This window comes from Amblyomma mixtum, chromosome 4 (genome assembly GCF_055824585.1).
Source record: "Amblyomma mixtum isolate Tamu chromosome 4, ASM5582458v1, whole genome shotgun sequence".
NCBI classification, from domain to species: Eukaryota; Metazoa; Arthropoda; class Arachnida; order Ixodida; family Ixodidae; genus Amblyomma; species Amblyomma mixtum.
Window position 1 is genome coordinate 28,838,372 of NC_143015.1, and position 72,089 is coordinate 28,910,460.

At 48.6% G+C, this 72,089-nt stretch overlaps 2 protein-coding genes and 2 pseudogenes across 2 annotated transcripts in view; 3 read left to right on the forward strand and 1 right to left on the reverse strand.

Moving 5' to 3' along the window:
- LOC149346033 (prolyl 4-hydroxylase subunit alpha-2-like) overlaps positions 1 to 3,634 on the forward strand; it is a 15,105-nt gene extending 11,471 nt beyond the window's left edge. Inside the window, exon 2 of the mRNA XM_089585334.1 lies at positions 3,140 to 3,634. Within this exon, the coding sequence (XP_089441460.1) occupies positions 3,140 to 3,634 (495 nt within the window). The remainder of the gene's footprint in view (positions 1 to 3,139) is intronic.
- Positions 3,635 to 19,324: 15,690 nt separating this feature from the next.
- LOC149346034 (prolyl 4-hydroxylase subunit alpha-2-like) lies at positions 19,325 to 26,505 on the forward strand. The gene is made up of 2 exons (XM_089585335.1): positions 19,325 to 20,320; positions 26,011 to 26,505. The coding sequence occupies exons 1-2, from the start codon at positions 19,325 to 19,327 to the stop codon at positions 26,503 to 26,505; spliced, it is 1,491 nt and encodes a 496-aa protein (XP_089441461.1).
- Positions 26,506 to 48,148: 21,643 nt separating this feature from the next.
- On the forward strand, positions 48,149 to 52,131 carry LOC149346035 (uncharacterized; annotated as a pseudogene).
- Positions 52,132 to 52,799: 668 nt separating this feature from the next.
- Positions 52,800 to 54,957, reverse strand: LOC149346036 (uncharacterized; annotated as a pseudogene).
- Positions 54,958 to 72,089: the final 17,132 nt, after the last annotated feature.

The following is a 72,089-nucleotide window of genomic DNA, read 5'->3' on the forward strand; positions in this document are numbered from 1 at the left end:
GCAAGTGGTAAAACGAATATTAAAGAAGACCGCTGAAACCAATCAAGATTTCTGGCTCGGTTTGCTGGCATACAGGACAACTCCGCTGGAAGGAGACGAGTCACCAGCAGAGATCCTTCAGGGCAGAAAGCTCCGAACAACGCTGCCAAGCATTCAAGATGGTCCTGGTCTACATGTTGTCAAGCATCGTCAGACAACGAACAAACGGCAAGCACTACCACCTCTGCACCAAGGGGACATCGTGCGTGTGAAGAAGTTATTCTGGGACAGAAAGGCAAGGGTCGTGCAGCGCTGTGCAGAACCCAGGTCCTACAATGTTGTCACAGAGGACGGAAGACTCCTGCGTCGCAACCGAAAGCATTTGCTGCCTACGAAAGAAAACTTTCAGCGTGAACTTGATGACGACAGCGAGGACACCTTAAACAGCGCATCGCAGCAGCGGCAGCAGCAGAAGCAGCCGCACTACCACCACCACCACCAACAGCAACCGCCGCAGCAACCAGTAACGTCTGATGGTGATGCAGTGTCAAGCGCCCCGGTGTTAAGACGATCGCAGAGACAGTGGGCGCATTTGTTTTTCCAGTCCCGGACTACTTGCTGACAGGTCCCGGCTTCCGCTCTGACAGAAAATAGCGCCATGGTCACATGACCTACTTGCCATAGGCTGCTTTCGAACTCGGCGCCAGAGCCGAGCTCCCCCTCGGTTACCGTACAAGGACGCTGTCATCTGCTAGCAGACGACGCAAGCCACGGCCACCACGCCGCCGAAGCAACGCCGTGCGCTCGATCATGATACTGAGTCGGTTTAAAGACTGTACTGTCAGCTTAGCGTAGGTGCATTACAGAACTCAGCTTCGGAGGTATGCTCGCCGCTACTGCCTGCGGCGAAGTTCGCACAAAGTAGCCCAACTCGTTGCGGATCGGCAGATAGACGAAAGCCTTCGCAAAAATGTTGACAACAAGCTCTATAGCTGCTCCAGTATACGAGTGGTTCACCTGCGATGCTTTCAGGTAAGCGTACAGACAGCATGTTGCAAAACAAGCGAACGAGAACCTCTTGACGACACGAGCAAACAATACGCGCTCGCAGCTTCGAACGCGCGTCCGTGTGCGGTGGATTTCAAGAAAATAAACGAAGATGTAAGAACAAAAAGTATTGCGATGGCTCAGAGAGCAGCTACGGAGCTCATGTGAAGGTTTAACGCATGATATCGACCTCCAGGAACACGAAAAATACTAAAAATCCACACGGAGTTTAACTCAATATGGCTGCCAGCGCTGCGCGCAGCTATCGTCTGCTGCCTTCTCAGCAGCCCCAAGCAGCCCGCAGACTGCCATAGGCTAAAAACGAACGCGTTGCTATGGCGATGCAGGTAGGTAGGCGGAGCTTTCTGGCTGCCCGAGAAAAACAAATAACGGACTCGAGTCCGCAAGTAGTCCCGGACAGTCCGGGACTGAAAAACAAATGCGCCCAGTGGGTACCCCCGCGTCGTTTGGCATACGGCGGGAACTTTCAACAAGTGTCTTGAGCTATTCCTTGTGCAGTGAGCTGATCCTGTGCTTACGAACTTCCCTTCGTTCGTTGTTCTTTGTTATGAAAGAAGAAAGATGTATCGTATGTGCGACGGGCAGCGTGCGCAAGGCCGGCTGAAACGGGCAACTGATAAGCGTTATGAACCGAAGCGCTGCGCTTGCCCCCTCGCCCTACTCGGGATATAAATACGCGCTGCTCAATAAAGCTGGGTCTTTTTGCACCCTGGCATTCGACGTGTCATGACTTCGATACATAGGGGAAACGAAGAACTTCGCGGAAAGCATGAGCCAACACAAAGCGGACGTCCGTGACATGAATCCTCAACGCAGCGCCGTGGCCGAACACTGCGAAGGCTGCGACCACCCAATTGACTTCGACAGCACCACTGTATTGGAAACGGAAGGTAACCTACGTAGGAGGCTTCTACTCCAGTCGTGGCACATTCAGCAAACACGAGAGAATGTTAATCGTTCCCTAGGGACGCTCCCCTCATCCTACGTCCATGGGCTGCGGCCATTGACCCGGAGGTCCTCCACGCAGGCGCTTAAAAAGCCAAGCTGCGCTCGCCCGTAGTCACACCGTGAAGAAGGGGCCGAGCCGGTCCCGAAACGTCGTGTGTTTCCTGTATTTTACTTGGTTGGCGTCACTTACCTTCGCCCTTGGCCCTGTTAGAGTGACATCGCAGGCGGTGGCAGATGATCGGGATTTAAGCACGGCGTCATGAAAATCGGTCCATTTCATTCGTTGGAGGCCCTCCTTTGTAGCGTATCTGCCACTTCTTTCTGGGTTGTATCCGGCTATGAGTAACCTGCATTTCTACAGGCAGAAGCAGCACATTGTTTCATGGATGAAAAGCGAAGTTTATTCGAGCCCTCACAAACCATCACTATCTCCCAGCTTTATTTAGACTGTCAGACCAAACAGCGTTGGTTATAAGGCAACACGCCGTGTCGCCAGCATAAATGGGACTAAAGCGAAGTTCCCGGCGCAGAGATATAGCACGATTATTATATCACGCACTCAGAAATTCGGACAGACACTTCGTACAACCCTACCTCAGCCTGGACAGCTGGTTTTCAGCTTCTTAACCAATAGTGCAAAAGAAAGGCTTGTTTAAGCGCTGGCGTTCTCTGTACAGCAGCTCGAGAGGCTTCCAGTCGGATTTTACCTACAGTCTGCTAAAGATCGGAGCGAAACAACTGTTGTGAAGACTATTCGTCAAACTTGCAGGATGCAACTTAGTAGAGCAGAACGTTGGGCCAGTTGGCGTAACGACATATTCAAAAAAACTTTGCGCAGAATGACACTAGACGGAGGGAGAACACGTACACACACACGAGCGCTCGTTTGTGTGTACGTGTTTCTCCCCCCGTCTTGTGTCATTCTGCCCAAAGTTTTCTTTTATATTGCAGGATGGATTTTGACATTGACTCTTTTGCACGTTTCGAGGAAGCAGCTGCAATATCTGAAGGAGGTTCCTCGTGTTACGTGTAGTACCATGGTTACCTTGGTGCCGACGAGGAAACAAGAAGTGTCTGCGGGTGTTGCTGTCGATTGAGCACAGGCATTACAGCTAACCTGGAGAAATTCTTCCTCCCTAACCAGGTGTCGTGGCTTTGGGACCACAAACACCCCCTGCTCCAGCGCCTCAGTCGACGCATAGCCACGGCGACGCGTCTGTCCCTGGAGTCGGCTGAGGCATACCAGGTGGCCAACTACGGCCTCGGGGGACACTACACGCCGCACCTGGACGCGAACCAATTTGACGAAGACGCTGACAGGATAGACATCGCCGACGGCAACCGGCTGGGAACCATGCTCATGTACCTCGCGGATGTGGCTGCAGGTGGCGCCACCGCCTTTACCAAACTAGGTATAGCAATTAAGCCGCACGTAGGTGACGCCCTGTTCTGGTACGACATGGAACCGTACGAGGGAAGCGAAACCCCCAAGCAGTTTTCTTTCTGGCACCAGAAGAGGAAGGCGGACGATCTCACGGAGCACGTGGGATGCCCCGTACTATGGGGCTGCAAGTGGATCGCCACAAAGTGGATTCACGAAAGGACCAACGTGGTCGTACGCTACAAAACACCCGGCTGAGGATTGGTCGGTAGTAAAGGACACAACTGCTTGTAAGGTCTCAAACATATGTACAAAAGCCAAACCATTGCACGAAAAAACTTGAGACGCAGTTTGCTGAATGCAAGGGAACGTAGTTTACAGTATTTCGATCAGTTGCGGTCTTCACTAGACACACAGGACGATGTTTCAATGAGAAGTGTTTGTGGGGAGGGGAGGGGGGCACAGATTATACGTGAGAAACAAATTAGGAAGGGAACGTGCGGATAACGTCAAAAAGTTCAAGAAAAATTGGCATCCACAAGTACAGAACACCAAATTCATCAACATACGGAGATGAAAAACACGCTCCAATTCAGTGAGGCATATTCTACTTGAAAAGCTGGGCAGAAGTGCATTAGTGCGCCATACATTGTGCGACATGACGCTGAATTTGATTTTCTTGACGGTTTGCATGGTCAGGTCACGTTTATTTCCCGAATATAATTTTCACGCATTACAAGCTTTTTTCTGGTCACAAAAGTCGTTAGCCTGGATACACACACACCATTACACACCGCGCACACCGGACACGTGCGTTTCCCTTCAACTCCCGCGCCCTTCCTAGCGCACACCATGCCCCCTTGCGGCGGTCCGCGCCAAACTATGCTCCCAGTGTCCCATGACCTGTGCCGGTCCGTAACAGCATTTTGTGATGAATATCGTGGTTCTCCTTTGATTTGCATGTTTTACGGTAGTATTTGTGTTTCTTGAAGTCTTGTTACCCTAATTAATGATTTGGGGATTTACATTCTGCCATTTTTTAATTATATGTGTGATCATTTCGTGGTGTTCTCTGTTGGTTTTTTTTATTTCCGTGCCCATTGTCAGATCCGTTGGTTTCTTTGACATCGTTCAGTTATTTCATTTTAGCATTTTTTAACCGGAAGCTTTTTTACGTTCTATGTCTGACAGACTGGTAAACCAATGCCTTTCTTGCAAGCCTACTGTTTTATTTTCGTGGATTTAGCTTTGATCTGTGTTTTGCAACATTTTTTATTTTATCACGTTAATATTTATCATCATCCGAAGACTTGTTTCTTACATAGCACTGGCAATGCAGAATTCTTTTTTTTTGCTTTTCATTCTTTTTGTGGATTCGCATGCCCGACATTTAAACCCCTTCCTTTTTCTACGTGTTGTAGGTGTTCATTTTTTCAGGGTCGCAGCGCAAAAGAGGAGAATGGAATAAAGAAAGGACGAGTGGTGGACGAGCTCGCACTTTATCCGCCGTCTCAGTAACTGATTTTGGGTCGCGCGGACCATATACATAGTCTATATACTCCGTGGTTGCTTTTCCCGAAATAAAATTCAAAGTTAGTGCCCGTCTCGTCTACTTCTGTGTCTTCGACAGTGTCTTCACAGCGCTTCCTTGACGCTAGCTAGGGTCAGGTGCGCAGTTGGCGATGCAGATCTCAGCGTCTTCGACGTCGCCTGGGTTCAGACCGAAAGCTCTGCTCCTCGAAGCAAACTTCCAAGGTCAAAATTGGCGCACGTTTCACCTTCAGCCGGCGGAGAGGAGGTGTGTCTTGTGACGTCACGCCACGTGACCCGCCTCGGAGAGGCGGCGAAGTGCCACCTAGACGGATACGTGGAATCACGGCGCGCGGACAAGGAGCGAGCCTCTTCGAGATCCGACCAGCGTCGCTACGAGTTGTGGCCGGACGCTATCATCGGCACCACCGGGAGGCTCACGGGAAGGTCCGTCGTGCCTTGCTGCATGATTCTGGTTCTGGGCAGCGAAGCGATCGAAGCAAACGCACGCTCTCATCGCCTCCATCGGCAAGCGCCCGGGGATGGCTTTGCCATAAAAATACGGCGTGAGCGGCAAGATCCGGCCGGAATTATTGGCGCGTGCCAACGTTCACCGCGGAAGTCGCGCTCCTTCTCCAGCCGGAAAATCAGAAGCCCTTCTTGCATAGCAGTCTGCTTCAGACGAATGCCTCGTTGATGTGTCGTAGCTCGCTGGCCCGCTCTGTGTATTATTTGTGTCATAAATACTGAGGTGTTGACACTGTGCCCGCACCTGCGTCCATATTATGTTTGGCTGTGGCGGGGCGGGCCTTGCAGTTCGGCTGCAAGCCCACAGATGGCGCCGGTGTCAGCGGGCCCAGTTGACCAGTGCTGGCGCCTTGAGGTCCCGCTGCTCCAGCTCGATTCTCGCTATGGTGGCGTGAATTGAATTCAAAACTGTAAGGAAGTTCCTTGCTTGAAATTAAAATCAGTAGTGTGCCAGTCTGAAATCTGTTTGTATGAAATTATCTTGTGTTAAGCAGTTAATGATATGGACTCGGTCGATCAGCACTAGAAGCCCATTCACTTTACGCTTCCTCGCTCAGTTCCTGTTTCATTCGATCTACTCATAGATCTAAGCATAATAAATGTAAGTGGAGGTAATGGTGCCATTTTCCGCTCGCAATGGTAGAAAATTGCCGCACCGGAAATTTTTTTGCTTCACTCTTATCGGCCGCCGCGGTGGCTAAGTGGTTATGGTGCTCGGCTGCTGACCGGAAAGACGCGGGTTCGACCCCGGCCGCGGCGGTCGAATTTCTATGGAGGCGAAATTCTAGGGGCTCGTGTACTGTGCGATGTCAGTTCACGTTAGAACGGGCATAATTTTCATTAAGCTCCTTTCTACAGGAGGCTAAATGGCTGTTGAAGGACTCACGTGTGAGAGGGGTCAGCGTTCAGCTAAGTACAAATTCGAAACTCACAGTGAGGTGCAAAAATATGATAAAATCACCATCTCAGATGTTTGGACTTTTCTGTACTCCAAAAATTTAAAAACAATGAAAAATTTCGGAACTTTATTGGACACCATATGCCCAGTGCAAACAAAAAATGCAGTAACTGGGTGAATGTTCGAGATATAATCAGTGTCACTGCGCGATAACAGCAGTTTTAGATGTAACCTAAACAGCAAATGTAGCAAAAAATGTGGCATATTGGAACGTATTAATGACAATTCCAGTGTATACTGAGGAGATGAAGCGCCTCTTCGGGCGTGCCGACACGAACATGAAGGAAGAAGAAAAGGTGAAGTTGCTTATGCGCGGAGTTAAAGAGCAACTCTTTGCCGGCCTCGTACGCAACCCACCGAAAACCGTCGCGAAATTCGTAGAAGAGGCATCTACGATGGAAAAAACTCTTGATGCCCGAGCCCGCCAGTATGACCGCCAGCAGCGCGTTTTCTCAGCAAGCTGCCTGGACGCCGCTAAACACAATGACCTGCGGGAGGTTATACATGGAGTTGTGCGAGAAGAGCTCCGACTATTGCTGCCAACAGGAACGCAGGCGCAGCTTACACCGCTCACTGACGTAATCCGGGACGAGGTTCAACAGGCCTTGGGTGTGACGCCGACCACCACGCAGCCTACGGAGCCCCCAGCCATGACTTACGCCGCAGCAGTGCGCCGTCCTGCACCTCGAAGACGGGACCCAAGCCCCTATCGCCCTCAGCCTGTTGCGCTGGACCGCCGCCCTCTCGCCCCAACCCGCCCGTCCTACGAGCATCGCACACAGCCGAGGAAATGCGACGAGTGGAGAACTCCCGACCAGCGCCGCCCACTATGCTTCCACTGTGGCGAAGCCGGTCACGGCCTCCGGCACTGCCCATACAGAAGACTGGACATCCGTGGGTTCTTTTACGACGCTCCACGACCCCGACCCGGCCAGCGACCAGCCGAAATCGAGGAGTTTTTGCGTCGGGAAGAATACTCATCGCCGAGCCGCTTATCGCGTTCTCCGTCGCCGTCGTCACCGCGCTATGTATCTCCTAGCCGAGGCTACGCAGTCCGTGGATGCTCCCCAGCCCCCGAAGGTTAAACTAAATAAAGCAGCCTCTGGAGGTGACGTTGCTTCTGAGCGCAAGAACAAAGATCCTCCATCGACGAAAACGCAAGACCATGCCTCAACTACGGCGACTACACCGACGACGACGACGCGGCCAGACTTGAACCTTATACCACCGCCCAGAGAAGTAACGTCGGAATGCGCCCACCGCAGTCTCACTGCCCGACAAAGCCGAGACCGTACACCGAAGACAACGTGCAATACGAAAACGCGAACAAGTGACCTTGAAGTTATTGTCGACGATCACGCGGTTACTGCCTTGGTGGACACCGAAGCTGACTACTCTGTCATGAGCGGGCCGCTCGCTGTCCGACTCAGGAAGGTAACAACTACTTGGGATGGCCCGCTGATCTGCACCGCAGGTGGTAACCTTATTACGTCGTCAGGACGCTGCACCGCGAGAGTTACTGTAAACCGGAGAACCTATGCGACAACCTATCTGATCCTACAGCAGTGCTTGCGAGACGTGATTTTGGGAATGGACTTCCTGAATGAACATCGAGCGATCATCGACCTTCGATCTAAGTTGGTCAAGCATTCCACGGACAAAGCCATACCTGTTGCGACGAGCGCGACTCATCACGTTGCCTTAAACGCCCTCGACGAAGCATTGAGCGTGCCGCCCCGATCAAGTGTCCTCGCCTGCATGGAGACATCGAAAATGCCGAAGGCGTCATCGAGGGGAACACCCAGTTACTCCTGGATCGACGATTGGGCGTCGCAAGGGGAGTTGCCGAAATCCGACATGGCCAAGCCCAGGTGTTGCGAACCAACTTCACCGAAGAATACCGGCATCTAAACAAAGGTACGACGATCGCTTTCCTCGACGAGCTGGGAGACATCAGAGACATATTCGCCCTACCCGAACAACCCGTAGAACAATCTGACCAAGGCCATCAACCAACGTTTGATATCAACCGAGCTTTACCACGGCGCAGACAAGACCAAATACGCAGTCTTCTTCAAAAGTACAGCGATTCCTTCTGATCAGCATCGAATGTGCAACGAACCCGGCTTGCTAAGCACCGCATTGTCACAGACGAACAGGCCCGACAACTGCGACAGAGCCCCTACCGCGTATCGCCGCTAGAACGCCAAGCTATCCGCAAGCAAGTTGAGGAAATGCTTCGTGACGACGTCATCCAGCCATCGAGGAGCCCCTGGACAGCACCAGTCGTCCTAGTGAAAAAGAAAGACGGCACCCTTCGCTTTTGCGTCGATTACCGCCGCCTGAACAGCATTACGAAGAAGGATGTCTACCCCCTCCCCCACATCGACGATACATTGGACCGGCTGTGCAACGCTAAGTACTTCTCATCGATGGACCTGAAGAGCGGCTACTGGCATATTGAAGTCGACGAAAGAGATCGCGAGAAGACTGCGTTCATCACACCAGACGGACTCTTCGAGTTCAGGGTGATGCCATTCGGCCTCTGCTCTGCCCCAGCGACGTTCCAGCGAGTAATGGACACAGTGCTCGCAGGCTTGAAGGGGCAAATTTGTCTAGTCTACTTAGATGACGTTGTTGTCTTCTCCTCAAGCTTTGAAGACCATCTCAGAAGGCTTCAGACAGTGCTGGAAACAATCAAGTCTTCAGGCCTAACACTGAAACCAGAGAAGTGCCACTTCGTCTACGAGGAGCTGCTGTTCCTTGGTGACGTCGTAAGCAAGGATGGAGTTCGCCCAGACCCTCAGAATACGGCTGCGATCGCAGAGTTTCCACAGCCTAATGACAAGAAAACTATACGCAGATTCCTTGGATTGTGCGCTTATTACCGGCGATTCGTGAAGAACTTTTCGCGCATCGCTGAACCTTTGACCCAACTCACCAAGGCTGACGTGCCATTTAAATGGGAAACGCCCCAAGCGGAAGCTTTCAAAGACCTGAAGCGGCGCTTACAGTCCCCTCCTGTGCTCGGGAACTTTGATGAAAACGCCGAAACCGAAATCCATACCGACGCAAGCAGTGTGGGCTTAGGAGCGGTCCTCGTTCAGAAAAATGGAAGACAGGAGAAAGTTATCGCGTACGCTAGCCGTTCACTGTCGAAAGCCGAGGCCAACTATTCGACCACCGAGAAAGAATATCTCGCCATTATTTAGGTAACGTCGAAATTTCGCCCCTACCTGTACGAACGACCATTAATGGTTGTGAACGATCACTATGCCCTGTGCTGGATAGCCAATTTGAAAGATCCCTCCGGCCGCCTTGCTCGTTGGAGGCGGTGCCTTCAAGAATTCGACATAACTGTGGTCTACAAATCTGGCCGCAAGCATTCCGACGCAGACTGCTTGTCGCGAGCCCCCGTCGACGCAGCACCGGAAGAGGAAGACAGCGACGCTTTCTTAGGACCGGTAAGCACCAGCAGTTTCGCGCAGCAGCAGCGCTCGGATCCTGAGTTGCACAGCCTAATTGATTATTTGAAAGGCAAGACCGCATCGCCTCCCCGGGGGTTCAAGCGCCAACTGTCGTCCTTCGTCTTTCACAATAATGTCCTTCTGAAGAAGAACTTCGCGCCCAACAGGACAGTACATCTTCTTGTCGTGCCCAAAAATCTCAGGCAATAAATTATGCAGGCGTATCATGATGAGCCGACTGCAGGGCATCTCGAGATTGCTCGCACGTTGCACCGTATCCAGGAGAAGTACTATTGGCCGCGGCTAGCTACCGACGTTTCCCATTACGTGAAAACGTGCCGTGAGTGTCAGAGACGCAAAACGCCTCCGACTAGACCAGCCGGACTCCTGAACCCCATACCACCGCCAACTAAGCCCTTTCAGCAAATGGGGATGGACCTCCTCGGCTCCTTTCCGACTTCATCATCAGGTAACAAGTGGATCATAGTGGCCACCGACTACATGACCCGCTACGCCGAAGCAAAAGCGTTGCCTAGTGGTACCGCAACAGAAGTTGCAAAATTTTTTGTCGAACAAATTCTCCTGCGACTCGGCGCCCCCGAAGTGCTCATCACAGACAGAGGAACGGCATTTACAGCGGAGCTGACGGAAGCCATTTTAAGCTACAGCCAGACAAGCCATCGGAGGAGAACTGCCTATCATCCACAAACCAACGGACTCACAGAGCGTCTGAAAAAGACCATCGCATACATGCTCTCCGTGTACATCGACACCGAACACAAGACGTGGGACTCCATTATGCCCTACGTGCTCTTCGCCTATAATACTGCCGTCGAGGAGACAACCAGGTTTACCCCATTCCAGCTGGTATACGGCAGGAAGCCCACGACAATACTCGATGCAATGCTCCCGCACGTTTCCGACGAAGACAACATCGACGTCGCCGCCTACCTTCATCGCGCCGAGGAAGCCCGAAGACTTGCGCGGCTTTGCATTCAGGACCAGCAGCACACCGACGCCCGACGCTACAATCTGCGCCGACGAGACACGCATTACAAGCCAGGTGATCGTGTTTGGATATGGACGCCAGTTCGCCGCCGTGGATTGAGTGAAAAGTTGCTGCGACGCTACTTTGGCCCGTACAGGGTTCTCTGTCGCATCGGCGACCTCGACTATGAAGTCATCCCCGAAAGCACGACAGCCTCTCAGCGACGCCGAACACGCCCGGCGCTAAATGACTCGAAGTTTGTATTCTCTGTGTTTATTTTCATTTTAAAGCATCGAGAGGATGCTTGTTGGGAGGGGGGTAATGCCACGTATCATTGTAGCGTCCGTTCGTTCGCACAAGGCCGCAGAAAAGGTGTGTTGTCATTATTGTTCGTGACGGGAGAAGCGACCGGTCTAATCTCGATTGTTCACAGCCATGAACAGCTGCATCTACGTGTTTCTAGATTACTCTAGATGATCTCGACCTGTTATCTCGAAGTTTCTTTGCCGACTTTAAATTGAACGATGCCGCGAGCAGCGGGCATTCGTAGTTCGACGACTGACGAGCACGTTTGTTGCTTACGCCGCCGCCGAGTGATTCAGTTCTTTTGCGGGCGCAAGTCAGCCCAAATAAAAAGCTTCGTTTCGAAGTCTTGTTGGTGTTTTGGTGACCGCTGGACTGCCGTCACTACAACGTGACAATATTAATGACAATTCGGGATAAAAGGAATTCTCTAGGTGGCTTTCTAGGTCTCTCTGGCCGCGTGAGATACTTGGGACAGTTCAGCAATAAGGTAGGAACTGTATCTCTGGAAAGCACGGGCCTCTTTTCCGTGTCAAGTAGAACTCTTCCATCGAGCTCCACGTAATATGCCCCGGATATCGCGTCCTCTGCAAAATTCTCGGCGCAGACATGGTCAGTGGGCATTAATGTACGGTCTGCCCTAGGAATCGCACGGCGCCACTTCTCCGAACGAACATTGTCGGAAGGAGCTTTGAATAAAGGCACACGCTACGCACATGTCCGGTAACCCGAATTGCAATTTGACACGAAGCACTTTCTTTCCATTGCGCAGCATTCACCAGCTGTAGGCTACTCTGCCGACGATAGCCAAACACAAGGTCTTGTTGAAAAAGAAAGAACGCGTTTAAAACAGCACAGAAGCGCAGCCGCACACTCAGAAATGAGGCAAAAACACATGCGCAGTGCCGCGCCAGGCCGGACCAAGCATCCAAGCGTGGGCCCGCCTTTCGCAGCGCCCTCTATGTTAGCTACCGGTTGCCATAGCAATACCCCGTCGTTCCTCGAACATGTTGTGGCCTCGAGCAGGCGGCGCGCTCGCGCGCGGCGGGAGGGCGGTGTCAACACCTCAAGATATTATTCTTACACCGTGCTTTGAAAACAGAGAAGTGCCACTTTGCCTATCGAGAGACGTTGTTTTTAGGCCACATCGTTAGCAAGGAGGGAGTACGGCCAGACCCGCAGTAAACAGCTGCTATCGCAATGTTTCGGCCAGCGGCCGATAAGAAAGCTATGCGCAGATTCCACGGACTGCGGGCGTATTACCGACGATTTATCAAGACCTTTTCGCACAGCGCCGAGCCACTGACCAACCTGACAAAGGCAGACGTGCCCTTTAAATTGGAAGCGACGCAAGTGGAAGCCTTCAAGGAACATCAGCGTCGTTTACAGTTCCCACCGATCCTCGTGCACTTCGATGAAAACATCGAGACTGAAATTCATACCGACGCAAGTAGTGTGGGCCTAGGCGCTGTCCTCGTTCAGAAAACTGACGGAATTGAGGTCATCGCATACGCTAGCCGTTCCCTGGTCAGAGCCGAGGCTAACTATTCGACAACCGACGAGGAGTGCCTTGCCGTCATCTGGGCTAGGTCTAAATCCCGCCCCAACCTGTACGGACTACCATTCAAGGTGGTCAGCTATTACCACGCGCTCTGCTGGTTTGCCAGTTTGGAGGACCCCTCCGGCTGCCTAGCTCGATGGATCCTGCACCTCCAGGAGTTTGACGTCACCGTCGTTTACAAGTTCAGACGCAAGCACTCTGACGCCGGCTGCCTGTCACGAGCCCCTGTGGATGCACCGCCCCCGGACGACGATGAGGACGCCCTCCTGGGACCCATCAGGTCCAGCTCTCTTGCACAACAGCAACGCTCGGACCCCGACATAAAATACCTCACCGAGTACTTGGAAGGCAAGGTTTCTTCACCCCCCACCTCGTTCAAGAGGGGATTGTCTTCGTTCTGTTTACAGAATGATGTCCTCGAGAAGAACTTTGCAGCGAACAAAACAGCCTACCTCCTTGTGCCAGCAAGCATGGAGAAGTTCTTCAGGCTTCACACGACGAGCCGACAGCTGGACATCTCGGGCTTCTCGCACCCACCGCTGCATACAAGAGAGAGAAGTATTACTGGCTCCGACTCTCTCCCGATGTTGCACATTATGTGAAAACCTGCCGAGATTGTCAGCGACGAAATGCCCTTCCAACCCGACGAGCAGGATTTATGAATGTTATTGAACCCCCCTCAACTCCCTTTCAGAAGATCGGCATGGACTTTCCTGGCCCTTTCCCGAAGTCAACATCTGGAAAGAAGTGGATCATTATAGCGACCGTTTAACTGACCCACTACGCCGTGGCAAAAGTCCTACCGAACGGAACAGCAGCAGAAGTCGCCAAATTTTTCGTGGGGTGCATTCTTCTGCGACGCGGCGCCTCCGATGTGCTCAGCACTGACAGACAAACAGCATTCAGAGCGGAACTGACGCAAGCCGTCCCGCGTTACAGCCTAACCTTGCATCGAAGGACAAGTGCGTACCATCCGCAGGGCAACGGACTAATCGAGCGCCTGAACAAAATCATCGCCGGTATGCTCGCTATGTATCATCATCATCATCATCATCAGCCTGACTACACCCACTGCAAGGCAAAGGCCTCTCCCATGTCTCTCCATTAACCCTGTCCTTTGCCAGTTGCGGCCACTGTATCCTCGCAAACTTCTTTATCTCATCCGCCCACCTAACTTTCTGCCGTCTCCTGCAACGTTTGCCTTCTCTTGGAATTCACTCCGTCACCCTTAAGGACCAGCGGTTATCTTGCCTTCGCATTACATGCCCTGCCCAAGCCGATTTCTTCCTCTTGACTTCAACTAGGATATTATTAACCCGCGTTTGTTTCCTCACCCACTGCGCCCTCTTCCGATCTCTTCCGAGCTCGCTGCGTTGTCCTTAACTTAAGCTGAACCCTCTTTGTTAGCCTCCACGTTTCTGCCGCATAGGTGAGTACCGGTAAGATACAGCTGTTGTATGCTTTTCTCTTGAGGCATATTGGCAAACTGCCATTCATGATCTCAGAAAACCTGCCATATGTGCTCCACCCCATTCTTATTCTTCTAGTCATTTCTCTCTCATGATCCGGATCTGCGGTCACTACCTGCCCTAAGCAGACATATTCTCTTACTACCTCCAGCACCTTGCTACCAACTGCAAACTTCTGTTCCCTTGCTAGGTTGTTGAACATTACTTTGGTTTTCTGCATGTTAATTTTTAGCCCCACCGTTCTGCTCTGCCTGTCTAACTCGTTGATCATGCTTTGTAGTTCATTCTCGCTATGTATGTCGATGCCGAACACAAGACCTGGGACGTTATCTTGCCTTACATCGTCTTCGCCTACAACGTCTTCGCACCGGCAGACAGAAAGACCCCCACACTTGCATCCTGATACTCTTCCAGTATTTCCTGCGTGGAAGATGCTGGGTTGCCACCACGAACAATACCTTTGGAGCTTGCGAACTGTTCCGGGATGAAGGCTTTCACCAGCAGTGAGTCAAAAATGTTGCACTGGAGCAGGCCTGTGAAGCAAGCAATGCCACAAGACTTGCACACAATGTCCCTACGGCCGAACGGTCGCACTTCAGAGGTCTGTAAATAGTGGTTAGTTAGACACCATAGCTCCAGCTGAAGACTTTCAGAGCTTTTCATCTTGATCATGCGCTCACCGATCGGTACGAGAGCCACAGGGATGACGCCCATTCCATTTTTCCCAAAGGAGTCCAGCGGCAAGCTTTGGCTGAGCAAGTTGGAAAACCAGGCTGCCGACCCTCCGCCCGGGGAGGTCAGGGATATACCTGAGCCAAACGTGCCCTCAAATGCGCATTAAACATGCCTGCAGATTCAACCTTAAACCTGGCCAGATACCCCCCCCCCCCCCCCCCTGTGGAACGGCCTCATCAGTGATGAGCACGCACGCACCACCAAGACACAACAGTTGAGCAGTACCAGCACCAGAAACGTTGTTGTTCATAGCCTTTGAAAACGTGGCACATACCCACACTGGGGGATCGGCCATTAATCGGGAGGCAAAGGTTGCTATTCACCTGTACATACTAAAGGCAAAATAAAAGCACACGGGAGAGCAACTCCGGGGGACTCTACTAAAAGGAGGGGAGGCAGTGAAAAGAGATAAGAATTTATTTATTTATCTAGAATTTATTTATTTAGAATTTGGATTGAGGAGAGGAACAGAGGGAAAAAATGAAGAAGTGATTAATTCAAAATGTAATAAAGCATACAAAAGAAAATATTGCAACCTTTAGCAAGACAGTCGATGACATTCCAGCAAGAAATTTTGAACAGCAGCACAAACAGACCTGTGGCTGAACCCAAGCGCGGTGGCGCCAAATGATAGCAAGAGTGGGCTGCTCAAACTAAGGCCAGGATGCTGTAAGGGCACCTCCAGAAATATTCTTCTCAAAGAGGTGAAACGGCGGCAATGGAGCCAAAAATGATCGATAGATTCAGGCTCACGGCAAAATGCACAGAGGGGAGATAGCGCCAGACCAGACCTGTGTAGAGAGAAATTTAGAGGAGAGGACCCGCCGCGATGGCCTAGTGATTATGGTGCTCGGCAGCTGACCCGAAAGACGCAGGTTCGATCCCGGCCGCGGCGGTCGAATTTCTATGGAGGCGAAATTCAAGAGGCCCGTGTACTGTGCGAAGTCAGTGCACGCTAAACAACCCCAGGTGGTCGAAATTTCCGGAGCCCTCCACTACGGCGTCTCTCATAGCCTGAGTCGCTTTGGGACGTTAAACCCACATAAACCAAACCAGAAATTTAGAGGAGGGATACGGCAGCGCAACCTCGTCAGAGATACTTCTAGCTGTCGAGATCGACAAACTTTCCTGCTGCAGGAATATCGCAGATGTTTATATTCCTCCGATGTTAAAAGTGCTGTGTCTTGCGGCCTTAATACTGCTCGTCGTCGAAAGCTAGATGCTGTGATATACGCTGTAGCCGGGATTATGGGCAACACAAGGCCGCCTAGGGAAGCCTTTGCGAGGTTATCCGCGATCTCGTTTACTGTCACGCTGCTGTCACCGGTTACCAGTGCACGTTAAAGAACCCCAGGTGGTCGAAATTTCCGGAGCCCTCCACTACGGCGTCTCTCATAGCCTTAGTCGCTTTGGGACATTAAACCCCATAAACCAAACCAAACCATATTAAATGAACAAGGCTCAAATGCGAAGGAAAAAGTGATGAAAGGTGCTTAAAGTGGGATAGTCAACATGGTATGCAAGGGCCGAACACAAAGATAAAGAATCAGTAATGACTGCTACAGCAGTAATAGAAGGCCCTAGCTTGCGCAGAGCAAGTACTACTGCCAGCAACTCTGCTTGAAAAATAGGGATGATATCCGGAAGGCGCAGCGAAAAGGACCAGTCTAAACTCTGTAAGAAAATTCCCACACCTGCCTTTTCGTTGCATTGAGTCGTGTCGGTTGCTATAGCAATTTTTGTAGGTAGGGACCCCAAATGATCTTCTAATAGTCCATTTAGAATACGGGGTGGTAAAAGTTTCGCATATTAGGGATAATGTTGTCGAAAACAGTGTGGCCAGAGGACACACTGCTTAGTGCTGGAAGGATGTTATAAATTTGCATGTTTAAAGGCTCAATCTTTGCACGAACACAACCTGGGGGGTATGAAAACGACGCCAGTGGACACCAAAAAGGAGGTCGGCTGGCAACAGAAAATGCTTTCCGAACGGTGAAAATGGGATTCACAGATTTTGATGTAAGTCTGCACAGTTAGAAAGTGAAATCGGGATAAGAGAGGGGGAATGCGGGCTTCAAGGCACAGCACAATGGTAGCCACAAATTTGGGGACGCCACGACATATCCGAAGCACCTCCCTTTCCAAAAGGATGAGAGGACGAAGTTTGTATGTAGCCCAGGCAGAAAACCACATAGAGCCAAATTCCCCTTTTCAGGCTGTTTGTTCAATCGCTTTCTTCTTGTCGTTGTTGTTGTTGTTGTCCTCTAAATAATGGCGCGTACCTACTGCGAGGGATTAGCCCGCAGTGGGTACGCCTCTCGCCTCTCCCCAGTCACGAATCAGTCTTTCTTCTTGCCCTTCTTGTTCTTGTTCGTCTTCTTATTCTTCTTCTTCTTCTTCTTCTTCTTCTTCTTCTTGTTCTTCTTCGTCTTCTAAGTTGGAACCTCTCTTCCGGCGGGTTGTTCGATCACACTCTTCTCTCTGATGTTGTGGTTGTTGTTAACCTCGTAAAATGGCGCATACCCACACAGGGGGATCGGCCAGGAGGCGAGGTGCATAGACAAGCGTTGTAATGAATTTTCCCCATAGAAGAAAAAGAAAGTGTTGCTGGGGAAGAGAAAAGTAGACACAAAGCAAAAATACCAAAAAGAAACAGGAAATCCATAACGCACGCAGGAGATGGACTCTGTGAGATGTGTAGTTGAGGGATTAAAATAACAATAATAATATTTATAGTAATAATAGTAAAAAGGTGATAATGGTAATCTAAAATAATGTTGTCAAGGTATCCGATTGGATTCCAGTAAAAAGTTTTGAATGACGGTAAAAACAGACCTGTTGCTGTATCCAAGAATGGTGGCTCCGAGAACACAGCGAGGACTTCGTTTTTTTCTTCGTCTGCCTCCCGCTCGTTGAATCGCTCATTGTCGTCGCCGTCGCCGTCTACCCGCTGCAATACATTCGCTGAACTAGCTTCAGTACACTAGAATCCATAAGGCCAAGATAAGCAGCTTTTTGAAGACTTCCAACACGACAGGCGCTAAACAAGGCGATAACGTTTTGTAGAATTCACTACTCAAGCCATCTGGGCCAGGAGAGCGGAAATAGTCAATTGGACTGCATCCAAGCAGAGAGGACCCTCGACTGTATCTCATCTTACAGCTTACGTATTCAGCTTCCAGAACTCCCATCAAGGCTGCAGATTACGGTGGCTGTACCCAACCATGCACATTAGATAACAGTCCAGATAAACGCAGATACTGTCTAGCCGAGCGGTTGAAGAAGATTGGAAATGCGTGAAACGAACACTGTCACACTTTTGTCGCCCAATGGCAACAAGGTTGTGTTCACAGAGAAAATTAGTTAAAATAGCAGAACTAGTGTCATTACACGCATGCAGCACTGATCGGTCCTCATCACTGCAAACTGAAGTCGCAAACAGTACGATTTTACGTGCAGAACGTTATCCAATGGCATAAAGAAAACCGCTCTTTCTCGTTGACTAACAGGCGCCGCATACACACAAATAACCTTCCACTGTTCACCTGAAATAGCAAGGTCGCATCATAAGAGGCGCCCCTCACCATCTGTACTATATAAGAGGTCGGAAATATACAATCTGTTGTTGAAAAAAAGCAAACACCTCCAGAGAGACCTTTTGAGTGGCTGACAAGAATAATGTACAGCAAAAACGGATTCAAAGCGAATTCTGTTTCCTCGTAAGAAGACCCGCTGACCTTCAGCACCCAAACAGTGAAGGATAATGGCCTTCCGTCGGTCCGCGGCCAGTGTGGAAGCGCCCGGCGGCACAATGTAGTTGTGGAACGCCAACTCCCGTTGCGCCCATGGAAAGGCTGTATGACCAGGTGTCGGCAGAAATGGTGGCAACGGCTAGAGACACGCGAAACTCATCGCGGAGGTAGGCCCTTTAAACAGCATCCCCGTCGCCAAATTATGTTGTATCGGCATGCAGAACACAGCACAATGACACCAAGAACCTGGCGTCCGCATCTGCTTCTTAACTGTGAACTAAGATGGGGAACGAAGATATTCTGATCCCAAGTACAACCACAGTGGTGCTTTGAGCATCCCCCTCTTATTCGAGACGTGGGGAGGGGGGGGGGGGGGTCGGATGATTCCAAGAATCACCGGGTATGCATCTGTTGGACCGGTGCTCGGTTTCCCTCAGGTGGAATTAATGACAACATAGGTCTTTTATCCCGTCCGCGCAGTGGCGCTATTTGCGCAAGCTGACTTTGCGCCATTAAAACCAAGTCCGTATAATATTTTGAGGCAAAATAGAAAGATCCAATTTCGTTTTCATCCCTGTCCACGCCACAAGAATTAGCGAAACACAAAGCCACGCTCGACGGAAGAAGAGAAGAAGGACGAGTCCAGTACATGGAACGATGCCATCTCTTTTGCGGAATCAGATATTTGTTACAGTGGTACTTCGCCTGGCATCCGGTAACTCAGACTTGTTCACGTCGACGCTAGACATGCAAGAAGCCATCAGCACCGAAGACAACGCCTTTGAAGACTGCCAGCTCTTTGTTCTGCTTCAAGAGCATCGCCTCGACAAAGCCATGGGGCTCCATGAAAGGCTTCGGGTTGTCATTCCGCGGAGGGCAGCACAGAGTATTTTGGGGACATTCCTTTCTGTAAGCCAGCTTGGAGACTTCTACGCTTACTCGCCATTGTGGAAAGGGCGTCCCAGCTTAAGCGGCTTTCGCGCGGCTCTCAAGTCGCCGCCTTCGCTCAAGTGGTGGCCCACAGACAGCGACATCAATGGAGCCGCCGTCGGAATCTGCAAATTGCAGCAACTCTACGACATTCCGGTGAGAAGGATGGCAGCCATGAAGTCTCGCCTGCTGCCGACCGCTTCGCCCGAAGACTACAAGGAAGTGGCCAGAGGTTGCTCCACGGTGGGACCGTTCGGCAACACGTCAGCTTGGTCCCGTGCTGCGTTACAGATCGCTTCTGTTCTCGACAGTGGCAGATCCCGCAAACTGCGGTTGGGTCTTCGCTGGCTGCAGGACAACGACGAGCGGTGGCCGCTGCTGCGAAGGTCGAGAAGGTCCAAGCGGCCGCTTCGCTACCCTGCACCACCGGAGTCTGACGTCAGTGAATACAAGTCAGTGTGCGTTCAGGAGGGAGATTTGCGGCCATCTAGCAGCGAACTGTTCTGCACAATGTCGACGAACTTTGGAGACCCTCGTCTGATCCTGCGACCACACAGGATTGAAGTGCTGTCGTTAAAACCACGGATAGTAGTCTTCCCCGGCTTTCTCACCTCATCGGAAGTGAATTACATCCGATCGGCAGCGCGGAAGGGATTCGAACGGGCCAGAATCTACGCACCTGCCAACGTTGAGGGTGTTCCTAGTTGGCAACGAATTGGCAAGGTGAGAGCTAGATCATCTTTTCGAGAGGGATTGAGCGTCGGAGCGACCTCCAATGTCGTAATCCGTTCATCTTGAACCCTGGAACAATGTGCACAGAAAGGCACTACTGTAGACTATAGTTAAATTAAGGAGTAATCGATAATTACCGGTGGCGTAGAATTAAGACAATCGCCTTTTCCGCACAGGAACCGTGGTTCGAATCACGGTGCGACCTCAGTTCTGTGCCAGAGAAGAAATGCAGTGTCTATGAAATTTAATAACCAGGCCTGCGCAGTAGCTTGATCTTGGCGACCATTACTGACAGCACACCGTCTCACCACAACAGGATTTGGCGACCCTGGTGTGGTACTTGGCCGCCACCTGCTACATGAATGCACAAGTTTACCTCCACTCCTCATTCCCAGCGGCTCATGAGCAGTGTGGCGGTCAGACCTGTGACGCAACGATTAATGCTAGGAATCTCTGCATTCGCAAGGACAGCCTTTGGGAGCTCAACTTATATCTCATCCAGTGAGACTAGATTTGCTGCCTTGTTTCACGTACAAGATGGTATTATATGCGATGTTGATAGCGAATAGATGAAACCTCTGCAGTGTTAAAAGGCGGGTACGTATTCCGTTATTACGGTGTAGCGGTGAGGCCAGACCTAATGAATTACTTCAGGTCGACAAAAAGGTATGTAATTCGTATGTTGTAAAAGTCTACACACTTACCTCAAGTTATGATGACGAGAGAGTCGAAATGCTCTTTTGAAGGCTTGGCATCTGCTGTAAGTAAAGTAAACGAGTAATGCACTCTACTGATGGGCGACTTCAGTGCCATGGTAGGTAAAAAGGAAGCAGGCGACCAGGCAGTGGGCGGCTATATTTTCTAGGCACAGCAAGGGCACATTGCTGGTAAGTCTTCAGCTTTGTTTCAGAAATTTTAATGGTACAGTAGTGATGGTTTGGATTGGCTCATGGAGGGTAACGTCCCAAAGAAACCCAGGCTATGAGGGACGCCGTAGTGGATGCCTCGAGAAATTTCGACCAACTGGGGTTCTTCAGCGTGCACTGACACCGCGCTCTACACGGGCCTATAAAATCTCGCCTCCATCAAAATGCGACCTCCGCGGCCGGGTTCGAAGCCGCGTCTCTTGGGTCAGCAGCCGAGCAACATAACCAGTGAGGCACCGCGCCGCTGATGCATGAACAAAACTTGCAAGTCACTGATCTTGTTCTCCTCGAAGGTGAATGCAATTCTGGCAGCGGTCCTTCAACTTCTTTAGGCCTTCCGGAAATCACTTTCGATGTGCATCAAACAACTCGTTTCCAGCAGCTATCACATTTTCCCATAAATTAGGTACCTTTATGGAATACGTTATTCAGTATAGTAAGTTGCTGGGCCGGTTGGTGTTCTCTATTTAAGTTCATAGTAAACAGCGCAAAAGGCACAGGGCCAAAGAAAGAAAGGGAGAAGGAGGACGGGTAGGAAGACGAACAAAGCGCTGTGTTTGACTTCCTTCCCGTCCTTATTCTCCCTTCCTTTCTTTGGCCATGTGCCTTTTGCGCTTTTTACTGTGAACTTAATTAAAGAATGTGTTATTGTTTGTTTTGTTTGTTTCTTTGATCATTTTATTTTGACAGAACTGGTTACAATACAAGACCGAATAACACACATTGGCATAAAGCACTGCCAAGGTAGACGAGGTGCAAGCAGAAATTTCTAGGCGTGATCTTTCACGAAAACCTTAACTGGACACCACACATCGATAGCATCTGCACCAATATATCGAAAACCTTAGGTATCCTAAACAAATTCAGGTACATATTACCCACGTGGTTCAAGCGACAGTTGTACTATGCAATGATCTACTCACAACTACACTGCTGCGTATTGGTATGGGGCACGACTTCAAAGGGCAATCTTGAACGGCTTCATATCATGCAGAAGAAAGCGATTCGATTTATTGAAAACTTATCAGCACGTGAACATACTCAAGGTTTTTCTATGAAAACAAGACTCTTACATTTACTAACGTATTTAGCCAAGTACTAGCACTCAGAATATACAACGAAATCAAACGTGATCAACCAGGCTTTTTCGCAACATATGAACGCGCTCACTGTGGCTACGAGTTGAGAAATGTATTGTTTACCTCAAACCTGACCAGAACATCTTATGGGAAGCAGTCGGTTAACTTTCAAATCCCTGCACTTTTAAACATGTTTCAGGAAATTATTCAAATAGTCTGTAACTCCAACTCAGTAAATAGTTTTAAGAGACAAGTTAAAACTTTTTTACTAGATAAAACATAACTACGCTGTTTTGATGTATGCTGTTTTAATTTGTTTTATTTGTTTTTTCTTAATTGTTTTTTTTATGTATGGTATTCTATTGTATCTTTAGTTGTGCCTTTGCACAACTCAACTTTGCACAACTGCCTGCTCAGTGATTGATGTTTCTAATAATGGCGTCTTGTACAGCATCTTTCTGATTGTTTTGTAACTGCACAGTTTTGCTGCCTCCTTATTCTTTCTTGTTCTTGGCGCGACCGGCCACTTGTATATATCCTGATGCAATATTCTGGAGACGAGACCTCGTCAGGCGTCCATTAAACGCCTTTTGCCTCGTCTAGACGAGGTGAATGCTCTTTCTTTGTTGACCGGAGTTCTGTATTTATTGCTCAAATATCGGGAAGTCAGTACAGCGTAAACGTACGGATGATAAAAACTTTGCAAGATATCTTTCTTCTCAATCATTCTCATTTAATTATTTCTTCTTTTTTGTTATTCGTGCAGATTCGTTGTGTATAATCCTTTTCCATATACTCTGGAAAAGTTTGGTTAATTTTCGCTTTTCGACTGAGTGAAGAATTTCCGTGAACACTGATACCATATTTAAGAATACACTCCTAAAATTCCCTACACCTTTATTGCCGCATTGCGTATTTCCATCGTCTCTTAGTTTACAAATATAATATAAATAGAAATGCTTAATTTTGGAAGTGTACTCATATTGAGGAAATGAGCAATTGTATCTACATTTGTTAAGAAGGAAGCAATTGCGGTCATGTAAATGAAAATATCTCCCCTTTCTACCCCCCTCCCCCCCCTGTGGGTTCTCCATGCGGGTGTACGCACCCGCTGTGGGGCCAACCGGGACTCGATCCACACTCTCTTAGACGCTGGGCACTCAAGGCGAATTGGTTAAGCGGTTGCAGTTAGTTGCAATCTGTTTATGTGGGCTTTTGATAAACAAAATCCTGGTTTTATTTTATTTTAAAAACTGTGGTTTGTATTCATCCGAGACAGGATGCTATAAAGTCTATTTGCATTTTTTTAGGCGCATTCGTATGTTTGTTTTATAGGAACTAGTACGCTGCCATCAGCTTACGAAAGGGATGTGATGACCGCTTAACAAAACGGGTCATTTGTATATGCGGTAAAGAAAATTGCGGCAATAGCAGAACATTGCGGCAATAGTGGAACATTGCGACACCCCATACTTAGGTGGAATTGCGCCGCTTGTTAGGTATCCCTTCTTCACAGTTTGATACCTATATATGGGATAATAATTTTTGTCCAAATACCTAGACACATCCAAAAATAGTGCGAAGGTAATTTCATTGTTAACAATAGCACTGCTAACAATGCTTAGAAGGAGGAGAGAACTGGACGCGCAAAAAATGTAAACCGAATTTTACTTTGACAAAAGGAACATATGCAGACAGTTCGGCCGGACAAAAAAAATACTCTTAGACGATCCTCAGTAAATAGCTTGAATGTGTTAGCCGCCAAGCGTTCGTTATATCACTGGTTGACACTCTAAAGTTCGCTATATCCGTAGTGGTACACTTAGGTTCCGTATCAGTCGCGTAACCAAAAATATTTTTCAGGTGGTGTTACAAGCTTTGGGTAAAAAAAAGAAAGCCTGCGCTCAAAGAATATCTTTTCAGGTTGTCATTTTACTGCTTTAATAAATCAGAAGGGTTAGTTGTTTCGTTGACTGCAATATCTACATAAAAATACGAATGCACACAGGACTTTGATGGCTTGATTCGTAAAGAGCATTTATTTTCTCAGAAAAGGAACACTCGTACAAAAAATCGCGGCTATTTAAAATGTTTTCACATATTTTACAACGTTTCTGCTCTGCAACAAAGTAAGCAACTGCGAACGAATGCCTTTTTTAAAACTTCTTACCCCATGCATGTGAACCTACGTCTGATTTTCATTTTTACGTTTGAATATATCGGTGCGGTGACTAAATTGTGTCGGCGAAGAAAAAGGCCGGAAGGAGGGCGGGGGGATATTTCGGGGTTGTTCGCTCACCGAAACACCCACCCTGGCTACGCCCCTGTTCCTGATATCCGAGATCAGCATACTCACGTCGTTACATTCGAGGTCCACACAGGAATGCTCGTTATATCCGATGTAAGAGACGAAAGTTCGCTATATCCGTGGCTGCGAGGTGACGGCGGTCGCCATTTTCGCGTGCACAGATCCTTATTAATAATTAATAAGCATTAACACTTAATAAAAAGACGGTAACGAAGGCTATCAGGTGTTCACTCATTGCATTCCGCTTCAAAGTGTTATTTTGCTGATAAAGCAACCTAAGGCGGGCTGACACAACTATCAATTTCCTTCTAATGTCTCTATGTAACTGCGTGGCTCATCTGTCAAGGACAGACGTGGCCTGAAATGTTGGCTCTTATCAGCAACGCCTTCAAGGTTTTGCAAGGAATCCGCCGGCCGCAATAGGAAAACTACGTGTCTTCTTTCTGCTCGCCGAGTTAAATCCAGAGCTTGTTTCAGCTGTGACAGCTCTGAAAGCTGCTGGAACTGGGTACAACTCAAGAAAAACACATTAAAGGTCCTTAAAGGACACCCTACAGCTAATAGCCTTCACTTATTCTCATGACATTGTAATAAATGCCCTAGGACCTGTTAGACATCGCAGGCAGTGGCTGATGATCAGGAGTTAAGCACGGCGTAATGAAAATCGGTCCATTTCATTCGTTGGAGGCCCTCGTTTGTAAGGTATCTGCCGCTTCTTTCTGGGTTGTATCCAGCTATAAGTAAGCTGCATTTCTACAGGCAGAAGCAGGATTATTTTTATGCACATTGTTTCACGAATGAAAAGCGAAGGTTATTCGAGCCCTCACAAACCATCACTATCTCCCAGCTGTATTTAGCTTGTCAGACCAAATAGCGTTGGTTATTAGGCAACACGCAGTGTCGCAGCATAAAATGGGACTAAAGCGAACTTCCCGGCGCAGAGATATAGCACGATTATTATATCACGCGCTCAGAAATTCGGACAGAGACTTCATACAACCGTACCTCAACCTGGACAGCTGACTTTCAGCTTCTTAATCAATAGTGCAAAAGAAAGGCGTGTTTAAGCGCTGGCGTTATCTGTACAAAAGCCCGAAAAGCTTGCAGTCGGATTTTACCTACATTCTGCTAAAGCTCGGAGCGAAACATCTGTTTGAACACTATTCGTCAAACTTGCAGGATGCATCTTGACATTGACTATTTTGCACCTTTCGAGAAAGCAGCTGCAATATCTGAAGGAGGTTCCTTTGTTACTTGTAGTGCCATGGTTACCTTGGTGCCGACGAGGAAACAAGTGTCTGCGGGTGTTGCTGTCGATTGAGCACAGGCATTACAGCTAACATGGAGAAATTCTTCCTTCCTAACCAGGTGTCGTGGCTTTGGGACCACAAACACCCCCTGCTCCAGCGCCTCAGTCGACGCATAGCCACGGCGACGCATCTGTCCCTGGAGTCGGCCGAGTCCTACCAGGTGGCCAACTACGGCCTCGGTGGACACTACACGCTGCACCTGGACGCCAACCAGTTTGACGAAGACGCTGACGACACAGACATCGCCGACGGCAACCGGCTGGGAACCATGCTCATGTACCTCGCAGACGTGGCTGCAGGTGGCGCCACCGCTTTTACCAAACTGGGAATAGCAATTAAGCCGCATGTAGGTGACGCCCTCTTCTGGTATGACGTGGAACCGTACGAGGGAAGCGAAGCCCCCGAGCAGTTTTCTTTCTGGCACCAGAAGAGGAAGGCGGATGACCTCGCGGAGCACGTGGGATGCCCCGTACTATGGGGCTGCAAGTGGATCGTCACAAAGTGGATTCACGAAAGGACCAACGTAGTCGTACGCTACAACACACCCGGCTGAAGATTGGTCGGTGCTGAAGGACACAACTGAATGTAAGCTCACGAACTTATATACTCTGAAAGGACAAAAGCCAAACCATTGCGCGAAAAAACTTGAGACGCAGTTTACTAAATACAAGGGAACGTAGTTTACAATATTTCGATCAGTTGCGGTCTTCATTGGACACAAAGAACGATGTATCAATGAGAAGGGGGGAGGGGCACAGATTATACGTGAGGATCCAACTAGGAAGGCAACGTGTGGATAACGTCAAAAAGGTCAAGAAAAATTGGTATCCACAGGTACAGAAAACCAAATTCATCAACGTACGGAGATGTAAAACACTGCTCCAATTTAGTGAGACATATTCTACTTGAAAAGCTGGGCAGAAGTGGATTAGCGCGCCATACATTGTGCTACATGACGCTGAATTTGATTTTCTTGACGGTTTGCATGGTCAGGTCACGTTCATTTCCCGAATATAATTTTCACGCATTTACAGCTTTTTTCAGCTCACAAAAGTCGTTAGCCTGGTTACACACACACCATTACACACCCCGCACACCGGACACGTGCGTTTCCCTCCTTCAACTCCCGGGCTTTCTTTCTCTCGCACACCATGCCCCCTTGCGGCGGTCTGCGCCAAACTATGGTCCCAGAATCCCATGACCTGTGCCGGTCCGTAACAGCATTTAGTGATGAATCTCGTGGTTCTCCTTTGATTTGCATGTTTTACGATCGTATTTGTGTTTCTTGAAGTCTTGTTACCCTCATTAATGATTTGGGATTTACATTTTCCCATTTTTTAATTATATGTGTGATCATTTCGTGGTGTTCTGTGTTGGTGTTTGATTTCCGTGCCCATTGTCACATCCGTTCGTTTCTTTGACATCGTTCAGTTATTTCATTTTAGGCCTTTTTAACCGGAAGCTTTCTTACGTTCTATGTCGGAGAGACTGGTAAACCCATGCCTTTCTTGGAAGCCTACTGTTTTATTTTTGTGGTTTTAGCTTTGATCTTTGTTTTCCAACATTTTTATTTTATCACGATAGTATTTATCATCATCCGATGAATTGTTTCTTACATAGCACTGGCAACACAGAATTCTGTTTTTTTTTGCTTTTCATTCTTTTTGTGGATTTGCATTCCCGACATTTGAACCTCTTCCTTTTTCTACGTGTTGTAGGTCTTCATTTTTTCAGGGTCGCAGCGCAAAAGAGGGGATGAAAGAAAGAAACGACGAGCGGTAGACGAGCCCGCACTTGATCCGCCGTCTCAGTAACTGATTTTGGGTCGCCCTGACCATATACATACTCTATATACCCCGCGGTTGCTATTCCCAAAATAAAATTGAAAGTTAGTGGCCGCCTCGTCTACTTCTGCGTCTTCGCCCATGTCTTCACTGCGCTTCCTTGACGCTAGCTAGGGTCAGGTGCGCAGTTGATGACAAGATCTTAGCGGCTTGGACGTCGCCAGGTTTTAGAGCGATAGCTCTACTCCTCGAAGCAAACTCCCAAGGTCAAAAGTGGCGCACGTTTCACCTTCAGCCGGTGGAAAGGAGGTGTGTCCTGTGACGTCACGCCACGTGACCCACTGCGGACAGGCGGCGAAGCGCCACCTAGACGGATACGCAGAATCACGGCGCGTGGACCAGGAGCGAGCCTCTTCGAGATCCGACCAGCGTCGCTACGGGTTGTGGCCGGACGCTTTCATCGGCTCCACCGGGAGGCCCACGGGAAGGTCCGTCGTGCCTTGCTGCATGATCCTGGTTCTGGGCAGCGAAGCGATCGAAGCAAACGCACGCTCTCATCGCCTCCATCGGCAAGCGCCCGGGGATGGCTTTTGCCAGAAAAATGCGGCTTGAGCGGGAAGATCCGGCCGGAATTATTGGCGCGTGTCAACGTTCACCGCCGAAGTCGCGCTCCTGCCCAAGTAAGAAAATCAGAAGCCCTTCTTGCATAGCAGTCTGCTTCCGAGGAATGCCTCGTTGGTGTGTCGTAGCTAGCTGGCGCGCTCCTTGTATTATTTGCTAGTTGTAATAACTAGCATCCGAGTACATAAGCCATGTCGACCCCCGGCCCTTTGTTCCCTCGAGCACGGACTCATCCGCGATTAGCGGGCGAATACGCTGCATCCGCGCAAAGAGAGGGTGGGGCGGAAGACTTCCCCTTGTAGACACAATGAATGAATTCGGGAAAAAATTCCACAGGTTTCACACAACCGGCAGATAGCTTGGCACTTTTGTATTCTCGCTCCCTACAACGAATTCAAGACGCATATTACTGGCCCTTAGTGAAGTGTATATGCGGTCGAGTTGAAATTTGGTGCTGTACGTTTTTCGTCAACACTTCTCATCGTTCTGTCGCTGTAGAATATGCGTCACGCAATAAGGGCGGTCTGGATATAACGTTATCTCATGCGGAGACATACCTCCGTGAATGCGAAGAACATTTCAGAGCTTTGGCCTTGATAATGCTGCAGTACAACCAGACATGTCCATCGCATCTAAGAGTTGCACTGCACTGGGTCGATCACGGCTCATTTCATCTGCAGATATCCAAAGACGTGCTCCCAGTACATGCGGACGCTTTATTTTCCTCTCCCTCGTAACGAATCGATTCGGTTCGGATTCATGACTCAATTCAACCATGCGCTTGCGAAAGGCAGCGCGCCATGTGACTGAGCGATCACCTGTTCCCTTCTCCACATGCATGGAGGAAGCTCACCGCGTAGTAAAAAGGAGTGATGATCGAACTTCCGGTTGCAAAACATAACCCTGAACGGTACCTTCCTCTATCTCGACTAGACTTTCATTCCTGATTCTATCTACTAAATTGTATCAATTTCACGCTTTGTGACGTCATTTTCGAGCAAACGTAGCAACATTTTCTGTGATTTTTAAAGCACTCATGACCCTCTAATGTCGGGCAGTTTAATACCAGCTATTCAAGTAAAACTTGTTGCTGGGCGAGTTGGTGCATTGTTTCTGAAAAAAGTTAGCGCAACACAAAAAAACAATCACAAGAAAGAAGACAGGACGACGCGCTACTCACAACTGAATTCTTTACTGAAATACACACAGAATATATACGGCCATCGTCACGCCCCCTATCAGCTGCAATAAACGTCAGAAGTTGGTAAAAGATGATAAAACGATAAAAGAAACCCTTTGACACGAGGTGAGTTAAAAGCAATAAGAGAGTTGATGATTCTTGAAAAGGAAGAAAAGGAAAACAACGAAAGATGTGACGCGGTGTATAAGGCCAAAATAACATGTTTGAATGGAATCCGAAAAGACGAAAGTGATATAAAAAAGCCAACAAACAAAACACACCTTTTGACATATTGAAACTGAATTCAAGCACCGATCACCAGCGACCACAGCAGAAAAAAGCCGATACCCGTACAATCGTTGCTGATTCATGCAAATCTTTCTAAAGACCCTTCTTCAGCCAGAACGATGGACGCATCATTGACACAATTCAGGCCTCTTTTCTTAATCAAAAATGCTTGTTTTAGTTCGCGAGTAACACGTTAGCGCCCCCTACCTACAGCCACGGTTTCCTCAAGGATGTGTCTGCACGGGCCCTCACCGCAGTCCTTACAATGAAGCGGCAAATTAGGTCCTGTTCCGGTCCCCATCGACCGTTCATGCTCTCTTAACCTTTCATTCAAACAGCGCCCCGTCTGACTAATGTAGACCTTACCACATGTGAAGGGTATCTGATAAAGTACCCCCCCCCCCCCCCCCTATGCAACCAACATACCTACAGGCATGTTTAGCCCCACAAGTTTCACCCGTTCTCGGCGTATTAATGCGAGGATACAAAGTGGCCACTTTACGGGGAGCCGAAGAAACTACAGGAACCTTGTACTTTGATGCTACCTTCTTCAAGTTATGGGCTACCCGATGCGAATAGGGTACAACTGCTGGGCTTATTCTCCTCTCATTACGACTGGTCTGCTTGCTGTTTTTGACTTTTACACTCCTAAGAAGGGACTCTGCTACACTTGTCAGGACTGACTGAGGGAAGCCGGCATTTTGAAGCCCCACTATCTGTAGTTGGAAACACGATGGCATGCAATGGCTACAGGATTCCGCAATGGCCGCCTGCAGACTCGAGGTGGCAATGGCTCTCTTCACTCTTTTGGAGTGTGCTGATTCATAAGAAAGAAACTCTTTCTGGCACGAGGGCGGTACATCCAGCAAATATTGCCATTGTCTTGCGTTGCGCCTGTTTTGAGCAACATTTTCCTATCCATGTTAGATCGAAGTGTGAAAGATAAACTGGATTCAGCTAGAGTATTGAAGTTTTTCGTTACGTGGACGATTTCTTGGTTGTTCTTAAAAAACAGGACCCACGGTCGTATCTAAGCTCTGTAATGAGAGTGTGAGGATTTTTAGCGAGAACGGGAGTGGATTGGAATTTACAAAAGAAGAGCCGGAATGTAACAAATTGCAGTCTATAGCCAATGACAATATTTGCTGGATGTACCGCCCTCGTGTCAAGAAATAGCTGCTAGGTACGTTTGCTAGCGTCGGACGTGAGGAAAGAGTGGAGGTCCTGCAGCAGTCAAGAATTTAACGCCCAAACGAGACCGTGGCTGCGTATGTGGAAGATATGAAACGCCTTTTCAGGCGCGCCAATCCAGATATGAATGAAGAAAAGAAGCTCTTCTTCCTGATGCGTGGCGTGAAGGAGCAACTATTCGCCGGCCTGATCCGGGATCCTCCAAAAACCGTCGCCGGGTTTGTAGCTGAAGCTTCAACCATCGAAAAGACTCTGGACGCCCGGACCTGTCACTAAAAGCGACCACTTGAAGTGCTGCCGGCCAGCCCCCCCAGAAGATGCCCCTGCGAGCGGGTATAATCTTCGAGACCTAATAAGCGATATTGTTCACGAAGAACTTCGCCGACTGCTGCCCTCCCCAACATCGCCGACACAGAAGACTCGGGTGGAATGGCTCACGGATATTATTCGCGAAGAAGTACACCATGCTCTTGGCTTCCCGTCACCAACGACACCAACGGAACTACAGCCATGACCTACGCCTCAGCACTACGTTGTCCTCCCCCCCCCCCCCCCCCCCCCCGACGAGACCCCCCAAACCCTCTTCGACGGGCACTAGCTCAACAAGAACGATGACCCCTAGCTCCAGCCCGCCCACCTTAGGAGCGAAGCAATGGAACTAGGAAATGCGACCAGTGGAGGTCTCCTGACAACCGTCCACTATGTTTCCATTGTGGCCACGCCGGGCAGATACTTCGTCACTGCCCGTACAGGCGCATCGGCCTGCGAGGTTTCGCTATCGACGCCCCAAGACCGCTCCCCGGCCAGCGACCACGGGAAATCGCCGACTACCTGAGCAGAGGAGAGTACGTGTCGTCAAGCCGTCTTTCCGCTCCCCGTCGCCGTCCACGGCACGTGTTGCATCACCTGGCCGCACCTACGCCACGGCTGTCCGCGGAAGGTCCCCAAGCCCCCGTAGGGGAAACTAAATAAAGCAACAGGTGGACGTCAGGTTACTTGCCGAGGAAACGACGAAGATCCTCTAGCGACGACGTCATATGAAGACGCCGCACCCATTACGCCGACACCGCATGCAACGACAATTTCGACCACGACGCGAGCCACCTTCAAAACGACGAGGCTAACAAGAAAACCTTCTACCACACGCCCCACCCACGATTCCCATACCCGACGATGAGGACTACCTGCAACTCCAGAACTAGGACATCCAACTTATAAGTGGTTATCGACGGCCGGAAAGTCAGCGCTCAAGTCGACACAGAAGCTGATTATGCGTTGGTGAATGGACCATTCGCTGCGCAGTTGAGGAAAGTAACGGCCGCTTGGGACAGCCCACAAATCGTACCGCAGGGGGCTACCTCATTACGCCTTCAGGACGATGTACAGCGCGAGTGACTATCAAAAGGTATACCTATCCTGCGATCTTCGTAGTGCTACAGCGATAATCCCGCGAAGTGATCTTAGAAAGCTATGATAAGAAAGCTATGCGCAGATTCCACGGACTGTGCGCGTATTACCGACGATTTGTCAAAAACTTTTCGCGCATCGCCGAGCCATCGACCCACCTGACATAGGCAGAGGGGCCATTTAAATGGGAAGCGCCGCAAGTGGAAACCTGCAAGGAACTTCAGCGCCGTCTGCAGTCCCCACCGATCCTCGCGCACTTCGATGAAAACGCCGAGACTGAAATTCATACGGACGCAAGTAGTGTGGGCCTAGGCGCTGTCCTCGTTCAGAAAACTGACGGATTTGAGAAGGTCATCGCATACGCTATAGGCCGTTCCCTGTCCAGAGCCGAGGCTAATTATTCGACAACCGAGGAGGAGTGCCTTGCCATCATCTGGGCTAGGTCTAAATTCCGCCCCTACAAGTACGGACGACCAATCAAGGTGGTCAGCTATCACATGCGCTCTGCTGGCTGGCCAGTTTGAAGGACCCCTCCGGCTGCCTCGCTCGATGGATCCTGCGCCTCCAGGAGTTTGACGTCACCGTCGTTTACAAGTTCAGACGCAAGCAATCTGACGCCGACTGCCTGTCACGAGCCCCTGTTGATGCACCGCCGCCGGACGACGATGAGGACGCCCTCCTGGGATCCATCAGGTCCAGCTCTCTTGCACAACCGCAACGCTCGGACCCCGACATAAAATGCCTCATCGAGTACTTGGGAGGCAGGGTTTCTTCACCCCTCACCTTATTCATGAGATGATTGTCTTCGTTCTCTTTACAGAATGATGACCTCGTGAAGGAGAACTTTGCAGCGAACAAAAGAGCCTACCTACTTGTTGTTCCTGCAAGTCTGCGCGGAGACGTTCTTCGGGCTTCACACGACGAGCCGACAGCTGGACATATCGAGCTTTCTCGCACCCTGCGCCGCATTTAAGACAAGTATTACTGGCTCCGACTCTCTTCCGACGTCGCACATTATGTGAACACCTGCCGAGATTGACAGCGACGAAATACCCCTCCTAACCGACCAGCAGGATTTCTGAATTCTATTGAACCCCCCAAAGTCCCTTTCAGCAGATCGGCATGGACTTGTTTTGCCCTTTCCCGAAGTCGACATCTGGAAAGAAGTGGATGACTACAGCGACCGACTGCCTGACCTGCTACGCCGAGGCAAAAGCCCTACCGAACGGAACAGCAGCAGAAGTCGCCAAATTTTTCGTGGGGTGCATTCTTGTTCGCCACGGCGCCCCCGATGTGCTCATCACGGACAGAGGAACGGCATTCCGAGCGGAGCTGACGCAAGCCATCATGCGTTACAGCCAAACCTCCCACCGAAGGACAACTGCATGCTATCCGCAGGCCAACGGACGGACCCAGCGCCTGAAGAAAACCATCGTCGATATGCTCGCTATGTACGTCGATGCCGAACACAAGACCTGGGACGTTATCCTGCCTTACATCGTCTTCGTCTACAACACCGCAGTGGAGGAGACCACCCAGATGGCGTCTTTTGTTCTCGTCCATGGCAGGGAGGCCAGGACCACGCTATACGCCATGTAGACCAGTTACGGAAGAAGTTAACGTCGACAGCGCCACCTACCTTCAACGCGCAGAAGAAGCCCGAAGTCTTGCCAGATTACGGATCAAAGACCCGCAGCGGACCGACGCCAGACGCTACAACCTACGAGGGCGCAACGCGCAGTAGAACCTATTGAAAAATTTAGGCAGCCACCAATACATACTCAAGACGCAAGTAACCTCACACAGGCTGAGAGGGCAGTTGGGCACGGCAAAGATAACGGACTGGAATGCGTTCCGTGCAGCCTGCGACAGTAACCTCACCGAGAATGGCATACAGGCGATAGAGGAATTGGGAACTATGCTTAGGGATACGCAAGACAAGTACAACAAAAGCATAAACCGAACAGCGGAAACACGCGAGGTGGACGGTCGGCTGCTCAAACTCTGGGATGCTAGACACAGACTCACCAGGAGGAGGAAAAAACAAAAACATAACTGGAAACTCAAGCTTAAGATCGCCGAAATTAGAGCGAAAGCAGAGGCATACGCCACACAGCTGGAAAAACAAAATTGGCAACAATTCAGCGATTCTCTTAGGGGGACGCTAAGCACGCATGGACTTGGCATATCTTTAGAGCGTTCCTTGATCCGGCTAAGACAAAAGCAGAAAACAATAAAGCCATATTTATTTATTTTTTATTTATTTATTTCGGATACTTTCCAGGCCCGAAGGCATTACAGAAAGGAGTGTTAAGATACATAAAATGAACAGTGCATGTTATACAACATTATTTACAAAACGGCAGAAAATACAGTTGTCTTGAAATTGCACATGTCAGAAATGGCAGCGATGGAGGGAGGAAGGTCGTTCCAGTCTGCGCTCGTTTTGGGTTGATTTGGGTTGGGTCGTTTTGGGTTCCAGTCTGCGCTCGTTTGGGTTGATTGATATACCGGTTGATTCACCAGTTCGAGGGCACTAACTCGGAACTGCTCGACAGAGTGTGTGCCAAATGTTTTGGTAGCACGAACCCGCCGAAATATGCAGGGGAGTACCGGGGATACGATAACGCTAATCTCGGCAGACCCATCACAAGAGAAGAGGTCAATGTGGCCATACGAAACGCCAGCAGAAATACGACCGCGGGTGCGGATAAGATAAACAACGCAGTCATCTGCAACCTCAGCGATGCGCTGATTGCTGAACTGACAGACTTCCTCAACAAACACCGGGAAGCTCAAACTGTCCCCGAGGACTGGAAACATGCCGAAGCGGAGATGATACCCAAGCCAGGCAAGAAGCTGCAGATAGAAAATCTGAGTCACATGTCGCTTACGTCATGCCTGGGAAAGATATTCGAGCGAGGGGTTACGCAGAGGCTTCAAAACTGCATGGAAGACAACGAACTGCTCCCTCACAGCATGTTCGGCTTTAGAGCAAATTATTCAACTCAAGACGCACGCATTCAATTATATGAAAAAAGTACTTCGGAACGTTCCTAGAGACGGAGAAAACTTAATAATGGCCGTAGACATTAAAGGGGCTTTTGACAATGTGAACCATGAAGCAATCCTTACGGGCCTGGACGACCTGAACTGCGGGCGAAGGATTCACAGCTACGTCAAAGCCTTCCTTTCAAAACGAACTGCAAGCATCGGTAAGGAGAACTACGGTCCGTGAAGTTTCCAACGCCTAACAAGGGAACACCTTTGGGGTCGGTCATCTCATCCACGCTATTTAACGTCGCAATGTTCGGACTGGCGAAGCAACTAGAAGAAATCGACATCAACCACGGCATTTATACCGACGGCATCACCATATGGACTAATACTGGCTCACTCGGCGACAAAGAGGATAGGCTACATGAAGCGTCCGCCTACGTGGAAAACTACATCAAAGCAAGAGGGCTAGCATGCTCGACCGAAAAATCTGAGCTCCTACGGATGTGGAGAGGACAACAGAGCCGAACAGTCCCTACCAGTAAAGAGCTTCGACTTAGTCTACCTCGAAGGAGAACCAATACCAGAGAAGACATTCATACGAGTCCTAGGGATGTAGATACAGTCAAATAAACGCTGTACTTATACCCTTGCGCTATTAAAGGCATCTATAATCCAAGAGGCCCGCATGATTACGCGTATCTCACATAAACGTCATGGCATGCGTGAAGAAGACACACTCAAGCTGGTTAGGAGCCTAGTGGTCAGCCGGGCGACGTACAGTCTCCCGTACTACAACCATATCAAGAGTGAAATACAACCGGCGGACGCGATTTTACGCAAATCGTAAGAAACCGCACTTCGACTACCCCATAACACCTCCACTGAAAAACTCTTAGCCTTGGGACTGCACAACACGTTCGAAGAACTACGGGAAGCGCAGCATGTTGCCCAAATGGGCAGATTTTAGCATACCCCCACATGTAGAGTTCTCTTAATGAAACTGGGCTACATAAAGCAAATTCGGGAAATATTGAGAACCGAAACGATCCCTGATGAGTACCGCAGCACGCTCAGGGTGGCACCAATACCAAGAAACATGGACCCTAACCTCCACAAAGACCACGGAGAGGCAAGGGCCGACCACTTACAGAGAACACACGCATCCGATGATACAAGAGTGTGCGTGGACGCTGCCAAATACGCCATGACCAGGGGACAAGACATCAACAACGCAGTGGCAGCTGTATTCAACTCGGAATCACACGAGATTACCAGCGCCTCATTGCAAGACTCCACGATAGCCGAGGCTGAAGAAGCAGCCCTCACTCTAGCAGCAGCGGAGGGCTATCGGATTGTACGCTCACTAACAATTCTTACTGACTCACAAGCAGCCTGTCGTAACTATCTTTGCGGCAGAGTCGGTCACAGAGCGCACCGCATACTCTGCTCTGTGGACTGCAAGCCACAACAAACAGATGCAGAAGCGCAGAACCACACAAGCCGATCAAACATAAGATCATCTGGGTACCGGGGCACACGGGGTTGGCAGGAAACCAAGAGGCGGACAGGACAGCTTGAGGATATAATGACTACCGAGCATCCAACGTCCACGACCTTGAGGAATCGTTGCCAGTACCTCGGGAATACTCGGCCATACTAAACAACTACAAAGGTACCCCAGGTAGTCGAAATTTCCGGAGCCCTTCACTACGGCGTCCCTCATAGCCTGAGTCGCTTTGGGACGTTAAACCCCAATACACCAGCCAACTTTTCTCTGGCTTGAACCGGCGAAAGCAAGACACCAAACGGCAACCCCTTCTGTCACTGCGGATAGTTGGGTTCAGGGTGAGTTGTCACACATGTCGAGGGCATCTCCATTGAGACCAACACAGCTGCACTCACTCTGTCCGGCAGCATGCGCAGCAACGTCGGGCGCATCGTTAATAAATATAATTATTAACTGGTGACCTTGTGCAATACTAGCACAGAACAGAAACTTCGGCACATTCTTCGGCTAACTGCATATTGAAGCGAAAGCTTCACGAGGCCATGTATCAGCCGCTTCACCTTCAAAAAGTAGGTGGGACCTTGAAGTGTAGGTCTCCACTATTCAATGGTGCTCACCCAAATGTATACTGCGCCTTCCTTTTTCCAAAACCTAACTTAAAAAAAATATGAAAAAGTGACCCTGACCTGATTATGTGTAGGAGTCGTCCATTCCGTGGTTTTCACTGGAAAGTATACTGCGCCTTCTTTTCCCTAAAACGGAATGAAAAAAATATAAAGAATTGCAATTACGGGGCTATCGCGGCTACTCTATAATGGCGAAGCTTGAGCGTTTCCTTTAGTTCAAACCGTCAAACCATGCATAACCGTGCTTATTACAGCTTTATCTCGAATCACTAGGCTCAGGCCAGGCTTAAACCTATGCAATCTATATATATGTCCCCAAAGAATTTTCTCTACATGCTTTTCTTCATCTTTTGTATTTTTTTGCACCCCTTCCCATTGAGTTATGCACACTGTCGCCGCCACTAGCCGGTAGGTGCCGCAAAGAGCACATGTTGTGGAAAGCTGTGCTTGTCGGAATCGCTGGGAATCGGCAATCGACTGCAGCATATTCCGTGGATGAATGACGTCGCTTCTGCTCTGCTCACTGAAAGGTATGTCAAAGCTGCCGCTGTGAGCGAGCTATTTGTTCGATGTCCATACAGACCACGGCACTTAGCATAAATAAGCGATCGGCGTATTTTCATTGCGAAAGCAATACTACTCCCAAGAACGGCATTTCTCGTAGCGGCGGTCACTTGGCACGTTTGACCTTTAGAATGACCTCTGGTGTCATACTATGCCAAGTGACGTCACAGCGTGGCGTCATATTAGGAGCGAGAGACGAGGTATCAACTCGGCTCGTCGGGTAACGGCGGCCGCTTGGCACGGCGCGCCGCGCTCCTCACGCTTAGAGTTACTGTATATGCTACCAAAGGTAGCAGAGTTGTGCGTGTTTTCCCTCGCCGCTCCGAACGCCATTCGCCGAGAGGCGGTCACATGATTTTCGTGACGTCGTGTGTTCTACAGTCCGCGGAGAAGCTGACTTCACAGGTGCAGCACCGAGCGAGCCCTTGTCAGCTCGACGCCTCATGTGAGCCCGCGCTGTCGGCTACATACATTTGTTTTCCGTGCGCACCTGTGGCGTCAGGTTCTGAAGTGGCGGTGACGGACGCACTCGTCAACTATGACTGGGTGCAGTGCGCCAAACTGCAGCAATCGCACGGGAAACGGCAAAGCGTTTTAAGCAGTGTCATGTGGAAGGTCGGCGGCCGAAGTGCGTCGGCGCCTCAAGTGGTTCTTGAGAATGAACCTCTCCTGTTTGCGGCTGTGAAAGGCTTACAGTACTGATAGATAAATAAAAATTTCTAACATGTTCCAAGATCTACCACTGCCATCACAACCACCATTTGCCCGTTTCGACAGCGAAATCAGAATTGCATTGGTAAAAACATTTTTCATGTGTCGACATTTGTTTACCTTGAACAAATCACTAGATTTTTTTTTAACTTACACACATTATCAGATAAGGAACAGGCAACGAAAATCTTGTTTGTCTACACCTTTCACTTAGTGTCTTTTTATGGATACTAGTTTGAGCCTATACCTGTCCCTCGAAGCTGTATTTTTAGCATATCACTGCATTAAAATTGTACAGAATTTACAGTCTGCATCTGCGACTTTTTGGCCCTTCACTAGGGCAGGCTCTGCTTACTCTGCTGCTGCTTCGAGCCTTCTGTAGTGATGGTTCGAGGTGAAATATAAGGGACAATGAATGTTCAAGAAGCAAATTCCATGCAAAGTCTTGCTACATTTCGATGCCAGTCTCACCTGCATAAACATTTGCCTATGCAGTCGCTGCGGTGGCTTAATGGTTATAGCTCTCAGCTGCTGACCCGAATGACGCGGTTTCGATCCCGGCCGCAGCTGTCGAATTTCGATGGAGCCGAAATTCTAGAGGCCATGTACTGTTCCCTGTCATAGCCTGAGTCGCTTTGGGCAGTTAAACGCCCCTAAACCACTTGTCTGCCTATGCTATAAAGTATTGTTCTTAGTAAAAATGACCTTAAAAACCATCTGACAAGGATTAAGTCAGAGATGTGACGATAGGATAGGCAAAAATCGCATGTAAACAAGTGTCGCAAATCTTGATGCCGCGAATAATTTCAGCTTAAAGACAGAAAATCAGCCTATAACCTCGGCTTTAAAAAATCCAGGAGTCGCGAAATGTTTTGACACGGCGAACTAAGCCGAATCTACGAAGAAGGAGTACAAAAATGCAAATCAGAACATTAAATTAGTTTTTCCGAGCAATAAGGATGAAGCAGGCAGGAAAAACCTACCACAGTAATCAACGACGATTGCAATTTACTAACTAAGGTGAAACTATAGTGCTTTTCGATAAAAAAATGAGGAAAGTTAAATAATATCTACGTGTAAGAGTACTTTCAAGGTCCTTTAAAGATCCGTCCTATCACTGCATTTAGCAACGGGGTACATTTTGTGAAATGTGTTGGGCAAGCAACTGAGTGTTAATTTTTTCGTTATGTAAGACTCGCCTCGTTCAATGCATTGGCGTTGCTTTAGTCTGCTTGCCTACAACAAGTTGCACAATTATTTTAATGTGGTTCTAGAAAGATGCGTTTTCGTATTTTTCGCGCATAACTCGTACAGAACGCGCGGCGGTGCTAGTTGTGAAAAAAGTAATTCATCGCTATACTCTTTTTGTCCTTAAGACGTGCACGCAGGAAGACAGGATGGGACAGACGCTGCCTCATGGAACGGAATTGCTTGTTCTTCTGAAATTACTGGTTCCAGAAAGAAAAAAAAAAAAACTCGCAGGCCGTTTCCAGTCTTTTTTCGTCAGTTTGTCATGGTTACGATTTGCTGTTAACCTTTGCCGATTTTTTTTCGTGCTGTATGCACAGCCTCGGCAAATCACAGATTAGTTTTCAGCGTTACGTTTAGAAACTTGCCTTCAAGTCAATCTATTTAAAGGAGAAAAAAAAAAGCCCAAGTGCTCTACTCAGCGAGCTACGCAGCCCCTGTACGTACGAGAAGTGGCTTTCCCGCACAGCTTAGAACATGATGGCGGACCTTCGCGCAACTCTGCTCCCTGCGGGAGGAACTCTACTCCCGCTAGAGCCGCTAGTGACGTTATGGCGTGACGTCATACCAGCAGCAAAAGACGGGCTACCAACTCGGCTCGTCGGGTAACGGCGGCCGCTTGGCACGGCGCGCCGCGCTCTTCCCACTAGAGCCGCTGCTTATGCACTATAAAACACCTGCTTTCGCAACCTACCAGGTTTACCCAAAGCTAAGCCCCCGGCAATTTTTTTTTCCTCTCGCTTTCGGCGCTCAATTATTTGGACGCCTTACCTTCCTCCTCGGCAGAAGATTCTTTCAACGGAAATAGAAAAGATTCAAAGACGTGCAGCGAGATTTATTTGTTCAAAATACAGGAAAACAGATTCGGTAACGGAGATGTTAAACTCATGTAGTCTAGAAACATTAGAAAAAAGACGTAAAAGGCAGAGATTAAACATACTTTACCAAATCATTCACGGAGAAATTAACATCAATAAAGAAAAATATCTGCAGCCTCCAGGTAGACTAAGCTCCCGCCTTAACCACCACAAAGCAATTCGGCCATACTTGACACGAACTAACGTCTTTCGCTGCTCATTCTTTCCGGATGCTATTGAGCACTGGAATAAACTGCCCGCTCACGTTGCCGAGTCTACAGGTGTAGCGGCATTCTTGAATGCACTTGGGGATTCCGTCTAGGCATGGGATTCTTGTAGATGGGCGCGTAACTGATTGTCCAATATTGCTTTTTGTATAGCAGGTGGTTCTACAGTGGTGTGAACTGTATTGCGTTTCAATGCTCTCTTGTATTGTATGCTCAAAGAAGCTTGTTCATTCATGGTTATATGTGCATTTCTTTGTCTCTTCACTTTCCCTCCCTGTAATGACCCTCAAATGAGGGTTGACAGTATTCATAAATAAATAAATAAATAAATAAATAAATAAATAAATAAATAAATAAATAGTATTGCATTTTCAGCAAGCCGTGAAAACAAACTAAACAATGGACAGATATCTCATCAAGAAGGACAAACCTCCCAATGGGAGTGACGAAAGGACTCCCAGTTCACCCGACGCGGGACCTTCAGCGAGCTCCTCTCTAATAAATTAAATTGGTTTTTGGGGAAAGGAAATGGGGCAGTATCTGTCCCACATATCTCGTTGGACACCTAAACCGCGCCGTAAGGGAAGGGTGGAAGGTAAGAGTGAAAGAATAAAGCGAGAAATAGGTGCCGTAGTGGAGGCCTCCGGAATAATTTCAACCACCTGGGTGGTTTAACAACACACAGAACACGGGCGCCTTTTGCGTTCCGCCTCCATCGAAACGCTACCGCCGCGGTCGGGTTCGAACCCGGGTACTCAGGCTCTGTAGACGAGTGCCTTAACCACTGAGCCACTGCGGCGGGTGCTTCTCTCACCAGAGCGAGGTTTGCCTAAGCGGTCTAGGCTAGACATCTGCCGCTATAATGACTGCCTCCACACGCATGCAAATTATTCGTGAGAATGCAGCCTCTAGAGCTAAAGTGCAACAGGGGCGACGTTACCGACCAAGGTGTGAAAAGGCATACGAATGGCTTATTAATCACGCGTCACTGGACAAGGTATTCTGTGAGACTTGTCGCGCTCCTTGTCCTATGAACATCTTTCTGCCAAATACTTCCAGGGATAAGGACCCTCAACTGACGTTTGTGAAGAATGGTTTTTCTAACTGGAAGAAAGCTTGGTTGAAGAGCCATGAGGCCTTGAGCCTACATCGTGCGGCCATGATTGGAACCGCAGTTATGAAAGCGGGGGTCAACGTAGCATCTGCTTGGGTAATTGGGAAGCAAAAGGAAATCAAAGACGCCAGGAAAGCACTGATAGCGACATTATCTCCATTGCAATACTTAGCGTGCCAAGGATTGGCACTGCGTGGTCATGATGATGCAGGTAGTGATCTAAGACAGGTTCTGGAACTTCTCCCAAATGATATTCCAGGACTGCAATCACGCCTTTCTCGAACAAAGTACAGGTGGCTTTCCCACGACATTTTAAACGAAATCTTGGAAATAATGGCTCATGATGTACTCCGGTCAGTCACAAAGGAGGTTAGTGAAGTAGAGCACCATACGTGCTCATGCACGAAAGAGCGGAGATATCTGCCAAGTAGGTAGTGTCGCTATGCTTTCGTATTGTTCAAGAGAGAGAGAGAGAAAAGGACGGAAAGGCAAGGAGGTTAACCAGGCGATGCCCAGTTGGCTACCCTACACTTGGGGAGGGGAACAAAGGGGAAAAAAGGAAAAAGAGCGGCAAGGAAATGAGTCTTCTAAGTGACCAGCGACCACTATGTCACAGGGACAGAGGGCGCGCACAGAAAACTTAGATTATAGGCGGGAATGCAACCCCGAGTCCCTTAGGAAATTCAGGAGCGCTTTCACCGCTTTCCGTTGTCTGGAAGGTTGTGTCCAAGGCCCCAGAACGTTAGACTCTGTTAAAGGACGCGAGTCCAAGCGGAGCAGAGAAGCAACTAGGCAACCGCGCTCTCGCTCAAAACGAGGGCAGTCACAGAGGAGGTGGCTGATCGTCTCGTCACAACCACACTGGCCACACGCAGGAGAGTCAGCCATTGAGATGAGATGGGAATAGGCGTTTGTGAACGCCACTCCCAGCCACAGGCGGCACAACAGCGTAGTATCACTGCGGGGGAGGCCGAATGGTATATGATGTTGGAGCAAGAGGTTGAAGTGATGCGAGCGGGGTGTCCAACCTCCAGGGGCAGACCATGACGTTACAGTCAGGTTTCGGGCGAGCAGTTGAAGGTGCCTTGCTGCGTCAGCTCTTGTCAGTGGTATGCGGACAGTGTTGGTTGTCTCGTGAGCCGATCGAGCAGCATCGTCAGCTAAGGCGTTACCAACAATGCCGCTATGGCCTGGTACCCACTGGAAGATGATTTCATGGTCTTGTTCGATTGCCTGGTGATGCAGATATCGTATCTCCGCTATAAGTTGCTCATGGTCGCTATGTCTCAAGGCAGATTGAAGACATTGTAGGGCAGCTTTTGAATCACAGAAAACAGCCCATTTTTGAGGTGATTGTTGTGAGATATACTGTACCGCCGCAAGAAGTGCGGCCAACTCTGCTCCAGTAGAGGTAGTCCGATGCGAAATTTGTTGGTGAATTTGAGTCTGTCGCGCAGGAACGACCACAGCGCAAGCAGAACTAGTAGAGGTTACTGATCCATCCGTATAGACGTGAGTACGGTCCCAATATTCGAAGGGTAGCATGGACAGTGTCAGTTGCTTAATGGCTGGCGTCGATAAATTTGACTTCTTCGCTATCCCCGGAATAGCAAGGCGCACACATGGGAGCCGCGTACACCACAGAGGAGAGAGAGGTAGTGCTGCCGGGGTGAACTGTTGTGGGATCGACGACTGTTGCGTCGTTATCACCTTCGCAAATGCAGAATGTGGTCTCTGCAGTGGCAAGGGCGCTAGGTGATGCTGTGGAATCCTTGAGATATGACGTATGTGCATTCGCAAGCAGTCTAGGACAATATAAGTAGAGATCGGGTCGTCTTTGGCGAGTGCAATGCTACCCAGTGTTGAAGCGCTCCTAGGGAGACCTAGGCATGTGCGAAGGGCCTGACCCTGCACTGACTGGAGGGCACGCATGTTAGTTTTGCACGCGTTTGAGAGCACAGGTGTACTGTACCGCAAGCATCCCACAAATAGAGATCTGTACAACTCCAGCATTGACTGGACCGACGAGCCCCATGATTTTCCTCCCAGAAATCGAAGTAAATGAGCGATAGATGTTAGCTTTTTTTTCAGTAGAGTGCAATGCGGGCTCCATGATAAATTGCGGTCGATCAGGATCCCTAGGAAACGATGAGATTTGCTGTAAGAAATGACTTGACCGTCGATGCGTACCGGATATGGAGTCATACATTTACGTGTAAATGCCACTAGGCGCACTTTTCCGGTGAAACGCTGAGACCTTTCTTCTGGAGATAGGAAGAAGTGATCGATGCTGCCCGCTGAAGTCTTGCCCGCACCTGGGGACGCGTCACAGAGGAGGCCCAAATGCAGATATCATCGGCGTACATACACACCTGGACGGTGTTGGGGAGGTTCTTAGGGAGGGCGATGAGAGTCAGATTAAACAATGTAGGGCTAAGGACACCGCCCTGGGGCACGCCACGGTAGGTGTAATGCGCAGGCGTCGGGCCATCATCACATTGGATAAAAAATGATCTTTTGGACAGATAGCTCTCTATTCACGCAAACATCCGACCACCGATGCCCACAGTTTGCAGCGCATCAAGGATGGCCTCATGGGTCACGTTGTCGTAGGCACCTTTTACATCCAGAAAGAGTGCCACGGACAAACGTTTCAAGTGCTTCTGTTGTTGAACCGTGGATACGAGGTCAACGACGTTGTCAATAGAAGAGCGACCCCGCCTGAAGCCGGCCATAGCGTCGGGGTATATTTTGTAGTGTTCGAGGTACCACTCAAGGCACGACAAAATCATTTTCTCCATGACCTTTCCTACGCAACTGGCCAAAGCTATTGGCCTATACGATGAGAGCTCGAGTGGAGATTTCCCTGGTTTTAGTAGGGGTATCAATCGACTCGATTTCCATTCTTGAGGAACAGAACCGTCGAGCCAAGAGTCGTTGTAACGTTTGAGGAGCTCTTCTCGCGCGTCGTGGCCAAGGTGGGACAGCGCAGCATATGTGATTCCATCTGGCCCTGGTGACGACGAACGCCGACATCCTGCAAGAGCAGCGTCGAGTTCCTCGCGAGAAAAAGGACATCCATGGCTGAGACCCGTGAGGCAGGAAAAACACGCCGGGAACTCGAAGCAGTTGGTACACCAGCAATTTTCCTGCAGTAGTCCGTTGCTACCTCAGACTGCTGTCGATCTTGATAGATAGCCAACGCATAGAATGGTTGTCTTTGTTGCGGAAGCGTACGGAGGCCCCGCACAGTACGCCATACGAGGGACATGGGCTTGCGGGGTACCAAGTGCTGACAAAAAGACCCCCAGCGCTGGTTCGCCAGCTGATCCAATCTTCGTTTGATTTTTTTCTGCGCACGTCTCGCCTCCCGTAGATCATTTAAGCACTTGGTTCGTCTGTATCGCTTTTCTGCTCGCCGCCGAAGAGCACGCAGGCGTTCTAGTTCAATATCGAAATCACTGCGTGTTCTTGAGGACGTGATGCGACTTCTCGCAACGTTCATAGCATTAGGTATAGTGTGCTCCAGCCTGCCAGTGAGGGCTTCTTTGCTCGCCTCCTCCATATGTTTTCGAAATACTGCCCAGTCGATTCGCGCGAGTTGGGCTGGGGTGGACGCACCAAGGCCGTTTATTTTGAGGTAGGTAGGAATGTGGTCACTTCCATGGGTCTCCACATCACAAAACCAGCGAACACTCCGGTGCAACGACCTTGAAACTAATGTCAGGTCCAGGCAGCTGGTGTAGTGACAGCCGCGCAGGTATGTCGGACTGCCGTCATTCATAACATACAGATCATTGTCGGAAGCAAATAACGCCAGATGTCTTCCTTTGGCGTTAATTCTGGTGCTTCCCCATAGCAAATGGTGGGCGTTAAAATCGCCAGTAATGATCCAAGGAGCACGGGTTTCTTCCATGATGGCCTTCAGCCTTTCGCAGTCTAATTGAGAGGAGGGTGACACATATACGCAATCAGTGTGAATTCTAGCGTTTTTGTCTTGATTAAGAAACACGCGTATTGATTGTCATTGTGAGGTGGAACTGGGCAGCAAACATACGTCATGTCAGTGCGGAGGTATACCAAGACTTGGCTGCGCTCCCCGCATGTAGGGGCGAAAAAAGATTCGTACCCGGAGAGCCTGATTGCTTCTGATAATTTGGGCTCGCAGATTACCAATATCGGGAAGTAGTTAGTGAATACGTAAGGACGAAGACTTGACATTCGCGACCTCAGACCTCTTGCGTTCCATTGGAAGATCGTGGCACCTCTGACTTCCTCACGAAAGGTGGGAAGGTGGCCAGCCATTATGGATTAAAGTCCTTGAAGTGCTGAACCCAGGGAGTCCAGCACTAGTAAAACGCTTCGAGCAGTTGAGGATTGCAGAGCCTGTAGGAGAGGCCGAATTGCGTTAACCACGGTCTTTAAAATCACAAGGGTTTGGCGGTCTTGCTCCGGGAGCCCGTCTGCAGCGGCCGACGTGCTCAGCGATGGGAGCTTACGTGGAGGGGCCTCAGGAGGACATAATGGCGGAAGCGCTGGCCAAGGATCGGAACCTGATGACATCTGGCCACCCTTGTCCACAGAGGGCGGACGAAGCACGCTGGGGCGAGGAGGAACAGGAGGTGGAGGAGGGTGAGCAGGAGGCGCCAAGAGCGCGTCGTTGCGGCTGTCAAAACACATGAGCTGTTCTATTGATTTTATAACATTGCTGCCAATAGAGCTAGCAGTCTTTTTGTGTTTTTAAGGACGTCCTTCTGTATCGTTTTAGTCTGAGCATTGCTGTTATGGGCAATGCTATGATGGCGCCGCAAACGTGAGAGGGCAGTATTGTGGGCTGCCAACTCTAATAAAGCAGGAGGAGCTGCGAGCACTTTGCGTACACTGCCTTGCGCACACACTGAACCACCTTGTGCTGCAGGATATGTCTCAGAAAATGGAAATATGTCGGCATTTCCTGGGGCATGTGAAAAATGATAAACGGCTTTGCATGCTCCTCAAAACGTCTAAATTTGTTGGCGGCATTCCAGAAAAAAAAAAAGACTTAAGCGTACTTGCGAAAGTTTTCTCCCACGAGGTGGACGACCATGGGCACTTCATTAACGTCGGTTTTTCAGAATTATAGCCACCTCATATCGTTTCTTCATGGCAACAACGAAATGACGCGGGAGCCAAAGCCAGCGGATTTTTGAAAGCGCTGTCAAAGCGCTCAAGCTCCTTACGCTCGCATTTTCGCGATTAGAAACAGTAAGCGCGGCGTTAGAGAAGGTAGGATTGAGATTTGATCAAGCGGATAAAATGGTCAAGGCTATCAGGGGAGTCTCAGTGAACTTAGGAAGCAAACATTTTGCCGATTTTGGAATGAGACCCAAGCAGAGGCGCGTGAATTGGAACTGCACATTAAATAAATAGAAGCTCATGCGACAAGGGAAAGAAAGGCTCCACGACGATATGACGACGGATCTCTACCTCACGTACTTCCTTCGTTCGAGGACATGTACCGTCAGCCGTTCTACGAGGTGATGGACACGGTACGTTCCTCGCTAAACGACAGGTATCCACCAGATATGCGGCAGCACGTGGCAGAGATTGAGCAGTTTTTGATAGGAAATGGTGATAGCATGTACCTGTTGAAATACTGCGGGCAAGACCTTGAGTCTGAACAGCTCCACCTTCACCGTAGTATGCTCAAAGATATTGCAATAGGCGATATTCAAAATTACTTGCTCATCTGGCAACACTGGACATGCCGCCATCTTGTGTTGGGCAAGCGTTCTGCGGCAGCCGACTGTGTATCTGTGTCTGTGTGTCGTGGAGCGTTCGCAGCGCAAAACCCGTACGAGTGACGGCCGGAGCCACACATTTCGTCTCCCTATGGCACAGTGACAGCGTTTTCCCTCCAGTGGTCACGAAATGTGGCGGCATAATCTAGACGATTTGCCACACGTCACTGAAGACACGCTGACGTGTTTCTGCTCGTCGTCAACGCCATCGATGCGGCAGCAGAGCAAATCCTATGCCTTTGCTGTCGAAGCGTACATACTTCCGTCGTCGCTGGACACTAACATCTGCGATTCAAGGTTTGTGGATTTATCCTTGCTGTGATAGACGTCGTCGAGATACGTTTGTGCTATATATGCTTTGCTTCACTGCAATAACCGTGGTAACGGCTGCGCCGCTTATACGTGCATTCTGAAGCGAATCAGGTACATTTGCGTTGTAATGTAAGTCAGCGCAATTCCCGCGATGGTTAACGCACGATGTTCGTAAATACTATGTTGGTGGTGCTTGCGTGAGCTCGCCGTGTCGGTTGATAATTTGCCGTTAAGCTGTATGTCCAGAGGGACGTCAGAACCTCAGTACGATGTTTTTTAGACCCTCTCGTTCCAGCCCATTTTTTTAAAGAAAGAAAACAAGGCTTTGAGCAGTTATCTAATCTGAACAGTCGAAAAATGACGTAAACAAGACTTGAAAACGTGATAAGGAGAATGTCAACTTACATTTTAATACAGGAAAAAACACTTGGTTTTGCGACCTCATTTGTTCGCGCGCTGTGGTGTTGCACACATTTCAGCCACCTATTAGTGTGCTAGCGCTAAAAGCCGTAGTCACGGACTTTGCCGATCTGTGTCTGTTTGTCCGGCCCCCGCTTGAGGCGACCGCCCGATCGGAAAGGGCTGCTTGAGCCGAGCGCGAGCGGAACGCAAACCCGACTTCCACTTCTACTTGCGCATGAATAGCGATAAACGTTTCCTTCCTATTTCACTAAGGCATGTGCTATATAACTGTAGTACTTAAGAATAAGATACGCAGAGTTTAATGAGATAAGTAAGCAGTGGCCGTACTGTGCCAGTGCACCTAACTTGCATTTGGCTTAGCCACGCGAAATTAATTAAAGTTTGGGTTCGACATAGTTTACAGCTGAGATGGTTGGTTGGTTTATGGGGTTTAACGTCCCAAAGCGACTAAGGCTATGAGAGACGCCGTAGTGGAGGGCTCCGGAAATTTAGACCACCTGGGGATTTTTAACGTGCACTGACATCGCACAGAACACGGGCCTCTAGAATTTCTCCAAAGAAATTCAACCGCCGCGGCCGGGATCGAACCCGCGTCTTTCGGGTCAGCAGCCGAGCACCATAACCACTGAGCCACCGCGGCGGCTCACAGCTGCGATAAATTGCAGGCGCTGGATAGTTCCGCAAGAAAATAAAAGGAGCCAGGAAAGGTGGCCAACACGATTACGTGCACACTACCAACTGACGGTTTATTTTTGACACGAAGGAAAAGAAAGCGCAAAAGATAACGAAGAAGAATATTTAAGTAGAAGAAGTGGCAAGTCAAAGAAGTACATGTAATTAACGGAAAAGGCTTCCTTGTACCACTGCTGAGGCCGTCATGTACAACACAGGACAGGAGGGAGCATGCGCCAGTGTTCCGTCGGTGGCACTTAGCAGGTGGGAGATGCTGTTTTTAAAGGCATTAAGAGTAGCAGACAAATGCGATTGCTATAAACCATACTTGGAACCCCCCGCCGCGGTGGCTCAGTGGTTACGGCGCTCGGCTGCTGAGCCGAAAGACGCGGGTTCGATCCCGGCCGCGGCGGCTGAATTTCGATGAAGGCGAAATTGTAGAGGCCCGTGTACTGTGCGATGTCAGTGCACGTTAAAGAACCCCAGGTGGTCGAAATTTCCGGAGCCCTTCACTACGGCGTCCCTCATAGCCTGAGTTGCTTCGGGAAGTTAAACCCCAATAAACCATACTTGAACCATAGCGATGCACATGGCCCATCCTGCGTAGCGTCTACTAGTGATATCAGGCTGCGGTTCGTATATATTAACCAACTGTGCATTCGTAGAGATTGCTGTGTTGTACATGACAGCCGCAGCGTTGACAAGACGATGTTTTTTCAGTTAACAACTTGTCATGCTTTGACTTGCCACTTATAATCAAAATATTCTTCTTTCGGTACCCTTTGTGCTTTCTTTTTCTCGTGTCAAGAATGAACTGAGTTGGTAGTGTGCGCTTAACCGCGTTGAAAGTCTTTCCTGGCTCCTCCTCTTTTCTTGTGAAAGTATGCAGCGCGTGCGAGTTACCCCAACGCTAAATCGTCTATTTTTTCTTCATCACCTCCATCACACCGCCTCCCACTGTTGTTTTGTGGGTCTCATCTGATTCAATGTGTTGATTGTCATGATTGTTCTCTCCTGGCAGGTTTGACATTGTCTACGAACGAGCAACATGTTTCCGAAGCCAGAAGAAGGCAGGTAAACCATAGATGGTTCTTCTTGCCTTTAAACAGACAACTGGTATCGTCACTGATTCAGCCTGCGAGTGGCCAGCTGGTGCGAGCCAGTCGTGCAGCAACATTCTCGCGGCACTGCGGGTAGTAATTTTGCTCAAGGAGTAGGGCTTCAAAGAGGCACCAGCAGAGCTTACTTGCACTGAGCTCCCTTAACAGTGGAGGCGACCTCGACGACAAGGAATTAGGGCAATGAATGTACAAGACATCGACTGGAGGAGCCCACGGGAGAATGGTGTGCCTGTGCCTTCTCCATTGCGGCTCTTTAATACACCTGCAAAGAAAGAGGAGGAGAAGAAGCAACTAGACTCCTTACATTTACTAGGCACAACTCTTGGTGACCTCGGAAGCCATGATTTTTCCATGGTGTTACTGGCTGCCAAGGGGCCATTTGTTGACACAAAGAGAGGGCCAGCACCTTCTGGTTCACCACTATCCTACCAGCAAGCAAAGCTGCCTTCGGGCTTCAAGACGTGGCTGTCAGCCAGCATCTCTGCAGGGTCCGGAAGAATCACTGCTGTCTCAGACCTTTATCTTTTTGATGAAGTGGCACAGTGCAGGTTGACCGACACCTTAACTGCTGAAGAGCTGAGCATACTGATGATAAGCACTGCCTATCTTAAGTTTTAATGCTTGTACTTTTGATACTGTACTTCGGTGCCAGTGTGGGTACTTTTGTTTTACAAACACTAATTTTATGAGCACAAACTACACAAAATTGCAAAGTTACACTGTCATAAAACTTCATCGAATTAGGACATCACTGTTGCTCTGAGAGTTTTTCCGTAAAAGTCTAATCACAGAAAAGTTAGCACTGGATGGTGTGTGTGATAATGTACTTGCATTTCTTCTGCTGTTTTTGTAAGAACTACGTCTGTCACCACAAGAAGCAAGAGAGTTAGAGTTCAACTCTAGGCAACAGACACATAGTGCAAGGTGGCGGGAAGCACGAGCGAACCGATTAACTGGCTCACGCTTTGGGCGTGTCATTAAGAGGAGGGAGGAATGGACTGATGTAGGTGTTGCCAATGTCATTGAAAGCAAAGACCTCTCTCGCATTCGTTTAGTCCAATACGGACTAAGAAATGAAAGCCTTGCTGCTGACCGTTACAGTGCTGTTATGCAGAGCTATGGACACTGTGTGTCACTTCATCAGAGTGGCATAGCCGTTAATCCTGGATTTCCGTGGCTAGGCGCTAGCCCAGACAGGTTTGTCTTTGATCCCCAGGAGTCAATATTTGGAGTTCTAGAGATCAAATGCTCATATTCGTTAAAGGGCAGCTAGCCGGAGCAAACTAGGGCAAGGGCATTTTGCCTGAGATTTAGTGAAAATGGCCATCCAGAGCTTGACAAAAGACATTAGTACTACGCTCAGGTGCTCGGTCAGATGGCTATGACCGGCTATTTGTGGGCAGACTTTGTGGTGTGCTCTGTAAACTGGATAGCAGTATAGCGTATGGAGTTTGACAAAGACTGGCTTCAAAGGCGTTCGAAGTTGGACGATTTCGTTTTTGGGCACATATTGCCATACTTGAAAAATAAGCGCCAGTACCTCTAAATTTTTTTCTCTTCAAGTGAAGGGGCACGCAAAGGGCTTCCTTGAAAATAACCATTGCTTTATTCTGGTTTAACGTCCCAAAGTAACTCATGCTATGGGGGGCAACGTAGTGAAGGGCTCTGAAAATTTCCACCACCTGGGGTTCTTTAACGCGCACTGACATCGCGCAGCACATGGGCCTCTAGAGTTTCGCCTTCTTCAAAATTCGGCCGTTAAAGGCAGGATTGAACTTGTGTGTTTCGGGTCAGCAGACAAGCGTGGTAACCTCTGAGTCACAGCGGCGGGTTGAAAATAAAAAATGCCTCCACTGGAATGATTGCTTCGTGTGTAATTCATGTCGCATACACTGATAGTACATCATAAATACAAAAGGCTCTTCATTCAGCTAATGAACAAGAATCCACATCTGAACACTGATTTCATCCCTTAACATCGTTGCACATTCTGTGGGCTTAGCAGCTCAGGCTGAAGCATCAAAACATTTTATTGTCAGTATTAGATGGAATTATGGAACAAAGAGCATCAAGTAGCAAGAATGTTGACTTAATATAGACGTTATCTGCAGCTACCTGTTTTCACTTCGTTCACCCTGGTTACTCTGTATTGTCATGTCACGCAGTCAGTTTGTGCAGCAGTAGGCTGTTAGTACCCTTGTTATAATCGGGCTCTTATGACGCACAAATAACCTGCACAAAAGCAACAAAATAGTCTGGTTGCATAACTATGAGGGAGGCAAAGAACACTTAATCATGACTATTTTATTATCGATCATCTTAAAGGGACACTTAGGAGAAATTGAAGGCTGCCTATATTGATAGATTACCGCATTTTAATACAATAAAGACTATACTTTCACAGAAAACAGTCTTTCTAAGGTAGAAAAAGTAAAAATTGAGATGCAGGTGCGTGATCAGGGCCTAATTCTGGAAATAAGCTTTGAGCATCAGATTTTAAGTGCCAATCCCAGAGGCTAGGCTAACCTCTCTACACTTCAATCGGTAACAACGGAGCCTGTCTGTGGTGTGAATTGGGTAGCTGGAAAAGTTTTAAATGCAACTTTCCCAGCATTAAATTTGTGCTTCTTGCCAATACAAACACAATACAGCCAAAAAGAGTCGTACAACAAAATTTGGATGAAGTTTTTCTCAGTGTTCTCTCAACCACAAGCATAATACTACAGAGGCAATTTGCTATGTATGAACAAAGGTTGCTATGTATGAACAAAGGTATGAACAATGCATCCATAGCGAGCGACCTAGCTTGCGCCACCACCACACACGACAAAAGAAATCAGTTCACAATGCTACAAGGGTGTCTAGTTGATCTCGCATTATGAAGGAAAGGCACACTGTAGGGATGCACTAAAATGACTTGGTACCAGTTTTTTCTGTGTTGTCCCCTGATCGTATAGTTGTATGCACCCTTACAGTATGCATGACGCTTTAATTCAACTTGCTGCAGGCATTATTGTCAGGTGTCCCATTGGATCAGTGTTAAAAATTCGAGCTGTATCTTACCGGTTCTCACCTATGGGGCAGAAACGTGGAGGCTAACAAAGAGGGTTCAGCTTAAGTTAAGGACAACGCAGCGAGCTATGGAAAGGAAAATGATAGGTGAGACATCAAGAGATCGGAAGGGGCGGAGTGGTTGAGGGAACAAACGCGGGTTAATGATATCCTAGTTGAAATCAAGAGGAAGAATGGGCTTGGGCAGGGCATGTAATGCGAAGGCAAGATAACCGCTGGTCCTTAAGGGTAACGGAGTGGATTCCAAGAGAAGGCAAGCGTAGCAGGGGGCGGCAGATAGTTAGGTGGGCGGATGAGATTAAGAAGTCTGCAAGAATACAGTGGCCGCAGCTGGCAAAGGACAGGATTAATTGGAGAGACATGGGAGAGACCTTTGCCCTGCAGTGGGTGTAGTCAGGTTGATGATGATGCTAGGCGTTGCTTTGGGAGAATGGTTCGTACTACTAACTATTTATGAAAGCAAGCTTTGTTAAAAGTGATTGCTAATGTATATATGGACTTCTAAAGGTGTTGGATTAGGTTGGTTTATGGTTTATGGTTTATGGGGTTTAACGTCCCAAAGCGACTGAGGCTATGAGAGACGCTGTAGTGAAGGGCTGCGGAAATTTCGACCACCTGGGGTTCTTTAACGTGCACTGACATCGCACAGTACACGGGCCTCTAGAATTTCTCCTCCAAAGAAATTCCAGCCGCCGCGGCCGGGATCGAACCCGCGTCTTTTGGGACAGCAGCCGAGCACCATAGCCACTGAGCCACCGCGGCGGGGTGACTGAAAGTTTGTGAGGATAGCTGTCACAGTCCATATTTGATTAATAAGTGGAGCCAAGGTGACTGGCATTGCTCTGTCGAATATGTGGTATGCCTTGATCCTGTGTATACGGCGCTCGACATGAATTCTGAGTGAGGCGATTTCTCGTGTTTCATTGACTTCACTTTCTGTAAACTTCTGCTCTTTTAGAAATGGAATAATATTTAGTTTTACATTTTGCTTAGTTAAGAGGTCTTCAATGCGGAAACCTTTATCCGCGATTACAGAATCACCGTCCTTAAACTCTAAGTCAAGAAACCCACTCTTGATTACACACTCTCGGTCAGAAATGGATCCTGTAAACAGGCCTTACAGAAAGGACACGAGCCCATTAGGTTGCACACCTATTAGTCCTTTAAAAGTGTTGCAGGAATTGTACACTGAATATGTGCTGGATTGGAAAGACAGAGATGATGGCACATCGCACTAAAGCTCAGTTGCGTCCAATATAACTCTTGTGGATGCATACTTTTCAGCAAATTCTGGCGGCATTGTGGCATTCACTACTACTCGTGGTGCCCACAGAGGTATCAGACATAACCTGTCGTACATAAAGTTCAACCAGGCGGTACATATCCTAGAGACTGTAGGCTGTGATACATTAAATCTGTGAGCCAGGTCGACTTCAAACAACCCAAGGCGCAGTCGCACAAGAACCAATAACAGTTCGTTCTCTACGGTTAGTTTCCACTTGGGACCGTCGGAACATTTGGACTCTCCCTCAATGTCTCCGCGCAAAATGCTGCAGCCATTCTCTCCTGGATTCAGGAAAAGCAGAAGACCTGTGGAACACTTGTACCCTGGTAACCTAGTATAAAACATATGTGTTCATCAGAGTCCTTGAAACGCTCAACGCAGAAGGCAGACGTTCTTTCTCTTTCTTCGGAAAGTTGACAGGCAAGGTTTTCTTTCTCCGCTTGCAGCTGGTGAGAAGCCTCCCTGGCTGCTATAAGCTGCTCCTCCAGCTGCGTGCACCTATCCTGAAATTTTGATAAATTTCTTCTCTGCTCCTCTGCAGTGGTGGTGACCCGCTCTAAATCTATGGCTGAGGGATTGGTGGGTGTGCGCTCACATAAATTTCCGTCTTCCTGATCATCATAGCATGCGGCTGCATTCATCTGTGTAGTACAGTTGGCACTGCCTGTCAGCTCCGACGCCTGCACTGCCTGACGTGCTCGCTTCGCAGTTCTGCTAACCAGTGGCGGTGCACTCTGTTTTGGTGGCTTTCGCATCTTCTCTTTAAGAAAGCTAAACAATGATGGCACAGTTGTATCCCGAAGAATCCTGTAGCCACTTACCACACCACGCACATAGTCGCTTTCATGAAAGGGCTTAGAGCAAACTTATGTTCACTTGCTGACTTGGAAGTCAGCACCTTCATCCCTCTGGATGGAAATGATCCACTTCTTGAGTAATGTTGGATCATTTGGGAAGCGATGAAATGGCACCTTAACAAAAAGAAATGAAAGTTACATCATTCTACATCCCATCGGAAAGTTTCATGCGCCAGCATCACAGTTCGCAACATAATATTGCTCTCAGAAAACCTGCTACAGTTCCGTAACGGCGGAGGCCTTCACAAAAAAACGGCTTGGAAGGGGTGCTGACATGACAATGCGTATGCAAACGCGTGAAAAATGCGACGGGACAACATTAATTTAGAGTTCATATTCCGTGAAGGTGCACGTCGCACCTGACAAACGTAAACGATTAACGAGACGCAAGCCGGGCGCGTAAAAATCTTCAGAGGTAGATTTAATGGGTGTTACTGGCAAGAGCTTGGGTCACAGCAGCCGCAAAACAAAAAAAAAATGGCTGAGGCTTAGCTAAGGTTAAGCCTAGTCAGATGCGAAGCATATTGATGGCTAGGCTTGGTAATACATGGCTTTCCTTGGTTGACGTTCATCCCACTCTTCATCGGTCTCTGTGGCACGCTGAAGCTTTCGCTTCTCGTTCAAATCAGCCCTGCTTCTAGGCGGCATCCCAACACCTGGCCGCCTCGTAAGTGCCCGGAGAGCGAGGCAAGCTCATCTTTATACCGCTGCTGTAGCGTCACGTGGTCAGCTGCAGCGCCTCTGATGTGGAGCCTCCACCGCCGCGGCCGACCGCGCGAGCCGGCAGCCCATCTCTCCTCTGCTGTGACGTCATGTTGTCACGTGGTCAGCCGCCGCGCCTCTGATGTGGAGCCTCCACCGCTGCGGCCGACCGCGCGAGCCGGCAGCCCATCTCTCCTCTGCTGTGACGTCATGTTGTCACGTGGTGTCACGTGGTCACGCTAAATGTCAATGGTAGCTCCACCGCCGCGCTCGACGGGCTGTAGTGTAGCTCTAGTAATATGCTTCGCATAAAACATACGTAGACTTCGTCACACTTCGAGGGAAACTGCGAGGGCATGGCCGCGCTCTTCGGAGCGCCTGTGCATTCGACATGGCCGCACATAGAACCCAAGCTGATCAGAAAAACAGAGACCTGGATGTGATGCTTCGCATTTTCTGCCTCTTTGCGTTGACGCGCGGCCCCATCGGATGGAGTAGCGCTCCGAAGAGCCTGGCCATGCGCTGTCTGTACAGAACCGCGCCGCACTCTTTGGCCATTGCCGTCGTGCAAATTTCGGAAGCCCGTCTCTATGCCCGGAGCATTACGTTCACTCAATTCAAAACTTCTCTGTGACCACTCGCTCAGTGCACCAAAAATGGTCACACTGCCTGCAGTTAAAAGTACGCGAAGACGAGAATCTGTCAGAGATCATTCTCGGTTAAATAACAGAATAGTCTTTCGACACTTACCTTGGCTCTATTGTTGTCAGTGGCTCCGCGCTGTTTGCAAAGCGGTACGCAGCAGTGTGCCGGCACCTTGCCTCTAATAGAACTTAGCGTTCCGCGTTAACGCGCACGCATGCAACTCAGTCCGACCGTCCCCACCGACTCCGTCTGCTACTCTCGCCAGCTAGATGGCGGATGTAACTTCAGCCACGTTCACTGAATGGCGCTGTCATTTTCGCATATGCCCTATTCCGCGCAATACACCCCGGAAGGCCTTTGAGGACGTTGTTGAGACGCTTCCTGGCGATAACGGTGAACAGCTTCGAGATCTTTTGCCCGAGGTGGCTAAGTTCGTCAAAATTGCTTTGACTGTTCCTCTCACGTCATGCATGTCTGAGAGATCTTCTTCGTGCCTCCGTCGTGTCGAAACGTATCTGAGGTCAACAATGGGACAAGCTCAATTAAATCACATAGCACTTCTCCATTGGCAGAAATAGCTCGACCGAAAAATCAATCTCAATGACATCGCGGAAGACTTTATTCAGAGGTCTTATTCTTATTCCGTGGCACATGTTGTGGGTGCGGCCACACCTCAGATATATGACAGGTCGCAAACACAAGGAAAATTGAGCTTTATCCAGGCATTTACAACATGTAAAACCGCGGTGCTGCCACAGTCGTGCAGGCCGGTAGAAGCAAGAAAAGAGACACCACTTACGTAAGATGAAACCTCGTAGGGAGGTGTAAAGAGGAAAAAAGAGCGAAGACTCATGGGGAGAAGGAAGATAAATAGCTGGGAGGTGAGGAGTCCAGTGTTTGCAGATGAAGCCGGTGCCCGGGCGGGAAATTCAAACTGGACTCGGGAAGCACACTACCTGTCTGGTTATACATATAACCACTATATGGCGTTTTGAGTCCTCACGCGCAATAAGCAGGACTGTCTCAGTCACAGAACGGAAAAATGTCTTGATCACTCCCCGTGTCGCCGTCTTGACCTCCAACTTTCGCACCCTGCCGTCCGCATTCACGATAGCACTCACAATGGGTCCCATGGGACACTCGTTGCGAGGAACTTTGCAGTCTTTCAGGAGCACCAGGTCACCCGCCTTGAGATTTCTGGTTGGGCCCTGCTATTTACGATGACTCTGCAGGGTGGTAAGGAACTCGCATCACCAGCGGCACCTAAAGCCGTCGGAGAGACACAGAACCTGCCGCCACTGTCGCCGATGTATATCTTTGCCATTGAAGACTGGTGGCACTGTGTTGCCTCCGACCTTCTGGGTCAGAAGCGTTGCAGGAGACAGCACTTCTCACCTCTCGGGATAGTTTGAGACAGGAACGAGGGGTCGCGAATTTATGATTCCTGAGATTTCTGCCATGAAGGTTACCAAGAGTTCGTGAGTAAGGCGACGAGAGGTATTCTCAAGAAGCATGGAGTCCAAAATTCGCATATAATCCTTTCCCACACTCCTCCCATGCGAGAAGCATGACGGGGTTTGAATACCCAAGTGTATCCATGGTCTGACAGGAATATTCGTAGCTTCTCGGTGTCAGTCCACTGGTGTTCAGCTTTAGTTTGGAGCACGCTCCAACAAAATCTGTCACGCAATCAGACCTCAAGTGCTTTGCCTGGCCCCTCATGGCAAAGAATCTACGGAGAGCAATAATAAAACTCGAGGTATCCATGCTCTCGATTACTTCGATATGAACAGCGCGGATACTCGCAACTGAAGAGCACGGCCCACCGTTTGCTGTTGGCATCACCACCTTTGGACCGACGAGACGCGACTAGCCACGGGCCAAATACACATAGTTCGACATAAGTGAAAGGTGGCTTGGTGCTTAGTCTTTCTTGGGGCAGGTCTGCCGTCTTCGGTTGTAGCTGCCTTCCTCTGAGCTTGCAACATGTAACACAACTGTGTATATATGAGGCGATGCTACGCTTAGCAACGAAGATCCAGAACTCTGCTCTCTGACTGCTGCCCTTGATGTTTGGCCTGCTCGTGGTAATGCCGCACAATCAGGGTGGTGAGGTGGTGCGCCCTGGCATGATGATGGGCTTTCGCTCTTCCTAGTCGAAATGGTTGGCTCTGCCTAGTCGGCCACCAATTCTCAGAAGACCGTCGGAATCAACACATGGGTACACAGAGGGCTTGACTTCGGAAGTATAATTCCTCGTTGCAAGCTCTTCAACCCTTCTGAACAGGCCTCTTTCTGGACGGACAAAATAATGATTGCCTTCAATCGGGCTAGGTGTTCCGTAGAAGGTCCTAGTCGGCTAGATGAGGTGCTATGCGGGCAGTCTGACACGTTGCGAGAGGTGCCCCGAAATTTTCCCATCAGCGATGCGAGTATTGCAACTGCGCCAGTCTGTAGAGAGAGACCTCAAACCATCGTCGACATAGAAATCCCTCTCAGAGAACTGCCTGACGTCGCTGCCAAATTCTTCCTCTCCTTCTCGTGCTGTTCTCCGCAGTTCATTGGTTGCAACTGCTGGTGAAGGGTTATTTCGAAACACATGTACATTCATTCGGTACTTCATCGCGTCACTGTAAATTCTGCGGAAACACAGAAATATTAGATAATTTCGGTGCCCGTGTCGTACCAGGAAGCAGTAGAGCATGTGCTTAATGTCCACAGTTATGGCCACGTGTTCCTTCCGGAATCGAAGAAGCACTCCAAGCCGGCTCTTGATCAAGTGTGGACCGATAAGCAGCACACTGTTCAGACACGCGTTTAAACTGGGCACTGGAGACGAACACAACTAGTGTTTCGCCGGGCTTTCGCGGGTGGCAAACAAAAGATGGGGAGGTACCAACGTTCTTCTTCTGGAACCGGTGGAGCTTGGTCGGCATGGCCGTTGTCACTAGCTGTCTAGGACGTGAGTACAAAAAAACCAGACAGGTGCACGTCTCCCAAAACAATGTTTACTGCAACAATCAACAACAACTATACGTTCATGTATCTTCGCGGCCGTGGATTCACACGCACTTGCGATCCCCGGAGCTGCGCGCCCACGCCGACTGGTTTTCTTCGGTCTCCGTGTAAACGACTATTCCTTCCGCGCAGACGCGCGCACTTTGCACCGTCTGCTTCGCTCCTTCCTCGTGGCTGCGCCGGTTTCGTCCGCTGCGTGCCATAGTTTCTCTCTTCGTTTCCTTTCTTGGCGGGGCGTCTCGCACTCAGTCGTGACAGCCGTCCTTGAACATCTTGTCCATGAAACTCGTGAATCGTTCCCTCGGTTCTGGTTTTCGCTTCAAAGTCCGTTGGACAGCAGTGAGGCGTGACTCGGCCAAGCACTTGTTATTCGGAAGCCAAGGCCTTGGAGAACGAAAGGGAAGAGGCGCTACCAAACTGTTGGACTCGCCTCTTGAGAACTCGTCGTACATCAGCTTCAAGAACTTCCTGTCCTCGACAGAAAGGGAAGGTCTGTTGCCATCCTCCGTTGTTTGGAACAATGTTTCAGCGATCCCATCATCATATTTGTCATTCCTGGCAGCGTGCTGAGCTGGTTGGAAACAGTGCCTCGACCCTTGAATAACAACATCTGCCGGGCTAGTTGGTTGCGATCCATATGTATCAGAAGCGCGAACACAACACAGGAAGAAGAAGGTGAAGATAGTACAGAGCGCTGAACTTCCAACTTTTATTTGAACAAAACTGAACCCGCACTTATATACACTTACCAGGCAAAATCCCTCCAGGGGGGTAATCAAGGCGCGCGATCGAACTGGGACCCACACGATGTCCAGGGCATCAAAAAGATAACTAGAATCGCACATACAATGAGTTACATGAAATGAAGCACGAATGACGTGAGGAAAACAAGAGAATGTAAAAACAGGGTTGAGTGTGCGCAAATTAAAAAAAATGGAAAAACAGAGTTGAGGGCGCCAATTTTGCTAAAAACATTAGAAGGCGAGAACACAGTAAAAAGGTAAGCGGTACGAAGGGTGAGCGCCAAAAATTAACACGGCTAGAACGAAGATGCAGTGTGCCCCTAAAAACCAGGTAAAATAAAATAAAACCCATTGCAATTCCTTTTTTTAGCGTTTCCATTTACTGCTGCCCTGAAGTTTTTCTGCACTTTTTCTGCAAAGGAAGCTACAACTTCCAAAGGGTAACCTGCCAGCATTAGGCGACCCACTTGGTTTTGGAAGCTTTGCTGGAGCCTCTGCTCACATCTTTTGGACTGGGTTGTAAAAAAAAGAACAGAATGAACCATTGCTCCCTTCACGAGCTTTGAAGGTGGTGATGAATATGGCAAAATTGGTTTTGGCCACGTGGCTCAAAAGCCCAGCACACGTGGGATGAAGTGAAATGAAGTGAGAGATCTAAAAACCTGACAAAATCATCAACTGGTGCTTCGTGTGCTAAAACCATCGTATTGAGGCACTCGAAGGACTTAGTAATGGCATGGTGAACCTACTGCTCGAAACCGATGTCACATTCTAAAAACAATTCAATTCAATTCAAGTTTGTTTGCATCTATATATGTACAGATGACGGGAGTGCAGACAAAAGCTAAATGGATTTGGCTTGACGGGGTCTGTACCTCCTACAGAAATGGCACTATGCACAATAAAGAGGGCACAAAGATACAATAATGGGTAAACGAAAAAAAAGCATTAGTGAACATTCTATAACAGAAATACATATAGTCAAAAAAAAATCAATGATAGAATGCTGAAAGGATTTAAATAGCAGAAAGCGTATAGCATAAAATTATACAAATAAAATAGCTTTGAAATTCACAAGCATAAATAATAAGCTACTAACGAGCAAAGAAAATTGGTTAGGCATTCATGGCGTCAGTGTATACTACAGCAAAGCAAACAAAACAAAAAAAGGAATGCACAATGAGCCCATAAAAGGAGAGATACGTTGTTATTAAGTTTCTAATGAGTTTAACAAAGATGGCAGTGTGTGGCTAGTCGTCCACAAATAGAAAACTGCACGAACACCGGACCCTTCAAGACACGTTTTCAAACGTGTGTCGAGAGAGGCAAGGAACATGTCTCTAACTATCGGGGCGAAGCATGATCCAATGAAAATACCATCCTTCTGAAAGTAAACATCATTCCATTCAGCAAAAGTTGAGTCGATAAAAAGATAGCAATTCGATTAAACTACTTGCGGTTATTCCGCACTGATTATGGAATGCCACTGCACCATGCTTGCCGATGAGATTACTCACGGAAGACATGATTTCTGCTTGAGGCATTTTTTAATACGACTTTTGCATCTATTGAAAATCCCGGAACTTCTCTATGTATTTGCATTTTAGGAATCTAATTACTTCAGAATTGTTTACTCTGAAAGGGTCATAAATAGCCAACATATTCAGTTTGTTTTTCGGAAATTTGGCGACAAGCTTCTGCCATGTTCCAGTTTCGGACACTGTTAGACTGAACGGCCACTCAGGTTCGTGGGTTTTTGTAGTGAAAAACATTTCCAAACAGCACTTTTTTTGGAGTTGTTTATGAATAAGCATGAGAGTCTTTTTAAATCCATCTTAACAGCTAACGGTTTCACCTTACAAGTGACTTTTGATATTAACATGTAGCTGCGTTTGTCAAACACAGCGAGGACAGCATTCGAACGTTTCGGAACATGTGCTCCTTGTCCAAAACAACAAAACCTACATCTTTATCAGTAGGAAGCAAAGATAACGAGTCATCTTGCAGACAGTTAGCACTCTTCTGAAGGGGTTGTGTGGATCCGTTTCACCGGCGGTGAAGTCTCCGGTTAAAGCACACGCAGTTTAGGAAGCGTCTGATGCCATAGGAACTTTGTGGAGCAGTCGATGCACCCTGATAGCTAATGCCATTGGTTCACTAAATGTGCTGATTCTGCTGAAAGTTGCACACGCAGAGGGAAAACCTGCGCACCTGCACAGAGAGCACCTGAGTACACATGCCTGTTTTTCATCCAAGCCATTTCTCTACATCGGCTAAGCATGAACTGAATATCATCTAAGTTCATACCACTTGTGTGCCCATTCTAAAGTTCTTCCAGCATCTTATTATTTTCGATCCATTTCGAATTTTAATTTCACTCTGCATTGCCAGCCTACACGTAATAGAGGTTATCAAAATTGGTCTGAATGATTCTACATTGTTCATGTCCCCTTTCCCTTCATAGAAAAAATTAATCACAATCTCTCTCAAGCTGTCTGTTACTACCTTGTTTCGTATGACTATTTACAACGCTTTTAACAAGCATCCTTCTCTGCTCGAGCCTAGTTCATTAATTAGCTTTACTTAAATTGGGGCTATCAATGCGGAAATGAGAAAGTTTGGAATGTTTTCCTCCACCTTTTTGTAGAAAAAACTCCTCAGTTATCAACACTTTCCAGTTATGCTCCTCTGTGCTGCACCTCTACCGAAAGAGATTACCCCATCGTCGCTCCTAAATGGCACAGCTATGACGGATGTAATCTATTTCACAGCGTCGTCTTGAATCTTGAATCAGTTCATGCTTGCATCGAATCTTTTTGCATCGAGAATTTTTATGGATGCCCGATTTTCTTGGCCCGCCTTTGGCTGTACTGCTAACTTGAGTCATCCAGCGATTAATGGACTGCTTTTTTTGCCTTCGACGAGGCTCTGCACTTCCAGTTCAAGAGGGAACTGCACAATACAAACGTCAGCATGAACAACACAAGGACACGCGCAGCTTTAAATATGAGTGTATGTAAGGGAAACACGAAGAAAGGACACAAAGGAGAAAAGAAGTTAAAGAGGGCACGTTGTCGGGCAAATCGGTCGTAAATCTTTAAGCAATCGGCTGCGCATCACAAACATGGACCTTGTTATTGTTCTTTTCACATTCATCTTTTTACTACGCAGTCCCTTCTTTAACGATGTACGACCCACTTGTCCAACCAAATGCACACTTCCAACCATTTGTCGATAAGATTCCAATTTTTTTCGTGTCTATCACATCTTGAGAAAGCTGCGTCTTTTTTCCTCTCTGTTTCTCTCGAAGCAACCTGCCGTTGTTTGTTTGCCTCATTCATTTCCTTACTTCACCACGGAGCATCCTGCTTGCTTTCCAACGTGCTTACCACTTGTTTCATTTTGTGACCGATGAGTCATTCTATCACATTATCACTGCACTTTCCCATAGGGCGCTTCTGTATTGCTTCCTCAACGCCTGGTGCTATTGAGGTGAGTTGTTTACCATTTCAATTTGAGGTTTCCTGTTTATCTTTCATTAATTTATGTTTGGGCCAGGTGAGCCATTTCCAGACTAATACGTTAATGATCACTTCCCAAACCGTACTTACCCTCCTCGCCCATCTGTATTTTTGTGAGTTTGCTTTGACTCTCTGCAACTCTACGCAGTGGCCAACGACTGTCTACATAATCTGGAATTCCCATGTAATTTCTCACCAGAGCAACTAAATAAATAGCTAGACTGCGCTGCTCACAGAGCTCTAGCATTAACATCTAATTACAATCTGTGTCACCATTTAGATCGTTGATGCGAAGACATATATTCCCCAATAGAATTATCCCGCCACCGTCTCCGTACTGCTATATATCGTTTTACTGAGGACTCAAGGAAGGCCATCTCACGAGCATCGAGCTAGTCACTCGGAACGTTGGGAGATTTGAACTCCTGCAGGAGGCTAACGAATAACTTACATTGTCATCAGTGCGAACTGAATTCAGTTCATGAACACAAAACTCTCACAAAATTGGAACCACCAGTATAACGCTTTAGTCGGACAGGTTCCTTCCTCCTTTCTCTGTTGTTTTCCTCTACTCCAGATTAAGCCAGATCACGTGAAGACTTCCGATAGTACAGTGCCGAATTTATTCACAGGTATTTACAACTGCGGTAACAGCTTCGCCGTCAGGGTGCGGCCCTCTGCCCAATGTCCGAAACCGCTCTCCCTCTGTTTTCTCCGCCGCCCGCCGCGTCCTCTTGAGTCTTTTTATGCGAAGCGTATTACTCGCACAACCGAGCTCTTCCTTGCTGCGCCGCGCACGGCCGCGTAGCTACCACTTGACCTTCATCGGCGCACCAAGTGATATGACGTCACAACAGCTGTGAAAGCTGGGGCCTCGTGCGCTCGCTTGCGGACGCGCAGCCTCTGCCGGCGGCCTAACTCCCGCTCCTACCGCTAGGAGATACTGACGTCACGCAAAAGGCGCCGCACTCGTTGAGTCAGTTGAGCAGCGAGATGTCGGCCAGGGAGAGGGCGGCTCGCCAGACCGCAAAACTATGCTTCGCATCCTAGGCTTAACCATAAGCTAAGCCAGACCATTTTTTTCCCTCCTCGGGGTCCGTCTTGCCAGGGGGCTCTTGGTCGCTCTCTCCATTAACACTTCCTTTCCAAGCGAGTTGTTCTTGTCCGCCGCCTCCGCAGACGTTCCTTCGCACCAGGGAGCCAACGGGCTCTGCGAAGGTTTGGAAATGCGCGTATCCAGTGGACGAGCGCATGCGTGCTGTGTCTAATTTCCTGAAGCTTACATAGCCATTATTTTCACTAACGAAATACTTATGTGCTCGTTTTGCTGCGTCAGTAGTAAGCACTGGATTGGTATCAATGGTAACGTAGTGTCTCAGCGCAAGCATCTGATTTTTGGCTGAACATCATCTGTGTAGTGTTGCTGTGTGCTCTTGAAGACGCCGGTCGGGACAAGTAAATGAACGGCAACGCCAGGTTGTCACAATGACAAGCCTTTACAGCACTCAACAAGGACACCAAACACACGATAAACTATCACGCATGAACGGTACAAACTCTGAGACTAAAAGCACATGCGACTGATTCCCCACGGCGTTTTTACACCTCACACAGTTGCCGCTGGAGTAATCTGTAGCGTTGGAGAAATCTCTCCTGTACTATGAATGCAGCATCATTCGCTTTTCAAGCCGTTTTCTCTAAAATTTATTCTCAGTTTTGCTGTTATCCGCAGTTCCGCTTCGCGCAGTGCCCTGCATGACTCGTCGAAGGGATGGCGTAATTTTTATTAACCTTAGGAAAAGAGCCAAGAGAGCAGCGGTTGCCTCACACAACCCGCTTCGTAGTCGATCTCACACAGGATTGCGCAAGATTTCGCCTACTGAGGGGATGAAAGTTGCAAATTCAAGGATGAGTACTTCTACAATCAAGCGCAACACAGCGGTGAAGCCTCGAGATTTATTATCTACCGAGAGTTTTTAACTCTTGGGGGATACATTAGAAGGTATTAATGCGCAAGAACCTTTGTGGGGGAAATCCGCTGGAAGGGCGAAATGTTCCGACTTTAAAAATTTTGAGTGACCTTCTTGTTGGTAGCCATAAGGGGCGTTAAAAATATAGGGGCCAGTAAAACGAAAACATTAATAAAACTTCAAAATTTCGTGCAACTGATTCCTCCGCTGTCAAGATTGTTGCTAGTAATGTAAAATGTTCCGTATGGGGTCTAAAAGTGCAGATGAAAAAGGGCGCTCGAAAAAGCAGTGTAAAAATAACCATCCTATCGTAGATCGGCACCACGGAAAAACAACGTTCTCTCGACACAATTTTTGACAAGAGAAAGTGCACAACAGACTAAAATTGATCGTAGAATGAAAGATAAATATCATTATTTGTGTCTAGCACAGCGGTAATTCTATTAGTGAAACCGAAAATTCAAGAATATCGCAACGTCTCTGAACGACGCGAATCTCCCGGGTCAAACACATCGAGTAATGACGTGCGATAACTTTGTAGCAGTCGAAGCGTTAATAACGTAAATTCAGGGAGCGACAGTGGATGGCAATGGTCACGAAGCAGCACAGTAACTCATTCATGATGTGCTCTAGTTTCAAGAAAGATCCGGTTGTTAGGGTACCAGCGTAGCTGAGAGCAGATCTGAAAAGCGACATGTTGAGGTCTTTGAAGGACTACTCGTGCTGTGAACCAGTGAGTGTTGATTACTTTATTACACTTGTTACAGGGTCTAATACAAGGGCTAATAAGGACATCACGGAATCAAATGAAGCGAGTATAATGAAATGGCGCCATTGTTCTTCCCCGTAAACAAAAGTGTTTTGGAGAGGCAGGACATGCTGATTTTCTTAGGGACTTCGACTGTTGTACATCTGTGCAATTTGGCAGTATGGGAACGCTTGACCTCATACTTCCTGTGAAACGGTTTCAACCTTTGATGACCTTTATTTTGAGTTCATGCGATATCATTTGTACTCACGAAAGTTCACTGGCGATCACGTTTTTCGCGTCTCAAAGAGACACCGAAGGAAAGACTTTCCGGTTGCATGAAGTCGTGAACCACGAAGTGCATGACGGGTTGCGCAGCCAACGAAATTTTTTTTTTCTCAGAGAAATTAATCGCTTCGGAGGTGATGGAAAACTTCAAAGGAGCATGGGGAAGGCTACTTAGCAAACTAATGCAGATATGTTTCTCAATTTTTCAATAAACAATTTTCAAAAATTTGTGGCTTTTCTTTGATCAGAAATAAAATAATTGCATATTTTAAGCAAAACTAACTGTTCAAGCTAAATTCTCTGTAATAAACCTAGCAGATTTCTCAAAAAATCAGTAAGCGTACTGTACCATACAAGGAACCACAAAATGCAGATAATCGAGCTTGCTCTAAACAAAGGTGTCAGCTTAAAAGCTGCGAAGAGGGAAATTGGCATAGGCAAAATGAAAGGCACGTTCAAAGACGTACGCAGGGCAGTCTCATTTCCAATATGAGATGGATAAAATAGGGTAGCCTAGGTGATTTACATATATGTAGACAGTAGTGGATCTGATGCGGCTGATAATAATGGTGGCCACAGCCCAGAGGAAGTAAGCGTACTAGAGGTGCCAAAAGACGAAGTATTTAAAAAAGCCTTACAAGATATGCGAATCAGGAAAGCAGCCGGCAAAGTTTAGGTAACTGCAAATATGATAATGGACGACGGGTAGATTGGGCTATAAAAGTAGGCCACTCTGACTACGCAATGCCTCATGATCTTGAGGGTACCGAAGTCTTTGAAAAGTGCTAAAATTAACTTTATCCCTAAGAGAAAGAGAGAGAGAGAGAGGATTTATTAACGGGAAAGGCAGAGCGGTTGGCCTGAAAAACGAACATCTGGCCTGCTACTCTGCACAGGGGAACGAGAAGAAGAGAAAAAAGAGGGTCACGATGAGGGATAATGATGATGATGGGAAGAGGCAGATGAAAAAAGACAAGGCTGCCTTGCCAACATTAGAAACGCGACTCATGGCCCGTATCGCTTAAAAAGCATGAGAGCGCTCGCGTTGCCTGTAGACTTTCCGAACTATCTGGCCAAGCGCCGAGGATCAAATCCTCAGAGAGGAGCCCGGTATCAAAAGACTTCAAAGTAGATGCCAGCATTAGTCTTTCCCGTGCGTATGCTGAGCGTGGCACTGAAATATGCTCTACGGACTCTAACACGCCACATGTGGAACAGTCCGGGGAGCCCGCTTGTCCAATTAAATGGAAGTACTTGCGCGTGTTCTTCCCTAAGAAAGGGAAAAACAGGGATTTCAAAAATTACGCACCGATCAAATTACTGTCCGTTGGCAACAGGCTATTTATAATTAAGGCGATATGTAGTAAAATCAGAGCAACCTGATGCTCAACAGAAAAAAAAATAAGCTGGCTTTTGTGAAGGCTACTTCATAATAGCCCATATTCACACTGCCAGTTAGGTGATAGAGAAATGAGCAGTGTATAACGAACCTCGATATACAGCGTGTTCAAAGTTAATTTTTACACATAAAAGAATTGCCAATAGCAGCACACGAAAGTCATTATTGCAAGTGGGTTATGCGGCAACGATAGAAACAGACTGCGAAAAATTATGGGTTTATGGGCGGTTAAACGACCCAAAGCGACTCAGGCTGTGAGGACTGCCATAGTGACAGGCTTCCGAAATTTCGACCACCTGGGGATCTTTAAAACGCACTGACATAGTACGGGCCTCTAGATAATCTCCTTCATTGAAATAGACCTTTCCACAAATTGCAGCGCCGCGCCATCCCCTAGCAGATCCGCGCAAAGCATGATGCGAGAAAGGAGCGGTCGCCGCCCGCGTCGTCTGCTGTCAAGCGTGTTGCTGTGTTGTTCCGCCGTGTTCAGGCGTTGTGCGTCTTCTCGCGCGCGTTATAAATGTTGCAGCGCACTGCTGTGGTGGTTATCTCTTAGTCTTTCTACAATTATGTGGGGATTTTTTTAGACATTCGACATGTCTGCAGATTAGAATCGCGGTGGCGGTCAAAGGTGCTGCGTGTCCAGCTGTAGTAACAACACGAGAAAGGACATCAACATTTCATACCACGTATTCCCCGAGAACAAGAAGCTGAAGCTAGAATGGGTGCGCAGGATAAATCGGCAAGGTTCGCAAGGGCGATTTACCCTGTGGAAGCCTTCGAAACACCACAAAATATGTGGTACGCATTTCAACACTAGCGGGCGCAAGGGATACATGGATCGTCTCTCCACGATCTTTCCACACCGAGTGTATGCGGAACGGACGCCTGCTGTGATTACGCAGAGCAATGGGCACATGCGAATCTCCAACTTCGGCTGGTGACCGGGGCAGAGGGCGTCGCGACTAGGTACGGCCAGGACGCCACAACCGGCAGCCTGAAGGCCGCCCGTAATGCTGCTGCATAATTTTCGTTTTTTTTTCTTTTTTTTTTTTTGGGGGGGGGGGGGGCTTTTATGAATAAAGTTATTCACCACCACCATGGGCACATAAGCGGCGAGGGCTCTGTGTATACATGCATTGGGAGAACGCCGGTCTTAGCGTCTGCTGGTGCTCGGCTGGTGATCCGTGGCCGCGGAACGCAACATCCGACTGTGTCACGCTTACTGTGTCAACCAACTGTGTCATGTTTAGCAAATAGCTCGTGTTCTGTCTAAGGAAGTGCTTGAAGATTATATATTACAGCAGTGAACATTTACCGCGTCAGCATGAAATTTCCCCAGGAGTGCGCCATGAGGACAACTGCACTCATACTGTTGTTTACAGCGCTGCGTACGAACAGTTAGTACTCGTTCTCATGACATAAAACGCAATCGGCGCTTTAGTTCTATTAATCAATCTGTTTTCTTTTTACCGGCTGTAGCCGTGTTTGTTTACGCAGTGCGATAATGTGTGGGAAGAGATGGTGCGATCGCACGCCTGAGAAACACTTAACAACCGCGGGCTGTTGACATCGCGCAGGACCGGCGCATCTCGTATTTTGTCCCGGCTTCCTCCGACGTGACCAGTACTTTATTTTAAACTACTTTATCCAGAAGTATGTTTGGCGACCGTTCGCTTTAATTGAAACGGCCTAACTTGTTATCCACAAGCTAGCGACGGCGACGACTGCTGCTGGCCGTAAAGCACGGCTCGGCAGTCTGGGTCACACCGGCGTTTTACGTTCATCATATGCGTGCCCAGCGATGTAAGCAATAATTAATTTCAGGTCACTATTGCCAAAGCTACACTCGGTGACCATTTTCGTTCGCTAAAGCTAGTGATTCGCTCATCACGACCGCCGCAATCACAGATCATATCCTACGGACTCGCTAGGCCTAGTCGTCGCGGAAGGGAAGGGAGTCATCGTCGACTGAAATTAATTTGGCAGGCGCTTATCGCTGGTGACTGTTCAGGTGTGCACATGTTAAATATGGCCGTTCGTTTCGCTCATTTAGAAGCGCGAACATATTTGCACCGCCGCCTCATCACCGTGCTTTCGCTCAACCGCCGACAAGGCTGACCGTCCGCCGATCGGATTCGTCGGTGTCGTTGGCCTGAAAAACGTGTCCCACTGCAATCATATTATAGTAAACTAGATATTTTACTATAATCACATGCTGCTGTTGTCCGTGATAGTGTCGTTGTCGGAGCAGTGTGACCACCGCCGTCGTCATCGTTGTACACTGAAAACGAGCTGAGGCTTTCGAATGCGCTTGGAAGGTTTCGTGTAGCACCGCGCGCGTCCGTCGAGTCCGAATGTCATTCCAGTTCTCGAATGTCATTCGACTCAGATGTCATTCGAACGTTCCCATGTATCAAAGGTATAAGAAACAGCGATGGCGACGAGATGGCAGAGGAAGGCTTTCCGGTGAGCAGGCGCAGTCGGAGAGACGGACGAAAAGACGCGAGCGCGGCGCCGCGGGCGCCGCGGCGCTCCGTTTTCCCAGAGTGCTTTGCGCTGCCGCTTGGTGGCGCGGCGGAATTTGTGGAAAGGTCTATTCTACCGCGAGGAATCGAACCCGCATCTTTCGGCTCTGCAGCTGAGCACCATAACCAGGGAGTCACTGCGGCGGCCAGTGACAAAAATAGTCACCGTAGCCTAATTAGTTACTCAATATTCACTAACTGAACTTTTATTTACTGCAGTGTGCGGGCGTGTTTACATTGAGAATCTAGGGGTAGTGGCATTCGATTAGTGTGCTGTTTTGTACAATTTTAGTAATGTCCCTGTGCCCTTAGGGATGCGCGCCTGAAATTTCAGCCCAAGCCGTGCAATAGGTGAGGTGCGTTTCCGAAGTGAACACACACAACCATGAGAAAATCGGCTCCCAGCTACTTCCGGTTACAAATTTCTCCCGCGCACACCCTTCTGCATAGCAATTGCCCTGCATTCGTGCATCGTTTATTCGCTAATCTATTTGTGCTGCGACATGGTGCACCGCTGCAGTTCGGCAGCGGTGCACCTGTGTTCAACGTCACTGAATTTCATATCTGCTCTTTGCAGTTTTTTCATCGCAGAAGGCCTGGAAGATTGCTGTCAGCCAGCACAGAACGCATTGCCGGGATCAACGCGAAGGCGAGACTGACGCGTCCCAGCAATCAGCTGTTAACCGCAAGCCTTGGTTTTGCGACGACAGAGGGCTGCAGGCATCTTC

Coding starts and splice junctions, on each gene's coding strand:
- LOC149346034 (XM_089585335.1), top strand. CDS start 19,325: ATGCCATCTCTTTTGCGGAATCAGATATTTGTTACAGTGGTACTTCGC. Junction 20,321..26,010: donor GTTGGCAACGAATTGGCAAG/GTGAGAGCTAGA, acceptor CTTCCTAACCAG/GTGTCGTGGCTTTGGGACCA.